This window comes from Pelmatolapia mariae, linkage group LG4 (genome assembly GCF_036321145.2).
Source record: "Pelmatolapia mariae isolate MD_Pm_ZW linkage group LG4, Pm_UMD_F_2, whole genome shotgun sequence".
NCBI classification, from domain to species: Eukaryota; Metazoa; Chordata; class Actinopteri; order Cichliformes; family Cichlidae; genus Pelmatolapia; species Pelmatolapia mariae.
Genome location: NC_086230.1, coordinates 15,253,329 through 15,325,417, shown reverse-complemented (window position 1 = coordinate 15,325,417; position 72,089 = coordinate 15,253,329). Strand labels below are relative to the sequence as shown.

At 37.3% G+C, this 72,089-nt stretch overlaps 1 protein-coding gene, 1 pseudogene and 1 gene segment (V, D, J or C); 1 reads left to right on the top strand and 2 right to left on the bottom strand.

Annotated features, from left to right (window-relative positions):
• Positions 1-20,517: 20,517 nt before the first annotated feature.
• On the bottom strand, positions 20,518-35,009 carry LOC134626674 (uncharacterized; annotated as a pseudogene).
• Positions 35,010-41,345: 6,336 nt separating this feature from the next.
• On the top strand, positions 41,346-43,968 carry LOC134626673 (piggyBac transposable element-derived protein 3-like). The gene is made up of 3 exons (XM_063472642.1): positions 41,346-41,530; positions 41,935-43,446; positions 43,686-43,968. Exons 1-3 carry the CDS (start codon positions 41,502-41,504, stop codon positions 43,966-43,968), a joined length of 1,824 nt encoding a protein of 607 aa, XP_063328712.1. The 5' UTR covers positions 41,346-41,501.
• Positions 43,969-57,873: 13,905 nt separating this feature from the next.
• LOC134626670 (Ig heavy chain V region 6.96-like) lies at positions 57,874-59,882 on the bottom strand. The segment is given in 2 exon segments: positions 57,874-58,190; positions 59,816-59,882. Coding segments are annotated over 2 exon segments (384 nt in total).
• Between the last annotated feature and the right edge of the window lie 12,207 nt (positions 59,883-72,089).

Genomic DNA, 72,089 nt, shown 5'->3' with positions numbered 1-72,089 from the left:
AATATAAAACAGCAGAACATTATAGCATCACAAAAAACGTGCTGAGTTTTTGTACAGAGTTTCTTCCTCTTGTGTCACTGTGGGTCTCTGGCACAGTAATAAACAGCAGAATCCTCAGACGTCAAGCTGTTCATCTGCAGATACACCTGCTTTCTGCTGTTGTCTCTGGAGATGGTAAACCGGCCTTGGACTGACTGAGAGTAGTAGATATCGCTACTATCATCCTCAATATAAGCAATCCACTCCAGTCCTTTTCCAGCAGCCTGTCTGATCCAAGCTGCATCAATATCATAACCAAACCCTGAGTATGTGCAGGTCAGTCTGTGGGAGTCTCCAGGCCTTTTAACCACTGGTTCAGACTCAGTCAGTGTTTGACCCTCAGTACCTACAGAAATGTTAACCACTCATTAGTTATCACATTTATTCATATCATTTAATTTGCTCAGCAAAATGCATGTCCTTACCAGCCAAGAAACAAAACACAATCAGGAAAATAACTAAGTGAACAGGTTTGGTCATTGTTAAAGTCAGTTGTCTTTGCCCAGTCTGCTGTGTCTATATGAGGTTGGATCCCTGACTTAGGCTTGAACACTTATAAAGTTAGATAATATAGGAGTTTTGCATTGACTCCTCCTCCTCAGCAAAAAATATTGCTCTTTGACAAAGTAAAAAACTAAAAAATGATAATAAACATTTTGCCAATTGTTGATTTATTTTAACTAAATTGTTCACATTTTTAAAGCAAATTAGAATTTTCAAATATTAGAACTGACCATTTTTTCAAGACAGTCATTTGCACACTATTTTCAGAACATAATATCTTATACTGCTAGTAGTGCTGGCCACTGGGCTCCTAATGTACTCTTTTTGGCACAGATTTCTTTTATTAGTCTTTATTTCTATTGAACACACAAATGCGCAGTATTTGACAGCACACCACAGGTGTAAGTGGCTTGGCTATAACTTTGCTTTTCTCAGCAACGAACTGTGTCACATTGTCAGGAAGAGACCTTAATTTCCCATTTGCCAGGAAAGCCAGAGGGACCTATTTATCAGAAACCCACATGTACAACCTCGAATGAATCATTGTTAAAAATTGTATTGCTCAGTGTTTAACAAATCCAATGAGATGTTTTCTAATAAATGACTCTATTTTAATGGCTTGTTCTGTGTAAAATTATTTAAAAAATGTAAATAAAATAGTCAGCTCCTTAGTGCCTGTGATCTCAGCACAGTGACACAAAGCAACTTTAGAAAATGTTTTATATATCAAGTATGTTTCATTGTCTCAGTGTATTAATCACTTCAAACAGCACGTTTCTATAAACTTGCAATATATCAGAAGGAAAAAAAAACACTTCCCATTAAACATTTTGCACATTAATCTTAAAAAAAAGCAATGAAAAACAAAAAACAAATTGACTTTTGGTAGGTTATAACACTTTTTTCCACTGTACAAAAACACTATCACAAAAAAAGCTTTAGTCACTTATTTAATGAATCTTCCAGAGTCTTTTTCTTTACATTTTTTTATTTACACACAGAACAATTTGAGAAAAAGAACAAAAATTCACTTGTTTGTGCTTAAATTTTATATCACTTTGATTTAAAATGAAGTTTAAACAAATTATTTTTAATACATAAATACTGCAAGGCTAGTGGACAGTATTTTCTTTTTTAAAGGAAAATTTCAAAACTCTTTCATGAAGATACACAGTTCAACTATTGTCACAGCTGCTCATAAGTACTTTTTTATTCTGAAAATGTTGTTTTCACTATTTAATACAGAATAACATTGTATGTGACATGTGAATTACCACTTAGCATTAGAGTATATTGAGGAAAATTTCATCTTGCATTTTTAAAGAAAATGGCATCCTGTTTTTGATAAAATTCAGTATTCCTTGTGTTGTTGGCAAATAGAGGAAGTAGTTTTTGTATGACTCTCCTGTTGCGGTTTCTCACTGTGTCTCTTGGGCACAGTAATAAACTGCTGTGTCCTCAGTCTTCAGATTGTTCATCTGTAGATAGACTTTACTGCTGGAGTCATCTCTGGAAATAGTAAATCGACCCTGGACTGACTGGGAGTAAAAGAAATAAGAACTGCCTGTGTGTACAAAAGCGATCCACTCCAGTCCTTTTCCAGGAGCCTGTCTGACCCAGTTCATAGGGTAGCTGCTGAATGTAAATGGTAAATGGTAAATGGACTGATTCTTATATAGCACTTTTCTACTCTCCCGGAGTACTCAAAGCGCTCTATACAACATATCACATTCACCCAATCACACCCATTCACACAAGCACTTTATCTGTACTTAGTGCTTTTTCTAACTACATTCACACACATTCATACTCCGATGGATGCATCGGAGAGAAACGGGGTTAGTATCTTGCCCAAGGATACTTGACATGCAGACTGGAGGAGCCAAGGATCGAACGACCAACCTTCCGATTAATAGGTGACCTGCTCTACCTCCTGAGCTACAGCCAATGTGAATCCAGAGGCTGTACAGGTCAGTCTGTGAGATTCTCCAGGCCTTTTAATTACTGGTTCAGAGTCTGTTAGAGCCTGGCCATCACCACCTGTTAATACAAGCAAGATAACATCATGTGAAATATGTCAGTAACACAAAGATAAATGCTATTAAATCAAGATCAGTAAGACTCCTCACCTGCTCAACACATAGTTAAAAGCAGCAGCCCTGTCCTGCAGTCCATCCTGTTCAACTGTAAACTCAGTGTTCAAGCAGTCACATAAGTAGAGGTGAAATGGAAATGTTTTACACTGATTCCTCCTAAAAATACTGTTTTTGTGTTTTTGTTTGTTATTAATTATTCATGTTGTGGAAATATACATTTGTTTATACGCTGACAAAATGGAGACCTGTAACAAAATGTAAAACATCAACCGTCCCTTTAATGTGCATCAGTGTGTCTGAGTGTGTGTGTGACTGTGATTGTGTGTATTAATAATATAATAATACTTGATTGTTTGTATTAGTTGTGAATGAAAAATGTGGCACTTAAATGTTTTGTTGGTTTATCTACCACAGGTATTTATCACAGAGAAAAAAAAATAACAATAAACAATTATTACACATTCCTGCAAAAAATAATGTCTTATATCGTTTTAATTCATGAACTATTTTTAAGGATGAAGATCACACTTGAATTCCTAGTTTGTACAAAATGTGAGGATCTGTTGATATGATTTTTCAACACACAAGGCAGAGCTTGATAAAAAAATGGTCATGTCAAATGATGAACTAATTAGGTTAAAAATTATTAAAAAAAAGTCCACTAAAGGAGACGTGATGCTGACATAAATTAAATACTAAACTCAGGATATTTGAGATATACTCTTACACATCTTTTATATCCTTATATCCTGAGGTGATGCTTTTCATAAATACACATTCAGAAGTTATGGTAACAGCTGTTACTGTGAAACTGTAGAGCTGCAAGTTTTTGTACAGCCTCTCAGTGCACTTTGAACACTGTGTGTTTTGCACAGTAATACACTGCAGAGTCTTCTGGCTTTAGGTTTGACAGTCTCAGGTAGGTCATGCTGTTGCTGTTATCTCTGGTGACTTCTATACGTCCTTGCAGACTGCTTGAATAGTCAGTTCTACTTGCATCGCTATAAACATGACCCATCCACTCCAGGCCTTTTCCTGCAGGTTGCCTAATCCAGTGCATACTGCAGCAACTAAATGTAAAGCCAGATCCCCTACAGGAGACACTCAGAGTCTCCCCGGGTCTTTTCACTACTGGACTTGAAGTAATGGATTCCATACTCTGACCTGTAACACCTAGAGAGAAATATTACAGGTGTCATCACTCAGTCTTATCCAATAAAATAAACAAGCAAGAAACAAGATCACTCACAGGGCAGAGAAAGGGCAACAAGCAAGAGAGTAAGTGTGTCCATCATCCTGAGGCTGGGGATTTGACCTTTGATGCTCCACAGTTAGTGCAGGATAGAAGTACTCTATACAAACAGAAATTTTGCATCAGAGTCATGGGGAGGGAGGGGCAATTATCACAGCCAGTTATAGATGAATCATTCAATTTCTTTTGCTTTTTTTGTGTGTGCTTATTATAATGTTAATTTTGTGCTGCTTCAGAAAATGTGCATGCTTTACCAGCATTGGGTTTTTTTTATTTCAAAGTAATGAAGTGTTGATAATATTTATTATATGAGAACATGGCTTTTAAATACAGCTTTAGCAGAAATTATGCTGTGGCCGAAAATAATTTAAAGCTATTTACTATTTTTTTAAATGCTAAATTTAATGACCATTTAATTATAAATAAAAGTAAATTATCAGTACGTAAACAAATAAGAAATATCTTTAAAAGAATCATCAGACTTTCTTTGCATAAAAACACTGACTGATTAGAAACACAGGTATGTGGAGATAGTCAGAACACACAAAAACCATGAACATTTAATGTGACTATTTTTTTCTGAATGTGTACATGATAATGAAGTAAAGAAAAGATTAGTTTTGGTTTGACTTGGGGTGTTAAGTTTTTGTACAGAGTTTCTTCCTCTTGTGTCACTGTGGCTCTCGAGCACAATAATAAACAGCTGAATCCTCAGTCGTCAAGCTGTTCATCTGCAGATACACCTGCTTTCTGCTGTTGTCTCTGGTGATGGTAAACCGGCCTCTGACTGACTGAGAGTAGTAGATGTAGCCACTGCCACTGCTGCGATAGGCGATCCATTCCAGTCCTTTTCCAGCAGCTTGTCTGATCCAAGCAGCATCAATATCACTGCTGAACCCTGAGTATGTACAGGTCAGTATGTGGGAGTCTCCAGGCCTTTTAACCACTAATTCAGACTCTGTCAGTGTTTGACCCTCAATACCTACAGAAATATTAACTTATTGTTGTGATCACATTTTCATTAAAAGAATGTTTGTTTGTCCAACAGATTTATGTATCCTTACCAGCCAAGGTAGAAAACAAAATAAGAGAGACAACGAAACAGTTTGGTCTGATCATTGTAAAAGTCATTGTTGGTGTCCACTCTGCAGTCTGTGACTTTTACTCTGCAGATGAACATTTGAAGGCATTGGCCATATCAGTTTTGGATTGGCTCCTCCTACTCAACAAAAAATACCTCTTTTTTACAAAGTGAGAAGCAGAAGTTGGAAAATGTATAAATCACATTTGTCAGTAAATCATATTTACTGTATATGATTACAGTGCAGAATTTTCTAATGATTAAAATGAACAATTAACAAGACAGTGAGACTGAATTTACAATATGTATTTCTCCCTCTTTGCTTCCACCTAGTTTTACAAAATTATTTTACTGACAGCAGATACATAAATTTATACTTCAGTTACTGTGCTTCACAGACATTTCAATCTTTATTTAATTTTAATTAATTTAATTAATTAATTGTTCTTTAGCAGAATCAGTTGCTATCTGTGAAGATGGTAAATGCTGAGAGTAATATTCTTTTCAATCAGAGTAGCAGTGCACTACCTTTCCAGCAGCATGTCTGATTCAAGCGTTCCAGTAATGACTGTCAAACTCTCACTTTATACCCATCAGTCTCTGGGATTCTTCAGGCCTTTTGACCACTGGTTCACACTCAGTTAGGATTTAACAGTACCTACAAACAAACATCTAATTAGGGAAAAGTGAACCTTGTATCTGTTCCTCCATCTGTTAGAGAACCACACCTTAGCTCATGCAAAATTGTCAATAGCACTCATAACTTTTATCATGTTGCATTTTTTGCAGGAATTCATGAACTGCAGCATGTCTGCGTATGTGTTCATCTTATTCTTCTACTGTAAACATTTGCTATTATTTCTGAACACTTGAATATGCGCTCTTACAGTGCGAATATTAAGCACTACACTTTTTAGTTTGTTAATTTCGTAAAGTCTAATAATATAGAATAAGAGGCTTTGAAGCATGCACACTTTTTTTCTTTCAGTGACATCTATGAAGCTTTATAAACTCAAACTTCACTGAAGTTAAAACAACCAAACTAAATCTTAAGTTCTAATTTGAAGACATTTCATTAAAGACTTGCATTATAGTTGTTTATGTTATGTCTTTATGTTGGGCACAAGTGAGTTTGATTAAACTTAGGCTTATCAAGTTAAGTTATGGGTGTAGCATATATCAGAATTTTTTTATGTCTTTGAGTAAAATTATTGTATTTTCATATTTTCTTTATTTTTATTTTTATTTTATTTTATTTTTTCATTGTTATAGAAAGTATACAAGCCTTTTCTTATTTAACCACTCCTAAACCATAAATGGTTTAAGGGCTCCTCCTCTGGTGGCTTCATGTTACAACTAATCAGACGTTGAAGAGTTTTTGTTCAGGCCTGCTGATGGTTTCTGCTACTGTGACTCTCTGGCACAGTAATACACAGCAGTGTCTTCAGGCTGCATATTTTGTCCATTTAGAGTCACTGTCTTGCTTGAAGTGTCTAAGTTGATGGTGAACTTGTTCTTTAGTGAATCTTTGTAATATGTGTTGTATCCATCACGTACACTTCCAATCCACTCCAGTCCTTTCCCTGCAGGCTGTCTGATCCAAGATGTCCGATAGTAGCTCAGAGAATAAGAGACCTGACAGGTGATGGTCAGGCGCTGACCTGGCTGCACAGTCACAAACTCTGGCTGTGTCAGCTGTTCACACTTCACACCTGTGAAAAAAACATGTTTTATGTAACAGCAACAGTCAGTATGCTGTGATCATACTGTCAGTGTTTTTTTTTGTTTGTTTTTTTTCAGTCAGACTCACAGGATCCAGCAGCCAGCAGGAGCAGCAGAGCCACAGAGAACATTTTGGTACTCAAGATAATCTGATGCGAACTTCTCTTCTTCTGCTTTAACTGGCTCCATGATTTCAAGTTTTTATAGTCGACTGTCAGGAAGTTTGCTTTGCATGTAGATGGAAGCTGACAGATTATAAGAGATAACACTGTGGCAATCAGAATTAACAATAAAAAACTGAAATAATTAAAATAAAAATATTATTTAAAACACAAACAAAAAAACAATTTTACCAAAACAATTTCCCAATGAAGCAGCTTTATTGAGTCTTTGAGTATGTTGATGAGTTAAATGTAATCTCTGTAACAAACAATAAAATCCTCTGTTATAAAGTCATCAAGAACATGAAAAAATCTGTACATTTGTTACATGCAATAAATTTATGTTATATATTCTGTGTTAAAACTGTACATTTTGATGTTAAAAATATTTTTATATTTTTATTTCCTGAAATCTTTAAATTTATCTCATCTTAATGTAACACACAGTGTTTATGTTTACATTTAAAGTGTTTTATATCAATGTTTTTGGTCACCTCATGTAAAACTGACATAATAATTTCATTTTGATAATTGTTTATTCAATTATATCTGCTAAACTGCTTTTTAAAATGTTTGTATATTATGTTTTTTTGTCATTTAATCAAATTAGTCTTATAAATATTCACTGGCTAACCTGCTCTCAATGACTGTCAATGATACATAAATTTTGTAAATCTGTAAAATTTAACAAGAAATATCTAAAATATTAAAAGCACAAAGCAAGAAACAAAAACAGTTCTTTAAACAAACATCTATATTTTCTCAATATTACACAATTACACAACTATAGACTTCCATTTCGCACAATAGGCACGTGATACACACTTGTTTGAACTGTAATAGAACATGACAATATAACAGTGAGAAACATACTGCTCATCACAACCAAGATAGGGCGTAAAAGTACAATAAAAATATTAAAATGTCAATAATTTTAGTAAAGCAGTAAAAACTCCTACACTGATTTTCCTCTGCCTCTGACATATGTCCTCCATACAGCAATAAGAAAAAAACTCAAACAAATGAATCTAAACTAAAACTAAGCATTGTCAAAAAATCAGGTGAAAAAAAATCTTCTGGAAGTTTCCCTTCTTCTGTAAATCTATATATTTTATTTATATTAAAAAAATATTATAATCTAAATATATTATATTTATATTAGCCTAGGTGGAAGTTAGCTTCTGACTGAATAAAAAAATAAATTATATTATCTACTATATTATTTAACTTGTTGTTTATACAGTGCCAAGTCAGTTAAAATGTTCTTTTTTTAACTGGGGCTTCTGACAGCTACTAAAAAAGAACAACAAAAACAACAATAAAAACACCCTCAGACAAATTCTTATGTTTGCTTATTTAAAACCAATCTGAGGTAAACACAGCGGACCCAAAGTATCTGTGCAGAGTTTAGTTAAAGGAATATCTACTGAGTCATGTTTTGATACTGTGGTTCTCTTCCACAGTGATACACAGCAGTGTCTTCAGTCTGCACAATCTGTCCACTTGCAGTCAGTGCTTTGCTGGAAGAGTCTAAATTGATGCTAAACTTAACTTTTAATGAATCTTTGCTGAATAAATTACGAGGATTATATTCAGATCCATACCAGTCCTTTCCCTTCAGGCTGCAATAAGTAATGATAAATAAGTCTTATCTTTAAAAAAAGATACTATTAAAGATTAATATATTTGGTCTGACAACTAAACAAGATGCTGAGTGCAATTTACAGTCAATTTTTGAAATAGATTATCAAATTGATGACTAATCCCAACAGATATTGTTAAATATTTTGCAGATCCTTGTGCCCTTGTTGTGTCTTTTTGTGTTAATGATGTTGACTTGCAGTGCACTATAAATGTGAACAGCAGAAAGTAAATTTCCCTTTGGTAATGTCCTGAGTTTTTGTACAAAGATTCTTCCTCTTGTGTCACTGTGGGTCTCGCACAATAATAAACAGCAGAATCTTCAACTGTCAAGCTGTTCATCTGCAGATACACCTGGTGTCTGCTGTTGTCTCTGGAGACGGTAAACCGGCCTCTGACTGACTGAGAGTAGAAGCTGCCACTACTCTCACCCCAGATGAAGGCAATCCATTCCAGTCCTTTTCCAGCAGGTTGTCTGATCCAAACAGTAGCATAATGGCCACTGAACCCTGAGTATGTACAGGTCAGTCTGTGGGATTCTCCAGGATTTTTTACCACTGGTTCAGACTGAGTCAGTGTTTGACCCTTGATGCCTACAGACAATCAGAAACAATTAACTTCTGTATTGTTATATAACAATAATGTAAAAGGACTGTGCTGTCCTTACCAGCCCAGCAAATTGAAAGGGTGAGAAAAACAGCCATAAAATTAGGATGATTCATTGTTAAAGCCATTTGTCTCTGCTCTGTGTATATGGGTGGCTAATCATGTAGTCATATTGTACATCTACTTAAACATGTTAGAGAACATAGTTTGCATCTGCCCCTCCTCAAACAGAACACAATTTGAATTATCCAGGCTAACATTAAAAATGCACAAACATTATGTATTATTTTTTTCTCCTCAATTCACTAGCTTACCACCTCGCATAGATCTATATTTATACATCTTTTGATGAAGGATCTGTTCTGAGACAGTGCCTTAGACACCGTTAACTCAGCATCTTTTCTGAAGGCAGATAAAAACCCTGAAAAAAGACAGACAACAGACAAACTGCAGAGCCTGAAGGTTTGTATCAGAATATCATTGGGAGAGAGTGTGAATGTGACAAAGTATCCTTAACTGTGAAATCTAATATTAAATCAAAATGCATTATCTTTTACTAAACAGTAAACTATGGAGATAATGGAGATAATACATTTATTTCATGAACACTGCATTGATTTCTTTCCAAAAATAGAAATAAAACCAATTCTAAACTCAGTTACAGGATGATTTTTAAGTAGAAGCTTAGTTCAAATGCTTCAAATATACATGTCACATGTTACTAGGACTTAATTACATATTAAAGTAGTTTTTTTTTATTTTGTCAACAATTGAGCTTTGAGCTATTGAAGTTGAATTTTATACTGTACCTTAAATTATAATTCAGTTAGTACTATTTTATTACCACTGAAATTAAAACTAGTTCTACAGAGTGGCATAAAACACAGACCGTTTGTGTTAGTGGCCTGGTACTGTAATCATCTGTGGTCTGAGGGCTCCTCCTCTGGTGACTTCCTGTAATTGTTCAGGCACTGAGGAGCAGGGGTGCTGCCAGGCAAACATACATATGTGTGTGTGTGTGTGTGTGTGTGTGTGTGTGTGTGTGTGTGTGTGTGTGTGTGTGTGTGTGTGTGTGTGTGTGTGTGTGTGTGTGTGTGTGTGTTTAAACATTGATTTTTGTCTGGAGGTAAATTTAAATTCACATTCTGTATATAAAATGGGGTAAATAATGTATAGAATAAACATACCTTTCCCAAGGGCAATTAGCCTGCAATTAGACCTTTTTAGACAAAATGATTTTGACTCACCTCCTTCTTCAAATATCAGTGGAGCTGATCAGGACTGTGCGTACAGGGAGATGGGACAAAGATAACTAAGCCTGAGGTCTGATCTGTTTGTCCTGGCACCAGATCAGCATGTGCAGAAAAAAGTGATTAGGCATACATATGGACAAAGGCTCCACAAAAATCAATGCTGGTTCCCCGTTTTTGTACAAAGATTCTTCCTCTTGTGTCACTGTGGCTATCGAGCACAATAATAAATAGCTGAATCCTCAGTTGTCAAGCTGTTCATCTGCAGATACACCTGCTTTCTGCTGTTGTCTCTGGAGATGGTAAACCGGCCTTGGACTGACTGAGAGTAGTACTTGCTACTGCCACTGCCACTATCGATCCAAGCAATCCATTCCAGTCCTTTTCCAGCAGCCTGTCTGATCCAAGCTACAGCAATATCATGACTGAACCCTGAGTATGTACAGGTCAGTCTGTGGGAGTCTCCAGGCCTTTTAACCACTGATTCAGACTCAGTCAGTGTTTGACCCCCAGTACCTACAGACATGTTAATAGCTCATTAGTTACCACATTTCTTCGTATTATTTAATTTGTTAACAAAAATGTATGTCCTTACCAGCCAAGAAAAAAAAACAGAATCTGTAAAATAACTGATCTGATCATTGTTGAAGTCCGTTGTCTTTGCCAGTTTGCAGTGTCTATATGAGGTTGGGTCCCTGATTCTTACTCTTGAACACTTATAAAGTTACAGAATAAATGACGTTTGCATTGACTCCTCCTCCCTAGCAAAAAATACTGCTGTTTAACAAAGTGATAAACTAGAAAATGAACATGTACAGTTTGACAATTTTCTATGATTTTGTTATACTTTGTAATTTTAAATCAAATTAGAATTTTCAAATATTAAAACTGACACACTCTATTTTCATACCATTATGTCTTATATTGAATTAGTGCTGGCCACTTCTTTCTGTACTTTTTTTGTACATATTTTGCACCTGCTCAATGCCATTTAGTATATAATGGCAGTAAGCAGGTGTATACATCTGTATACACCTGCTTACTGCCATTGATCATTACAAGACACACAGAAGCAATTGGAAGTAATAAGTTTGCAGGCACAGCAGTGCTGTTTGTTGTTTACATGCTGGTAAAGCCAGAAGGGCATAACCTATTATCAGAAAGCCAAATGCGTAACTTTAAATGCTAAATGTTAAATATGTTAATGCTGGACATTTAAGTAATGAATTAAATATGATTCTTTCTGATATGTTAATCATTCTCAATGTTTTTATTGCAAAAATATAATTGCTGCAAGTTTATTTCCCAGTGATGCTGACATTTGCTGTAAAAACTAATATAAATAATAAATAAATAAATAAATCAAAAGCATGATATATTATTTCATATGTAATATTTATGCCTTCAACTAAACAGTAGGCTGCTTACACATATAGTGTTTTGCTGATAGTGTGCTCATTTCAGGAACATTGCATTGATTCTTTGAAAGTAAGAAAACAAAACCATTTCTAAAGTTCATTACATGACTTTTAAGTAGAAGTTTAATAATATTTGAAAGTGTATTACTGAGATTTCATGTGTTGTAAATTAAAAAAAATGACATGTTTCATAACAAATTAGTAGATCATAAGTTGGCACTGTTTTTATGTATTTTTTTTTACAGCTTTTTGTAAATAAAACAATATAACTGTTGCAGGTTTGATTGAGTTAATACCCATTTTTATTCAGCAAAGTAACTATTAAAGTTCAGTTATTAATCATGATTTTTATAGTTATGTATGTCCATGTACAGTTTTTTTTAATCATTTTATATCCCCTGTGAATAAACAAATAAAAATGCGATATTTAAAATGTTTGTGTGTATTTGTTTATAACACCTGTCTGTTTTCCTTTCATTCCGTTCTGGACCCATTTGTTACCAGTCCCCACACACACCTTAGTGTTTTTGAACAAAAGTTAAACCTGAAAGCAGCAGGTGGTGAAACAGTGAAGGAAAGGCTTGTTGTCCATAATAACTTGCGATAAGTTGCAAATATGGCACCTGAGCAGTGAGTAAACTACAGGTTTGATGACTGTAACAGTGAGAGACTTCACAGGATTAAGAGAAAAGGAAACAAATGAACAAAAAATGAAAATAAAACAATTTCATCCAAATTTGAACAAAACTAATTCAGTGACTACTGTATTACAGAAATACCACCTAACATCTCCTCTGAAGTGTGTGGGAGGGGCTTAGCAAGGGAAGGCACCAGATCACACTGCTGTTTAGTGCCAACCAGTCCTGTCCGATTTTTATATGAGTGTGTAAAATGAATAAATAACTAATAAAAAACATGAACCCAAAATATTTATGTCATTTTTAAAATGTTTGATTAAAGAAGCTTTTTTATTGTTCCATGATGAAATTGTTAATGGCAGAAAGCAAATTATGACTTGGCTTAATGTGCTGAGTTTTTGTACAGAGTTTCTTCCTCTTGTGTCACTGTGGGTCTTTGGCACAATAATAAACAGCAGAATCCTCAGTCGTCAAGCTGTTCATCTGCAGATACACCTGCTGTCTGCTGTTGTCTCTGGAGATGGTAAACCGGCCTCTGAATGACTGAGAGTAGTAGATGGTGCTACTGCCAGGGTCGATATAAGCAATCCATTCCAGTCCTTTTCCAGCAGCCTGTCTGATCCAATTAGCATAAATATCACTGCTGAACCCTGAGTATGTACAGGTCAGTCTGTGGGAGTCTCCAGGCCTTTTAACCACTGGTTCAGACTCAGTCAGTGTTTGACTGTCAGTACCTACAGAAATGTTAACCATTCATTGGTTTAATCAGTTTTTTTATATGTATATCAGTTATATCAGTTGTTTAAAAAAAAGTCCTTACCAGCCAAGAAAAAAAACTGAATCAGGAAAACAACTCAATGAACAGGTCCGGTCATTGTAAGAGTCAGTTGTTTTTGTCCAATCTACAGTGTGTATATGAGGTTGGGTCCCTAACTCGTAATTTTGAACACTTATAAAGTTCTTGAATATAGGAGTTTTGCATTGACTCCTCCTCCTCAGTAAAAAAAACTGCTGTTTAACAAAGAAAAAATAAAATAGAAAATTAATATGTAAAATTTGCCAGTTTTCTATGATTTTATTATATTCTGTTTGTAATTAAAAAAAATTAGAATATTTACATATTAAAACTGACAATGTATTAAGACAGTCATTCACACACTACTTTCATAACATTGTATCGTATACTGCTACTAGTGCTGGCCACTGTGCTACCTGTACTTCATCTTTTTATTTTTTTCTGCTCACTGTTATTCTTTATTTCTACTGAACACACAAACGTACAGTATTTGACAGCAAACCACAGACATAAGTGTGTCTCAGATGGCATAGCTGTGACTTTGCTTGACTCAGCATCAAACTGTTGTCGTTGCCTTGGTGGTATTAACTGTGGATTAACTTTTCTTTTTGTTGCCACTCAGGTCTTATTTTTGATCTCATTTGTTAAATAAATTATTTAGATTAATTTGCCATGACTCTGCCTTGTCAACACTGAGGCTTTTCTGATCGATAATATAATTAGTTTTACTGGGAATACAATTCCTCAGGTGGCTTTGAATTCTCATGTGTGCTCTTATCTACAGTGGAGGTTAATCATGTATTTTCTGCCTTATATTCTTTATCACATATTCAGCCATCATAGTTTCATATAGGTCGTTGTTTGCATCAGCTCCTCCACCTCACAGATAAACACAAACTCTGTCATTGCAATTTCTACATAACACATTGTATGTTAAATAATTCAGACTGACCTTAAAAATGCACAAACAATGTGAGATATTTTTCCCGTCCCTTCATGAGATTACAAACTTTCATACATTTATTTAAACAGGAAACAAAAATCTTTACAACAAGCAGAGGGAGAAGATAGAAACTGCATAGCCTGAAGATTTGCATAACCATACCACTAGGTGGAAGTTACAACTATTCAGGCAGTTGAGAGGTTTTTGCTCAGGTCTAATGATGGTTGTTACACAGCAGTGACTTCAGGCTCCATATTCTGTCACTTTTGTGTCACTCTGTTGATTAAAGTTTCTCATTTAATACCGAATGTGTTCAACAGTTAATGTTTAAATTGAGTGCCCCAGTGTATCAAGCACAATCCACTCCGGTCCTTTCCCTGCAGACTGCCCAAGCTGTCCACTAGGTGGTCCCAGAATAAGAGATCTGACAGGTGATGGTCTGAAGCTTTATTGGCTGCACCATCACAGAGACTCATGAAATCCAGCGGCAGCAGCAGCGGAGCTACAAAGAACATGTTGCCACTGAAATTCTGGACACTGACCCCAAAATATAAATCCAATATTTTTTAGGACATTTTTTTTTAAAAGAAGAAAAAAAAAATCTTTTAACGTAATTATACAGGATAAGTCAATATTAGCTCTTGATAAATCTTTTTCATTGTTTTTAAATGTGATGATGTATGATTATGGATGATAGAAAAAAATAGGTCTTGGTTTGATGTGCTGAGTTTTTGTACAGAGTTTCTTCCTCTTGTGTCACTGTGGGTCTCTGGCACAATAATAAACAGCAGAATCCTCAGACGTCAAGCTGTTCATCTGCAGATACACCTGCTTTCTGCTGTTGTCTCTGGAGATGGTAAACCGGCCTCTGAATGACTGAGAGTAGTAGGTGCCACTGCTAGGGTTGATATAAGCAATCCATTCCGGTCTATTTCCAGCAGCCTGTCTGATCCAATTAGCATGAATATCACTGCTGAACCCTGAGTATGTACAGGTCAGTCTGTGGGAGTCTCCAGGCCTTTTCACCACTGGTTCAGACTCAGTCAGTGTTTGACCCTCAGTACCTACAGAAATGTTAACCACTCATTAGTTATCACATTTCTTCATATCATTTAATTTGCTCAGCAAAATGCATGTCCTTACCAGCCAAGAAACAAAACAGGATCAGGAAAATAACTAAATGAACAGGTTTGGTCATTGTTAAAGTCAGTTGTCTTTGCCCAGTCTGCTGTGTCTATAAGAGGTTGCATCCCTGACTTAGGCTTGAACACTTATAAAGTTAGATAATATATGAGTTTTGCATTGACTCCTCCTCCTCAGCAAAAAATATTGCTCTTTGACAAAGTAAAAAACTAAAAAATGATAATAAACATTTTGCCAATTGTTGATTTATTTTAACTAAATTGTTCACATTTTTAAAGCAAATTAGAATTTTCAAATATTAAAACTGACCATTTTTTCAAGACAATCATTCGCACACTATTTTCAGAACATTATGTCTCATACTGCTAGTAGTGCTGGCCACTGTGCTCCTAATGTACTCTTTCTGGCACAGATTTCTTTTATTATTCTTTATTTCTATTGAACACAGAAATGTGCAGTATTTGACAGCACACCACAGGTGTAAGTGGCTTGGCTATAACTTTGCTTTTCTCAGCAACAAACTGTGTCACATTGTCAGGAAGAGACCTTAATTTCCCATTTGCTAGGAAAGCCAGAGGGACCTATTTATCAGAAACCCACATGTACAACCTCGAATGAATCATTGTTAAATATGATTGTAGTGTTTAATAAATCAAATGAGATGTTTTCTAATAAATGATTCTATTTTAATAGCTTGTTTTGTATAAAATTATTTAAAAAATGTAAATAAAATAGTCAACTCCTTAGTGCCTGTGATCTCAGCACAGTGACACAAAGGAACTTTAGAAAATGTTTTATATATCAAGTATGTTTCATTGTCTCAGTGTATTAATTACTTAAAACAGCACAGGTTTCTATAAATATATTAGAATATATTATATACTAGAAGAAAAAAAAACACTTCCCATTAAACATTTTGCACATTAATCTTAAAAAAACAATGAAAAGCAAAAACCAAATTGACTTTTGGTAGGTTATAACACTTTTTTCCACTGTACAAAAACACTATCAAAAAAAAAGATTTAGTCACTTATTTAATTAATCTTCCAGAGTCTTTTTCTTTACATTTTTTGTTTACACACAGAACAATTTGAGAAAAAGAACAGAAATTCACTTATTTGTGCTTAAATTTGATATCACTTTAATACAGAATAGCATTGTATGTGACATGTGAATTACCACTTAGCATTAGAGTACATTAAGGAAAATTTCATCTTGCATTTCTAAAGAAAATGGCATCCTGTTTTTGATATAATTCAGTATTCCTTGTGTTGTTGGCAAATAGAGGAAGTAGTTTTTGTATGACTCTCTTGTTATTGTTTCTCACTGTGTCTCTTGGGCACAGTAATAAACTGCTGTGTCCTCAGTCTTCAGATTGTTCATCTGTAGATAGACTTTACTGCTGGAGTCAACTCTGGAAATAGTAAATCGACCCTGGACTGACTGGGAGTAAAAGAAATGAGAACTGCCTGTGTGTACAAAAGCGATCCACTCCGGTCCTTTTCCAGGAGCCTGTCTGACCCAGTTCATAGGCTAGCTGCTGAATGTGAATCCAGAGCCTGTACAGGTCAGTCTGTGGGATTCTCCAGGCCTTTTAACTGCTGGTTCAGACTCAGTCAGAGTCTGACCATCAACACCTGTCAAGTGCATCAAATCACACTAAGTTAAACAGTTTGTTGAGAGAAATAAATGTTGTGTAATATCAGGTCTATGAATATTGTCACCTGCCCAGCAGATAGTTAACAGCAGCAGTCCTGTCCTGTACTCCATACTGTCAAACTGTGTGTCCGTAGCTACCTGTCACCTTCTCTGAAGTCAGATTTATAGAGGAGGAGCAACATGCAAAAATATTGTGGTTTTGCATTCACCCCACAATTTTTTAAGACCAGTCACAATTAGCCATGTAGTTAGCATATGTAATATATAAATCTGTTTTCAAGTCAGCCACTGATTATATCAATAGAACAAGTGAAGGTGAAGATACTATTATCAATTTTCTTAATGACGTTTATTGATAATAAAACACAAACATGATCATATCAGTAATAAAAATATTGGAGAAAACATAAATGAAGAGTCATGGGAACATTAACTGCAGTGCTACAGTTTTATAATTAATATTATAGATATTATAATGATTTTTGTGGAAGCAAAAAAAGGATGATTAAGTATTTCATGAGAAACTGTGGTCTGCATTTTGAGTATCTGCACAGGTTTTTGGAGGTCTGTGGATGATGATGATGTCTCTTTACAGATATATTATATTAATTCATTAAATAATTTCTATCTCAACCTAAAAACAAGTTATCTGTCTTTCAAAAGAGACAAATTCCTTGAAAAAGTAAAGATGATGAGATTTCAAACAAAAGCCCAAATCAACAAGCATAATTTCATCTCACTATATTTAAATTTCTCATTGAAATTTTTTTAATCCTATTACATTTTATCATCATTATCATTATTATTATAAGATGTGCTTACGGCTCTTATCTGCTCACCTTGGAGAATTTATCAACAAACTGACTTCCAGAGAAAAATAATCTTGAATTCATTCATGTTCTGAGGGCTCCTCCTCTGGTAGTTTGATGCTACAACTGAGGGGGTTTGTTAAGCTATGCTGATGGGCTGTTTTTTTTCTTCTGACTCTATGGTAATACACACCAGTGACTTCAGTCTGCAAACCTGGTCAATTTTAAAGTCACTTTGTCGTTTGAACTTTTTTAAATTCAATACTGAACTTATTCTTCAGTGAATCTTTGTATGAATCTGCAGTCTACAGAATATCCTGTCCTTTCCCTGCAGGATTTTTTTTTTAATCCAAGCTGTGTGGTAGCTCAGTAAATAAGAGACCTGACAGGTGATGGTCAGATGCTGACCTGGCTGCAGAGTCACAGAGGCTGGCTGTGTCAACTGCTCACAAGGCATTTAATTGTAAGTAACAGTGTGTATCATCCATGATGTCAATGGTTCTTTTCAGTGAGACTCACAGGATCCAGCAGCAGAGCTACAGAGAACATGTTGGTGCTGAAAGTGATCTTCTGGACTCTTCTCTTGTTCTGGTTCAACAAAATGCACCATGTCAAGTTATTATATGTGTCTGTGAGGAAGTTTAGTTTTAATACAGATTACAACTGACAGAATGAAATAGAAATATCGATTAACCTGCAAGCAGCAAGTGGAATTTGGATGTTTTGTGCTGTTATAAACTGCATGAAGATTATCACAGTGAGGGAGTGGAAATTTGATTAGGGATGTGAAATTGAATTTTGTTGTCATTGTCATATTATTGTGACTTAATTATGGACATTTTCTTGTTTTGTCATGACTGACCTATTGAGGTATTAACACTTACCAGTGTTGAGGCTCTAAGGGATTTTTTATTCAGCTATACTGATGGTTTGTATTACTGTGACTCTCTGGCACAGTAAATTTAGATTTTAATGTGTCTTTGTTTTTGTTTTTTCAACTGATGAGAAATTAATTTCAGACAAGACATCATAAAAGCATTTCCCATTGAGGCAGTGTTATTACATCTTTGAGAGTTTCAATAACTTAACTGTCATTTCTGTAACTTTAAGGGGAAAATATAGCTGGCAGCAAATTGTTCCATCTTTTGATGTGCTGACTTTTTGTAGAGCGTTTCTTCCTCTTGTGTCACTGTGACTCTCGAGCACAATAATAAACAGCCGAATCCTCAGTCGTCAAGCTGTTCATCTGCAGATACACCTGCTTTCTGCTGTTGTCTCTGGAGATGGTAAACCGGCCTTGGACTGACTGAGAGTACCAGGTGCTACTGCCACTGCTGATCCAGGCAATCCATTCCGGTCCTTTTCCAGCAGCCTGTCTGATCCAAGCATTACTATAATCACCACTGAACCCTGAGTATGTACAGGTCAGTCTGTGGGAGTCTCCAGGACTTTTAACCACTGGTTCAGACTCAGTCAGTGTTTGACCCTCAGTACCTACAGAAATGTTGATGGCTTATTATTCCAAAGACTTTACTTCATAACATTTAATTTGAATAAAAAAATGTAGAAACGTTCTTACCAGTCAAGAAAAAAAACAAAATCAGTAAAAGACCACTATAAACTTTCCTGATCATTGTTAAGGTCAGATGTCTTTGTCCAGTCTGCAGTGTCTCTGGTAGATTGAGTACCATGATATATAAATCTACTCAAGGTATCAGTTTTACATAAACTCCTCCTACAAAGTAAACTCAGCAGTATATAAAGAACTTAGGAAATATTTTTAGCAACTAACAGATGAATAGAATGATATGTTATAATAGCTTCATATAGGAAGCAGAGCGTGCTGCCCAGACTGCTAGTTTGAGAACTGGCTGTCGCACTGGCTGCCCTGCTCTGCATGTAGTACATAGTTTTTGTTTTGTTTTGTTTTGCTATGATCTTCATATGCACTGTATGCATCCGGTCCCTGTCATTCCTGTCTTCTAAGGACAAGTAGAATGGTGCGGAGCAAGCTTTCGACATAATTAGTTTCTGGGCACAGCAGTGCTGTCTTCACATTGTATGTGAAGTGTCCTTAGGATTTCTTTTAAGAAATCAGAGGGCACAGCCTGATATCCAGGCAGACAGACACAAAGGTCATTGACTTTTCCAACTTTTCTGATGATTGAAACAGAGAAAACATGCAAACTGCAAAGCCTGAAGATTAATATCAGGATATCATTGGGAGGACAAATATATGGGAAGTGACAAATATAATTTCTGCTAAGGAGAGGAGAGCTATTTGGTGTTTTTATGAGAGAATCTGTGTATCAGTGTGGATCTGTGGAAAAGTCAGCCCTGTCCTACTGGGACCTTCATTAGTGCCAAGCTTTTGTTTTTTGCTAAGTGCCAAGATTTGTATTTTTTTTTTTTGCAAATAATGAAACACAACCAATTCTAACATTCATTACAGGTGCTTTTACACAAAGGTTTAGCTGGAAAAACTTATCATATAAATGAGTATCAAAATATATTATTGTCACTTGGAAAAAATGTCAAATTGAGCAAGTTATTAAGGTTGAATTGTAAATATAAAATGTAACACTTTATTCATAACTATAACTTTAAAAATTATATATTATCATGGCAATCTCCAGTGCTAAACAGCGACATGCAGCAGATAACAGTGTTCTGTAGTCTGGGGGCTCCTCTGCTGGTGGAGGATGTTACACATGTTGAAGCTCTGAGGGATTTTTGTTCAGCTCTACTGATGTTTTGTGTTACTGTGGCTCTCTGGCACAGTAATACACAGCAGTGTCTTCAGGCTGCATATTCTGTCCATTTAAAGTCACTGTCTTGCTTGAAGTGTCTAAGTTGATGGTGAACTTGTTCTTTAGTGAATCTTTGTAAAATGTGGGGTATCCATAATGTGCATCTCCAATCCACTCCAGTCCTTTCCCTGCAGGCTGTCTGATCCAAGCTGTCCTCCAGCTGCTTAGAGAATAAGACACCTGACAGGTGATGGTCAGACGCTGACCTGGCTGCACATTCACAGATGCTGTCTGTGTCAACTGCTGACACTTTACACCTGTAAATAGAAAACATGTTGAATACTGAATCTGTGTTTCAGCAGAATCTTATAATCAAATTCTGTCTTTTCCGTATTGAGACTCACAGGATCCAGAAACCAGCAGCAGCAGGAGCACAGCTACAGAGAACATGTTGCACTCAATGATTTTCCTCCTTTGTGTCACTGATGGCATGATCTCAACTCTTATAGGAGACTGTGAGTAAGTGTAATTTACATACATAGATACAAAAATGTTATAACATAAAGGTTACTGAAGTTTCCACCTGTAAAAACAACTCTCACATATTACGCAACCCGTAAGTTAAATATGTGTTTCTGACTGCAGAAACATTTGGGTTATAGCAAGGTATTTTCCTATGAAATGGAACTATGGAAAATGGGTTGTGCAAAAAAGGTGTTAAATTATTGTGCTTAAATTATTTAAAACAGTGGAGGTTTATATGAACTAAACAGGAAAAAAAAACAGTTTTTGCTTTAAAAAAAATTCAGCTTATGTCTCTTGTTTAATTAAGTGTTGAATTTGCAGATTTTGTTTTCCAAACACTTTTGATACACACTGAAAGTTAAAAAAAAGATGAATCCATCTGTCTAAGCTTTCATTTTATATCATATACATAAAATAATTTAATTATAGCATAAAGAATTGTAAAACAAAATGGGTTTGTCATATCAGTTCAGAACTTCTTTAATTGATTTCTTTTATTCAAATATATGTTTTACAACCCAAGTTTATGTGGGCATTCATAAACAGAAAATAAAAGATAAAACTGACATTTCAAATCTTATTCTACGTTCACAGAGATAGACAGTTAGACCTGTGCCACAAAAGTTAAGATTTTTTTTCTGTAAATGTTGTTTTCAGTATTCAGTGAGTGCACATTTCAAGAGGAAAGCTGTGCCAACTGTTCATGTTTAAATATTTTTGAAAAAACATTGAATATCACTGTAATAACAGTAACACTTAATGTGCTGTGATCCTGCTGTTAGTGTCTCGACTTCAGTGAGAGTCACAGGATCCAGCAGCCGCAGAGCTACAGAGAACAGGTTGGTACTCAAGGTGATAGCATGGGAGCTTCTGGTATTATTAAAAATATTTTTATTTAAAAGTTTTAATAAACGTCTGATAGGTGGCAATCTTTTTTTATCCATGTCCATTATTTTCATTATTTGCTTTTTTGTAAATAATGTTGTTTATTATCATCATCATCTCTTTTATTAAAGAAATTTCTTACAACTGTCTCAACAGCCGGTGTCCCTGTTTTTGAGGAACAACTGCTTCCTCTGGGTTCTTCTAAAAATAGATGGCAGGATGTTTTTGTAAAGCCTTTTCAGCTGCTTTAACCACTGTGTTTCTCTTTGGCACAGTAATAAATAGTAGAATCATCTGGCCACAAATTGGACAACCTCAAATACACCATGCTGTTGCTATCATCTCTGCTGATTTCTACACGTCCTCTCAAACTGCTTGCATAACTGTTTCTGATGGAAGTTGAGAAGCCGCTCCCGATCAATTCCAGTGGTTTTCCTGCAGGTTCTCTGACCCAGATCATCACACAGCAATCAAAACTGAAGCCTGATCCTCTACAGGAGAGATTAAGAGTCTCTCCAGGCTTTTTCACTATTGGACTGGAAGGAATGGACTCCATGCTCTGACCTGTAACACCTGATGAGATGAAAGAAGAGAGGAACAAGTGAGACACCTGGAAAGTTGTAATGGGGCCACAAATGAGTATCACTTGATGTTTTTTGATATAAGAAAAATAAGAAGCAAGACAACTTACAGGGCAGAGAGAGAACAATGAGCAGAGGAGTGAGTGTATTCATCATCCTGGTGGAGATGTGATTTCTGGTGCTCTATGCAATATAAAAGACCAGCACGGGATGAAGATTTGCATCATGATATCAGAAAAGGGAGGGGCTTATAAAGATAGTTATTCTTCGGTTTAATTGTAGCTTTTAGTACTTAATGATGTTTAATATAGCTGGTTTATCATATTTGCAGTGTAATGACAAAATGTGTTTTTTATTAGGGTTCATTAAAATTAAAACAACAAGAATACTAATGAAAGAGAAAGTAGTCAATTTACATTTTTATTTGGCTTGTTGTGAATAATAAACATGAATAAATGGTAAGAATACAGACTGTAAAAATTAGTTGTGAAGTCTTAAGGACAAATATGCTGCATAACATACCTAAGATTTAAAGATAAAAAAAAAACAACAACATCTGAATCAACATTAAAATTTAAATTTTGGGGAAAAAAACAACTAAAAGTTTATTTAATTTGTTTCACATGGCAAAATCATCGACCGCCTTTACCCAGGTGATGCCATACCCTGCATTTACGGACTTCCTAAGATCCACAAGGAAGATATCCCACTCAGACCCATTGTTAGTAGCATAAATTCAGCCACCTACAACATCTCGAAACACCTTGCTACCATCCTTGCACCTCTCGTGGGGAACACCCCACACCACATCAAGAACTCCACCGACTTCACCGACAAGGTCCAGAAACTTTCCCTGGACCCAGATGAAACCATGGTGTCCTTTGATGTAGTCTCTCTCTTCACTTGCATACCCACTACTATGAGACTGTCAGAAAACGACTACAAGAAGACAGAGCCTTGGAAGACAGGACCAACTTCACACCCGATCAGATTTGCACACTGTTAGACCTCTGCCTCACCACTACATATTTCAAATACAACGAGGGTTTCTACAGACAAAAACATGGCTGCGCCATGGGCTCCCCCGTGTCACCTATTGTAGCCAACCTTTACATGGAGGAAGTGGAAAGAAAGGCTCTTGGCTCTTTTAAAGGGAGAGTACCCAGCCACTGGTACAGATATGTAGACGACACCTGGGTCAAAATCAAAACACAAGAAGTGGAATCCTTCACTGCGCACATTAACGCCGTGGATAAAAACATCAAGTTCACCAGGGAAGACACTAAGGACAACTGCTTGTCTTTCCTGGACTGCGCTGTGCACATTGAAGAAAACGGCAACCTCAACATTGAAGTTTACCGGAAGCCCACACACAGGGACCAGTACCTCCTCTTTGACTCCCATCACCCTCTGGAACATAAACTTGGAGTAATTAGGACCCTACACCACCGAGCAGAACATGTTCCCTCTAAGCCTGAAGGGAAAAAGAAGGAACACACACATGTAAAGGAAGCACTTAAAACATGTGGCTATCCTAATTGGGCATTTATAAAGTCAGCAAAGATGCACAGAAAAGAAGATCAGACACCAGCGAGGGAAGATAAGAAAGGCAGACGCAACAACGTTGTCATCCCCTATGTAGCCGGTGTATCAGAGAAACTCTGGAGAGTTTTCTCCAAACACGACATCCCAGTGTACTTCAGACCCACAACACACTCAGACAGAAACTGGTTCATCCCAAAGACAAAACTCCTAAACACAAACATAACAATGTGGTGCATGCTGTACAGTGCAGCGAGGAATGCCCAGACCTCTACATCGGAGAAACCAAACAGCCACTTCACAAGCGCATGGCACAACATAGAAGAGCCACCTCCACGGGACAAGACTCAGCAGTCCATCTGCATCTAAAGGATAAAGGTCACTCTTTCGAGGATGCCAACGTTCACATTTTGGACATAGACGACAGATGGTTTGAAAGAGGAGTGAAAGAGGCCATCTATGTCCACTGTGAGCGACCATCTTTGAACAGAGGCGGTGGTTTACGACACCAACTGTCTGCCATCTATAATCCAGTTTTGAGATCCCTTCCCAGACGCCTTAACGCCCACTCACATCCTGGGCCATCTGACCTCAGGAAATCACATGATAGGGTGGGGCCAGGTTTCACAATGAGCTCACCCGAAACCCTGACTGATTGGGACCCACGCCCACTTTCACACCTTGGCGCATGTGATTAGGTAGAGGATCATCAGGGGGTCCTTTGTCCCTCTTTGGGGGGATACTCCCACTGGGTTTAAATCTGGGACTCTCCACCACTGATCCTTAGAACTGAAGAAGCTTCTCGGATGAGAGGTGAAACGTCTTCAAGCAACTTAAAGAAGTCCAGACGCGTTTCTTTCCAAGCTCCTTAGGCAGCCAGCAGAGCTAATGAGAACATGTTGGTACTGAAGGTGATCTGATGAGAACGTCTCATCTTCATCTTTAACCGGTGCTATGATTTCAAGTCTTAATAGCAGACTGTCAGGAAGTTCACTTTGCATATTGAGAAGGAGCCCTTCTCACAAGAGCCCTCTCACTTAAAATTGTGTTAATCTTATATGTATCTATTATTTAACTCAGGAAGAAGCTCTGATTCACAGAGGATGATCCTACAAACATATTGTGTGAATGCATAATTTGGAAAATTACCCCAGGATTCTTGAATGTGCCATTCTATCTATTTTTGTATCCCTCTTAAAAATTGTGTTTCAGTGTTTTTGAATGATATTTTTACATATTATTTTTCACTATAATCAAAAGTGTTTTTTATATTTTAAAAGCATTCATAGACAATAACCGCAGGTGTTTTTGTGTCAGTGAGTTGAACATCAAATTTTTGATCATCTGTTGCCCCCTGTAGGTTCTTGCGAAGCTGTATGGCCGAAGGTTTTTGTAAAGCTTATGTCATTACTTAAACCATTGTTTGTCTTTCACACAGTAATACACAGCAGAGTTTTCTGGTTTTAGGATGGAAGTCTCAGATATGTCATACTGTTGCTGTTGTCTTTGGTAATTCTATATGTCCACTCAAACAGCTCACATATCTGTTTCTGCTGGAAGTTAAATAGCCTTCTCCTATCCATTCTGGTTCTTTTCCTGGTTGCTGTCTTATACAATCCATAGAACAGCAGCTAAATGTGAAACAAGATCCTCTACAGGAGAGACTAAGAGTCTCCTCAGGCCTTTTCACTACAGGACTGGAAGGAATGGACTCCATACTCTGACCTGTAACAGCTGAAGAGATGAAAACAGAGAGGAACGAGTGAGACAGATAAAATGTTATCTGAGTAAGCATCATCAACTGACCATCAATCAGGGTGTCCTGGTACATGGTGAAATAGTGAGCAGCACAGGAACTCAGGGGGAAGCAAAAAAGCAATCGATGAGGTACAACAAAAATGCTACGGCAAGGAGGAGCCATGATGTCAGGTCATTCATATGTGTTCATTCATAGTTCTGATGCCTTCAGTGAGAATCTACAATGTGAATAGTCATGAAAATAAAGAAAAAAACAATAAATGAGAAGGTGTGTCCTGGTAGTGTATTAAATACTGGTATTACAATGTTAATAAATGTGTTTTTGTTAATATGAAAATATTGGATAATCTGAATGCGCAACAGATCACTTCACAGATTGCCAATAGTAAGCTTTAGTGTGTTTAGTGCTCTCCCTGCCAGTTGTGAATTCCTCTAAACCCACAAAGTACACAAATGCAATTCATTCAAAGACAGGGAGTGTACAGATCTACAAAGACACTAGATGTGTTTGCAAAGAAGAAGAGTTACAACAACAGTCTTTGTGCTTTCAAATGACTGCACCTCTTCATAACACCACTGGCATACCAACACATTTATCGGCATCTTAAAATCACAACATGAGTAGTTTTTCACATAGAGGTGGAAACTATATTGCTGCTTCTGCACATGGAGCTTTGTCTCACTCTTGTGGAAAATCTGAGAATTACAATATCTTGGAGCATGAAGCAATTTTCTGAAGGATAAACATGGTGTTATACTAGTATGTGTCATCATAATACTCTTTGAGGTAAGATAGCATGTTTCTAAATTCACAAAGGAATTAAGGTATTTAGTCATTAATTTCCTTTATTCATTTTTGTATTTGTTTTCTTACTTCAACATGCATATATGTCACACTTAGTACAAAACTAAAATACAAAAAAAAACATTTTGTAAAGTATAAACAATGCAATTAATAACAATGGAAACACAAAGCATTACATGTCCAAACTTGTCAGCATACATGCTGTTCAAACTGTAATAATAGCACAGGCTTAAAATGAATCAACAAAAACAAAAACTAATAAGAAAAAATTAACATCAAAGACAGCAACAACAACAATAATAATAATAATAATAATAATAATAATAATAATAATGGTATGCACAGTATAATTTTGAAAATTGGACTGGAATCTTACTTTTAAACAATCAAATGACAGGCGCTTACCTTAATCAATGCAGCTATGATACCCAATAAGGTGGTGATGATGAAAAAAACTATGAGGGTGAAAACCTCATTGTTTTTTTGAGGTTGGCTGATGGTTGGCTGTAGATCACTGATGGAAAGATGGAAAGATGTGCATTACAGTTTTAGTAATAAGTTGATAATTTTTAGTCAGTTTTGTTCAAATGAATATTATGGAAATAAAAGATTAATGTTAAACGCTAAACAGCAGCTCACCAAACACATCAGTTATAGTGACTTCAACAGGTGCTTCAGATGACTCATGCACAAGAATACGTAGACCCTTTGTCTTCAGTTTTGAATATGTTTAGACTGCTGCTGACAGAGTAAGAGCTGCTCCCTAAGTATTTCCATGGAGGACTGTTAACGTAATGCATGGATGGGAGAGTCTTGCCATCTTCTTCCCAGAACACTTTGATGTTAGCAAGGGAATATCCAGACACTAGGCAAACAAGGGTTAGGAATGTCTGACATAGAAAGTTCAGAGGCACTTGGTTGCATTATCTTCACTGTTGGCACACGAAGGTCTTGAAAAACATTAAAGGGAGAGAACCATAAAAATATAGTCACAACCAGAGGAACATGAAGTTTAGAAAGAGCTGTAAGCAATTTGTTACATTTCTAACATTACCTGTGCTTTTGCTTATATGGTCTTCATTGCCCTGATTGGAACATGGATGTTTTCCTTCACAAAACCCTTGTTTATTTGCATCCCAATTTTCTGCTGACACATTAAGGAAGCTCTGTTGAGTCTCTGTCCCATTGTTGTGACTCACTGCAGGATTAGTAAGGACATAACAGTCAGGAATTTTGTTGCCAGCTGATTTCCAGGTGATGGAGAAATCGTTAAGACTAGGGGCAACCAGAAGACAGATAACAGTCACGGGTCCTTTGTTCTCAGGCTGCTACAGTGGTGATGGTCCCTGAACATAAACCCCAACTAGCTGTGAGGATGATGGAGGTACTAGGAAAAAAACAACAAAATCAAGAAAATCTTATTGTGTATCACAATAATAGCATTTTCACTTTACCTGAACATAGATTGATATTTCTTGTGATATTTTTATTCAGAGACCTGTCAGATACTGTACAAGTGAAGATCTTTCCTGTTTTCCACTCAGAGTGATCAATTATAAGTTGACTGGTCACTCTAGCATGTCCATCTACACTCATGCTGATATCAGTGGTTGTTGGAGATCTTTGCTGAGACTCATTAAACCATCTAATGTGAGCGCTGAAGACCCATCCAGAGCATAAGAGTGTCTGTGATCTTGACTCCTTACTTTGGACCAGAAGAAGCTCCACTGATGGGTCCACTAAAGTGAGACAAATCAGGGCATCAATTTATCTATTTGACAGAAAACATTAAAGTATAAAACAACAAAGTTAAATCAGCTGCCTAAAAGGGAAGCAAGAGTAGCTTGTTACCAAAAATATAGCTGGTAGAGTTTGACTATAAACTTATTGACTTTGCAGGTATATTTTCTGTCTTTCTTCCAGTATGTCTGAGGGACAGTGAATTGACTACTGATTAAAAGGAGGCCAGCGCCTTCAGTCTTCAGGAAAATCATAACATTTTCTTTTTTTTTTATTTTAATCACCATTGACTTGTAAGGTGGTGTAGAGGTCATGTGAGGACAGTTGTTCCCTTCAGCAGATCTGGGCAAGATCCTGATTTCTACCAAAGGAGTTTGAAGTGGAGGACAATGAAACAAAGCAGAAATATTATTTAAGGTCCTCTTTGGTCATAAGATGTCTGAATTTCCTGTAATGCTAATATCATCTTACCTGCAATATTTATAGTCTTCTCAGCAGATCTGACACGCTTTTGCTCTCCTCTGCATGTTAAATGCTTTACTTGCTTCCACCGACTCAAGGAAAAAGTTTACTGATAATAAGAGTTGTGTTTTACTCTCTGCATATTTTTTCATTTGTGGTGCCAATCTCTCAGCCAGGAGATTGTGGCATCAAAATTAGTGTGGACCCAACATGTTCCTTGCACATTAGAGTCTGACGCTTAAGTCTTAAACTTGGGAATCTTCACATGAATGGAAGGTGAATTTCTGTGGAGTTAAAGAAAAACATGCTAATTTATGAACTTTATCTTTAGACTGCTCTTAATTTGTTCAAGATATACCTGCAAATGTTAATGTTGAATATGGGCTTTGAGACAGTAGCTGTACATACTTACTGTGACAAATGCTTATTGTCTTCTTATATTCAGTATAATTGTGATTAGCAGTGTGGGAAAAAGTTGATCCTTTTCCCCACACTGAGAGTTTGCTGCTCAGGCTGAAGGTTTTCTGCTATGTCCCTTCACTTTGTAGCTTCGTTCTGCTTGGCTTCTTGTTTTGACTTAGTGGTGATTTGTCCTGAAACCACTCCAAAGCCAGTTTGTCTGGAAAGAAACCATTGAGGGTCCAGATGAGCCTTACTGGTGAGATTCCAAATTCCCCATCCAAGACTGGGTACAATGTGATGTTTGGCGACACAATCCATGGCACTGAAATAAAGAAGAGATTAGTTTGATTGACATAACTCATTATAACTATAATGTGTGAACACAACAAGGAACAACTTTAATCTTATCAAAGTTATACATACCTTCAGATTCTGGTAAATGCAGAACTCTTCAATTTCAGTTGTCATTAAGCTATGTTAGAGTTGTACTTTCACATTGTCACATCCTCCACTGCAACCACTGAACATCCAAGGTATGGACATTGAGACTGTGGACAGCTACAGGTACCTTGGTGTTCATCTGAACAGCAAACTGGACTGGACTCATAACTCAGACGCCCTCTACAGGAAAGGGCAGAGCAGGCTGTACCTGCTGTGGAGACTCAGGTCGTTTGGAGTGGAGGGCCCACTCCTGAAGACCTTCTATGACTCTGTGGTGGCCTCAGCCATCTTTTATGGTGTGGTCTGCTGGGGCGGCAGCATCTCTGCTGGGGACAGGAAGAGACTGAACAGGCTGATCCGCAGGGCCAGCTCTGTTCTAGGATGCCCTCTGGACCCAGTGGAGGTGGTGAGTGACAGGAGAATGGTGGCTAAGCTGTCATCCCTGCAGGACAACATCTCCCACCCCATGCATGAGACTGTGACAGCACTGAGCAGCTCCTTCAGTGGGAGACTGCGGCACCCACGGTGTGGGACGGAGAGATTTCGCAGGTCTTTCCTCCCCACTGCTGTCAGACTCCACAACAAAGACTTTAACTGATCATACACACACATCCACAAATGTGCAATAACACAAATGTGCAATAATCACAAATGTGCAATAATCTTTCTGGCAACCGTTGTATTTTTCACTCTGTTGTATATAGCATTTGTATTCTATTTTTATCCTATTGTTTATTTTATTCTATTTTATTCTACTGTATATAGTATTCGATTTTTATTCTATTCTGTACAGTTGTGTACTGTATTTATTCTTATTTTATTTTATTCTAATTGTCCTTCATAACTTTTGCACTGTCCACTTCCTGCTGTGACAAAACAAATTTCCCACGTGTGGGACTAATAAAGGTTATCTTATCTTATCTTATCTTATCTTATCTTATCTTGTTTAGAGTTGTTCAGTAAGGTGAAACTAGGGCAGGAAGTCTGTTGCACAGTTGTTATGCATGATAAGGCAGAGTGATCAGGGCAAGCAGCAAGCGGAAGCACTGAGTAACAACCAGGTCTCAAAAAAGTACCAAAACACAGAAGTGAGAGAATGCAAAGAGCAACGGAGCATCACAAACACCAGGTGTGAGGTGTGTTTATGTCAGTAAGAGAAACAAAGTGCACATTTAAACTTCTAATGTCAGTTTGCATGTGTACCACATCTATATTTTCTTATCAATTTGCCAAAGATTTTAGTTCTCAAATCTTGTAATAATATGATAAATGGTAAATGGCCTGTATTTATATAGCGCTTTTTAATAATAGACTCAAATGCAACCATTTTGCATATTTGGTATCACAATCATCATATGGACTGCTGATCACAGCACTGTGGATGAGGATTGGCCTGTAGTTATCTAATAATAAGAACTTTTAATCCTTTTTTTGTTTACTATATTTTAAGCATCTGTGTAAAGCATATGAATTATTCACTGTTGCTCTTTTCTTTAGTGTAATTCTAGCAGCCACTGTCTGATCTGATAAATTCCTCTGTAAATCTGATGTGAAGTTTTTTATAGAAGAAAGATTGCCAAGTGTGATTAGCGTTTATGCCACACACTGTTTGTTTTTTTGAGTCATGTGTGAGTTTTAAAACACTGCCTGAAAGTTTTTTGAGTTACACAGTGGATTGCTGTGGCCCTAACCATTTCTCTGTTTGCAGTACCATTAGGACCCAATTTAGCTGCTCTCTCTTCTTGTCTTTGGAAATTTGTCACTCTACAGGTTATAAAAGGAGAGGATGTAACACAAATACATCCCTCAGTAGATAACTCAAGCAACAACAGTCCAGAGTGTTGAATGTTCTTAAATATTTCATCTGTACACTAACTAAGAATTGGGACAAATTCAGTCACAACAGTATTCTTCAGAACCATTCAAGTTTTGCATTAACTACCATACAGAGAGCACAAATCAACCAGCCACACAGATGTTCCAGTCATGTCTGGATTAATGAATGATTGTAGTTATTTCTACATAGAAGTGCATTGAAACATATTTGTCTCAAGTTGGTTGAAGTCTTCAGTCAAATCACGTACTATGCTCATCTTAACTGAAGCATGTTTTTTAATATTGTTAGTAGTGCATCTTATCACTGCCATATATACAGCTACTTCCTTTAACACTGATGACAACTTGAAAGCATCAGTGGTCCAAGAGCTCCTCCTGTGGTTTGTTAATGTTAGAGCTGTTTAGACACTGAATGGTTTTTGTTCAAGTCCACTAGTGTTTTGTGTCACTGTGAGTCTCTGGCACAGTAATACACAGCACTGTCTTCAGGTTGCACATTCTGTCCAGTTAGAATCACTGTATTCCTGGAAGAGTTGGTGGAAATGCTGAACTTCACCCGAAACCCGAAACCCTGGCTGATTAGGTCCCACACCCGCTTTCACACCTTGGCGCATGTGATTAGAGGATCACCAGGGGGTCCTTTGTCCCTCTTTGGGGGATACTCCCACTGGGTTTAAATCTGGGACTCTCGGCCATTTGACCTTAGAACTGAAGAAGCTTCTCGGATGAGAGGTGAAACGTCTTCAAGCAACTTAAAGAAGTCCAGACGCTTTTCTTTCCAAGCTCCTTAGACTACGATGACCTGGATAACTGAGAACCTTCACAGACGAAATGCTGAACTTGTTTCTAAGTAAAGGACTGTAGTGAGGTGTGCTTCCAGAAGCTGCTCTTCCAATCCACTCTAGTCCTTTTCCTGGAGCCTGTCTATTCCAGTGAGTCCAATAGCTGCTCACGGAATAAGACACCTTACAGGTGATGGTCAGAGGGTGACCTGAAAGCACACTCAAAGAGTCTGGCTGTGTCAGCTGTTCACACTTGACACCTGTTGAAAAAAGACATGTGTTGTTGTAAATTACAAGACAAAGAAGAAATGCTGGCTATAACAAATCTACAGAGACTCACATCCAGCAGCTAAAAACACTAGCAGAGCTACAGACAACATATTGTTTGGTGTCTGTTGTGTTGTGAACTCTGCTTCACAATCTGATGTAAAGTTTTTATAACCCAGTAACAGAGAAAGCCTATGAGTTTGCACAGGATCATACTTATCATAGTTGGTCTAACCGGAGCCAATCAAAGAGTGTGCATGTTACATCTGTTATTCACCTACTTAGACCTACATAGGTAAATTTTTATTTCACAAGTCAGTATAACAGCAGTGAAACAACTGATTGTTTCATTGCATTTAATATATCTGAAAACAATATAGTATTAAGGATTTTGTATTAAAATCAGTGGATTGATACATTAAAATGCTTTTTTTCTTCTTTTTGTAGACTATGTAGTAATTAAAAAGAATATTAAATAATATAAATTTTACATGTTTTGGTATTATTTCAAAAATCTTAAAACCTTGTAATAGCTTACTAATGCTTTGGTTTGCTGGGATAAACCAGTGGTAGATCATTTTACCCAAAAGTATTTATTGTGAGTGGTTTTTAAACAGTTATCATTTTGCACATTTTAAATCCACATTTATATGGCTGCAGAAATCAAAAACTGTTCACAACCAAATGTCACTGAGTATTGTAATATCACTGGTTGTAATTTTAGCGCCAATATTATTCTAATTGTACTGTTTTTAACATGTTATGAACAAAAAAACTCCAAAAAACGTGACAAACAAATTGATTTAGCAAATACTAACTTTAGAATTCTTCACATTCTGGTATAAATAAAACATGGAGATGGATATTTGAATACTGTATTCCATAAAAGATGAAAGATGGCTCTGTTTTAGTTACTTCAAAATAAATAATAATTAATGGAACAATACATTTGTAATAAAAAGTGTAGAATATAATACATTAACATGTCAGATATACTAAAACATTCTTAAAATTGACATTGTTTCATATATTAAAATTATTTTAAAAGTAAAATTAAAGATAACAGCTGATAAATGTCTGTCATATAGAGAGGATGACTCTAAGATTTTGCACAAACAGCTTCAGTCAGTCATTCTTTACACTGTTCATCTGCACATGTCTGTTGTTTTTCTGGAGATGGGAAAACTGCCTTCACCTGAATAAACAGCAGAATCCTCAGTCCTCAGACTGTTCATCTGCAAAAACACCTGCTATCTGCTGTTGTCTCTGGAGATGGTAAACTGGCCTTGTACTCTGGGCTGGTTCTAGACAGGCATATATGAGGGGGCAGACAGAAATATAAAGGGGGCACAAGGTGGCAATGCAGACGAGAAAGGTGTGGGGGCTGGGTGGGGTGCTCTGGATTCAGGGTGCCACAAACAATTATTTTGATAGTTGGCTAGTCACTGATTATTTTTGTGATTAGTCGACTAATCAGATCAGGCATCCATTGAACGTAAAACGAACAGCTTATTGCACCAGCATGCATCTGCTTTTATATAACTATCATTAGCTTACAGCTTGAAGTATGTGCTAACTAAAAAAAAGACAAGATGGTAGTTTATTAAACTTTTAATGAAATTTGCAGATTGTCTCGGTGGAGTTTAATAAACTCAGTCGTCTGCTCCTTGCTATCTAAACTATAACAGGACACTGGAGTAAATTCTCACACTTCTGTTTAATCAGTTTTCTGTTTGATGTTTTTTCAGCTCTGTGAAAGCGATAACTTTAATCTCAGTCAAACCGATTTACTCACTTTACTGATTTACTTACTACTTATTCCTGCGTCTTTCGGGATCTTACAAAGCTTCAAACAATGTGTCAACTATTAAATTAGTCGTTGACGATTTTGATAGTCGACGTAATCGTGACTAGTCGACTAATTATGGCAGCCCTACTCTGGGTAACTGTTTTTGTCATGTAATTGGTTTGCAGGCCTCTACCCTAAGACCTGACCAACTTGGGTGTCCCACCTGAAGGCTAAGCTTCTGCTGGTCTAGCTTTTATGGTCACTAAGACATGCAAAGACCACGTTAAGGTGAAAAAATAGAGAAGAATATTTTTTTCAGTGACTTTATTATAGTCTCTTTTTACTTTGTAATACAGAAATTTTCAAATGTTAAAACTTACAATACGAGAAAGGTGTGGGGGCTAGGTGGGGTGCTCTCAAGAGACTGTTTCATATCACAGGTCCTGTGCTTTAACCATCTGTGTTTTTAAGAAAGATCTCAAACTCCAAACTATTTAAAAGAAGTAGTACAAGGTTTGTGTTTGTGTGAATTATACGTATGGACCCAGTCCCTGTCATTCTTTATTTCTACTGCAGCACTTGCAAGTGCATGTCTATTTCAAACTTTGCAGTGATATCGCACCCAGGTTGATGCCCTCAGATATCGGTGCGTTGATGGTTCTTGGTGTCTGGGGCTGGGCGCTCATGTATGTACCGGCTCACTCCTGGTGGCCACTTGGAAGGGCCTGGAGCCTGTGACCCGGTTGGGCCCCTTCCAGGGGGTGGGGGGCCCTCAGGCCTCTGGCCTCCGGGCCTGGGGCTCGGTCCTCTCTGGCACAGCTGGCTGCCAGCAGAGCCCGCGGGCAAGTTAATGCAGCCCCCTCTGGCCTCTGCTCCGTGGCTCCTGGGTGACCCCTTGTTAGGTTTATATTGTGGATTGTCATTTATGCTTAGAAATATGTACTCATATATGCTTAGAGTTTTATAATCGATTGCATAATGATAGAGGTCTGATCCTTAGCAGTCTGCAAAGACTCTGTGTGCCTCCCAGAGCACTCTGGCATACACACACATCTTAAGGTCATGAGAGAGGTCATACCTTCTCTTACTGATTTATGCTATGGGAGGACACCTACTCTGTATCTGTTCAACTATAAGTGCCTGTTGTTTAGGTGGACCGCTGGACCCCTGGCTCCATCTTTGGGGGAGTCATTCACAGGGTCACATCTTGACAAACACACACACACACACACACACACACACACACACACACACATACCTACACTATGCACGGACTGGTATTCTTTGTTCACATGTACGTCTATGTAAGACATCATAGGTTAATGAACCTATGCATAGTCATGTAACCGCAATAAAGAGCAGTGTTACGAGGGAGCAGACGAGGGCAACTGGGGTCAAGCGAAGGAACGATGCTTGTCACAGGTCTTTCCCTCGTGCACGAGCAATACAAAGAACTTTGCCGACTTGTGTCTTGCTTTGCTGTGTAGTAGAATTGTCTTGAACGTTCCAGCAAATAGCTTTATGCTACAAACCTAACACCCCTCGTCTGGGGCTCTCCTCAGCTCTTCCCAGGAAGGCGGCATGGTTAATGGTCCTCCTTGGGTTTTTGGGTACACAGGTGTACACAGACACAAACTACACCTTTCTTGGCTGCTACCTCAAAGCACATTGTGCGCTGTCGATCTTGCGTGCTGCACAATAACATTTAATATTTAGTATCTACTGTTATTTACTTTTAGCTAGTTTATTGTGATGGTTTTGTGTTTATTAAGTTGCTCTCTCTTTTTTGTTTGTTTTCTCTTCTGTTTTTTCTTCTCTTGACAGGTGATCCAGGTGATTTTTTTTCTTCTCCCCTTTCTCACTATCTCTTCTCCCCTCTTTTTTCTTTCTCTCCCTCTTTCTTTCATGGTTTCTTTCTTCCTTTCCTATCCCCCAGTCATGTCTGTCCCGTCTGTAACAACCGAAAACAAAATAAAATAAATACATAACAATAATAAATGTCAATCAGATTAATCAATATGGCAAGGCCATGATGATCCACTTGGTAAAGTAAATCCGCTGGCATCTTTCTTGGCCTTCAGACAATAATTCTGATGGCTAAAGATCCAAATGGGACAGGCAAAAAAAAAAAGAAAGAAAGAAAATGAAACAACTGTAGCTTGCCTCCACCATTGTGGGAATGTGAGAGTGAATGAATAGTGGAATTGTAAAGCGCTTTGAGGGTCTCGAAAAGCGCTATATAAATGCAATCCAGTATTACTATTATCATTACAAATTATTAAGACTTTAACAAATTCAATTGAGTCATCTTGAGAACATGTGAACATACCTCCTTTGAGGTGATTGGAAGTAAGGAACAACAATAGCGCCTATCAGTCCAGCAAAGAGTGGAATGGAACCATCAGTTCACACAGTATAAAGCATCTTTAAGATTAGCATTCACCCTCCAAAAAGGGTGAAGAGGAAAAATCATTGGATGTGACCAAATTAAATCCTTTATGTGCAACTCATACTCTATGATTTAGATTTTTTTTTTCCTATTCACGCACTGAGGGGTTCTTTTTCAACTCTACTGATGTTTCTTTTCTGTGAGTCTCTGGAAAAGTAATGTTGAAAGTTGAAAGCAGTGTTTGACTTTCATGGGTTTTTGTACAGCGTTACTTCCTTTTGTGTCACTGTGACTCTCGAGCACAATAATAAACAGCTGAATCCTCAGTCGTCAAGCTGTTCATCTGCAGATACACCTGCTTTCTGCTGTTGTCTCTGGAGATGGTGAACCGGCCTCTGAATGACTCAGAGTAGCGGATGGTGCCACTGCTACCACTGATAGTAGCAACCCATTCCAGTCCTTTTCCAGCAGCCTGTCTGATCCAAGCGTTCCAGTAATCGCTACTGAACCCTGAGTATGTACAGGTCAGTCTGTGGGAGTCTCCAGGCCTTTTAACCACTGATTCAGATTCAGTCAGTGTTTGACCCTCAGTACCTACAGACAAACAGCTCATTAGATACAATGATGCAGACATTTTATGTGTTTTCATTAGTAAAAGTAAACCTATGATCCTTACCAGCCCAGTTCATTAAGAGAATGAGAAAAGTGAACCAGATATGAAGTCTGAACATGATGAAAGCTATTTCTCTCTGCTCAGTCTACAGTGGGTACATCAATGATTTACTCTCTGTCTTAAACTCTCTAACACTTATGTAAACATAAACTAGAACAGTTTTGCATTAGCTCCTCCCACACTGTAGCTTGTAGTACTGATCATTTTATTACATTATTATTTGAAATGTATTTATTTGTTAAGTAATTGTGTTCAGGTAAGACAGTCCTATCCTTATAATTCTACATTTTTTCTTTTCTTTTTTCTTTGATCATAAAATCCTTCTTGATACTCATTTAGAAAAGTACATTATGTTGAAACATTTGTTTAAGCACCGGAGTTTCTGTGTTTATGATTAATGTTCATTTTACTGTAAAGTATGAACGAAGTAAATAAAAATCAATTCTGTTCAGCATACACATAAATCTTTCTATTAGTCTGTCTCCAAAGAGATTGTCAAAGAGATTGAACTGCAGGTGATTTATGCAAATATCATTTTGATCGGCTGAGTTTTTGAACTAAATTTCTTGAAGTTCGATTGTTTACTGTCATATGTAAATATTTATAAAAAGATAGTTAGGTTACTGCTAAATGCCACTTAACACCTGTTTCATTTATCAAGCTTAATATTACAAAAAATAGATTTTACTCCAGCAGACAAACTGTTGGAGTCATCTCTGGAGATGATGGACCTACCCTGGATGAACTGAGACTAACAGATATTAGCAGTGCCAGTGTGTATCAGTTCATATTGTAGCTGCTGAATGTGAATCCGGAGCATGTAAAGGTTAATTCTGGATATTTTCCAGGCCTTTTTGCCACTGATTCAGATTTTGTCAGAGACCATAAAAACATCTCAAGAGCATCAATTCACACTTAATTAAACTGTAATATCAAGAATTATTAATGCTGTCAACTCCCAAGCAAATAGTTAACAACAGTTATGAAGATATTTGTAATCCACAATCAGGATTATGTGATTAACAAAAAGCACTGGAAAATTAAAAAATAATTAAGGAGCAACTAAAGTTGTCCAGTTTTATTTTCAATATTCGCACTTCTCTCTTTTAAAATAAAATGAAAATAAAATCAACGACAGAAGATGTTAATACTCAGAGAATAAGAGACCCACAGGTTACTGTGAGATTGTGATAAACATGAAAAATCGAGTCCAGTTCTAAAGAAATGAACACTCTGTCCATGCTTTCAGTGTTTATGTTCAGTGAGAACATGTTGATATTGAAATTCATCAGGTCAAAGCTTCTGTATCTCTTGCAACCAACAGCAGTACATGTCTAGCAAAACTATTCCAGCAGCCTGTCTGATCCAAGCAGCGCTAATATCACCACGAAACCCTGAGTATGTACAGGTCAGTCTGTGGGAGTCTCCAGACGTTTTAACCACTGATTCAGACTGAGAACCTCAGTACCTAAAACTGAATACCACTCTTTTAAAGTAAAAATCAGAGAAAATGGAAAATTATAATTTTTCAAATAATAAAACTTAGAATACAACAATACCTATACTAAATACATATGCTAAAAGCCAACTTGTCCGCTGAAAGTGGAAGTGAACAGGATAGTGGTCTGAGAGCTCCAGTTCTGGAAGCTTTTTATTGAAACAGACTGTGAGGGGTTTTTGTCCAGGTTCCTTGATGGTTTGTGTTACTGTGGCCTGGCTGCACAGTCTCACAGGCTGGCTGTGTCAACTCTACACATGTTACATCTGTAAAAAGTTGGATGTAAAGCAGGACAAATGATTGAATTTTATTTTAAAAGAAAAGCTGCACATTTACAGTTTACAAATTTACAGTGACTTGCGGCTTCCTGCTGCCAACAGCAGTAGGAAGGCAATGGGGAAACATGTTTTTTGATTGAAGCTGACTGTATGACCTTCTGATCACTGTTTCACTTTAAGTGACTTCTTTATAACTGTGTAACAGGAAGTCATTTGGTTTGCATATTGATTTGAAATATTAGAGTGCAAATTTACCTTGGTGTGTGACCAGGTAACCATATGCCTCATGTCAGGGTGCAGCAGACTTCATCACTGCTCCACTATCTAATAAAGTGCCCAAAGAATATCGAAAAGAAAAGAACAAAGAGAAGGAAAAATACTGGAAAAGATACTAACTTGTAAAAGCAGCATGTAATACAAAAAGAGAGGAAGAGAAGTGAATGATGCATTGTGGGAGGTCACCAGAACTCCGGGCTTGTGGCAGGATTTCTAACAAATTTGTAGAACAATTTATTCACTAAATATATCTTTGTATGTTATGTATTATGTAATATTAAGTGTAATATTCAGTTTAGCATCATATGAGATAAACAGCTGCTGACAAGAAATAAATAGGAGAGACCTCTTTGGTCATTTATTTGCTGTTGTACATCTTAATTGAAGGGCCATGGATTAAACACATCAACAGGAACTCAGTAGCTCACACTTAAGTACTTTGTGTAAGCTTAAAGTCAGTAGACAGTTTGTGAGATTATCTGGATCTTTTAATCAGCCTCTCAAAGTCTTATGAAGAAAGAAAAAATGTAAATGGATTTGTAAGTAAAAAAAAACACAAATAAAATCACAAGCAATTCAATTCAATTCAATTCAATTTTATTTATATAGCGCCAAATCACAACAAAAGTCGCCTCAATATATATATACATATACATATATATATATATATATATATATGTATATGTATATATATATATATATATATATATATATATATACATATACATATATATATATATATATATATATATATATATATATATATATATATATATATATATACACGTGTGTGTGTGTCTGTGTGTAGTTGTATACTACATTATACAACTACACAAGAAATTTATCAATATTAATAAGTACAAAATAAACTGTATGTAGAAAGCTAGAGGATTTTGTACAGGAACTAAAACAGCTTTAATCACTGTGGCTCTCGAGCACAATAATAAACAGCAGAATCTTCAGTCTTCAGGTTGTTCATCTGCAGCAACAGCAGCTGTCTGTTGTCGTCTCTGGAGATGGTGAAGCGGCCTTGGACTGACTGGGAGTAGAATCTCCTGCTACCACTGCTGCTATCGTGCCAGGCAATCCACTCCAGTCCTTTTCCAAGAGGCTGTCTGATCCATGCCATATAGTAGCTGCTCAGTGTGAATCCAGAGGCTGTACAGGTCAATGTGTGTGATTGTCCAGGCCTTTTAACCACTGGTTCAGATTCTGTTAAAGTCTGGGCACAAGCACCTGGTAAAAGAACAAGAAAATTGTGATTTTCTGCAAGCTGGCAAATTTTAAAAGACAGAGAATATTTTCTCACCTGTGCACCAGACAGTTAAAAGCAACAGTCTCATGTTACAGCCTATCATGTTGAAGCTTCTGTCGTCTGTTCTCTGTCGTCCTCTCTCCAGTCAGGAAAGAAGAGCTGGATTATATTTAGGTTTTGCATTGGCTCCTCCTCATTGGAAGGATTTATGAGTATATTCCTCCAGCACTGTTACTGTTTATTTTAGACCTTCGACTTCTGGCCCATAATGCTCTAATTATGATAGTGAATGAATGCAAATTGAATATTAGCCATATGATTTATGTCTTTGATTCACCACTGTCACAAAGTGCTTAGTCACAAGCCAGTGTCATGACTTTAAACTTGCAACTGAAGTTTAATTCACTTCAGTTTTGTTAAGTGTGCTGTTTTTCCGTTTGATCATACAAGATTATTTAATTTGATTGTTTGCTGAATTTCTTTAATTTATGATCATAATTACAGATATATCATGTATAAGATCAGGAGTGTTCACTTCTGCAAAATGCTGTGTGCCCTTTACAGACAGCAAGTGCTATAGAGGTCCTTCAGGTGTCCAGTGATGTTTTGCCCCACTGGCAACAATTGTTGCCAAAGTTTATCACTGTCATTTTCGACTCACAATAAAAAATCTCAAAGGTACTAATGCAACTTTTTCCACTTATATGCTAGTAGACAACTTAGACAAAGGTTTTGATTTTTAAAAAATCGTTTCCAAGTGCTTCCTATCGCATGACATCATCTGCTTCCCGCTCTTTCTGGCTGAAGACATGGCGGATGCAAATCATCCTGGAAAGAGGTAATTTTCATAAATTTCTTATGACTTTCCCCCCAAACATATTTATAATTATTTAATCATTCAAGTCTCTAGAGTAACCCTCCCCAAAAAAATTGTACCTAGGATAAATATTTTTTTGTTCATGGGCTTATTTCTGTGAGTGGCAACAAAAGTTGCCAGTGGGCACATAGCATGTCGCTAACTAAAGGAAAACACTGTCTGCAGGATTGCTCCTAATTTACTTATTTAAAATTGTAGAATGATGTACAATGGCTCATTTTAGTCCTTTTAGAATAATTCCTAGCTAAATAAATTCACAGGTATTCAAGGCCTCTGTGTATAGGATTTTTATACATTACCATACATCATTTTCTTGCTAGCTAAAATTCGCTTGCTAGCTAACATGTATGTTGTCCTTTCCTTAGGTACACCGTAGCAGAGATCCTGGCCATGCTGCAGGACTCTGAAACTGTGGCGGACATCACAGTTGTGCCTGAGTCAGAAATGCACGCACATGACACAGACTGTGACAGTGACCAATCTGATGATGAGGCCACTGGTGACCATAACCGCCTCCCATCAAGAATACTCAAAGGTGAAGGCTTTCTACCTAATTCGGACATGCAGCTGCCAAATCCCCCCGATGATGATCCTGGGTGCTCATCCTCAGTGAGTCAGACAGAGACTAGAAAGGTCAGTGGCACATATGAAAAGGTGACCAGTCAGATTGTTGGGCCCATGCTCCACAAAACTAAGAACCAAGACAGGAAATTCAAAAAAATCAAAATTGCGGCCAAAGCACCAGCACAAGCCAACAAAAAATATCAGATCCCTCGCTATGTCCCCAAAGAACATGATCCTGGCTTCACATCAGATGATCCAGTGGATATCTTCCTCACATTTTATCCCAAGTCCCTCAGAGATGTCACACTGGAAATGTCCAATCTCTACGCTGAACAAAAAGGGAAAACGCTCAACCTGACTGAGGATGAACTTCTTACATTCTACGGTATTCTGTTGATCAGTGGATACAACACAGTCCCAAGGCGGCGTCTTCTCTGGTCAGACGATTGTGATGTCAGCAACAATGCCATGCGGAGGAACAGGTTTGATGAAATTATGTCTTCTGTTCATTTAGTAGACAACATGAAGATCACAGCTTACCCGTTCTTCAAGGTGCGTCCCCTTTTTAAGCATCTAAATGACATCAACAACGCAATCCCGATAGCAGAACATGTGGCAGTAGATGAGATGATGATTGAGTATTTTGGAAGGCATGGGTGCAAACAGTTTATTAGAGGGAAGCCTATTCGTTTTGGGTATAAAATATGGAGCTTAGCATCCTCCTCCGGGTTTGTCCATCAGATGGAGCCATATGTAGGAAGCCACACACATCTGGTGGAAACTGGACTTGGTCAGGGTCCAAGTGTGGTTCTTGGCCTGGCAGAGAAAGCTGAAGTGCCACCTGGAGTCAAGTTTTACCACGACAACCTCTTCACAACCCTGTCCCTGGTGGATGAGATGACCCTGAGAGGCTATGGCAGCTGTGGCACGATGCGACAAACTCAGCTCCATAACGTTCCCTTCACAGCACCCCAGACCTTCAAGAAGACACCCAGAGGAGATGCTGAGTATCTGGTTGAGGCAGAGAAGCTGATTGTAAGGTGGAATGACAACAGCGTGGTCACCGTGGTGTCGAACATGGAGAGGGAGTTCACCGAAACTGAGGCGAAGAGATGGAATAAACAGAAGCGGACTATGGACAAGGTCAGACAGCCCAAGTGTATCCAGGACTACAACACACACATGGGAGGAGTGGACCTGCATGACCAGTTTGTCAGCCGCTACAGAGTCAACATCCGGTCCAAGAAGTGGTGGTGGCCATGCTTCAGCTGGGCCCTGAACAGTGCCATGGTGAACAGCTGGTGCTATTACAGGTACACAAGGCTGTATGTTATTTAGTGATATCACAATCGAGTTGGTGATGTTTGACTCGAGGTCATCGCTAGTGCTCTTCGGTCGACAAGAGCAACAGTGATGATATCCAGACCAACATCACAAACTCAAGTGTGATATTGCTTTTACAGAACATTCTACATATGGGGCATGACGTTGTAGAAAGGATGAAACGATGCACATTTATGCATCTATCATGCTTGTTTTGTCATTCATTTAGGTCCTGGAAAAGCGGGGAGAATGATCTCCTCTCCTTCCAGAGGCTGGTAGCCCAGACCCTCCTCCTGCGCCATGGAACAAAGCCAAGTAGGCAGGGCAGAAGATCTTCAATGGCGGTGGCGATAACTGATGCCACCAGGTTTGATAATTTGAACCACTGGCCCTGCAACACTGGTAGCAGGTACAAGCGATGCAAGAACTGCGGCGGACGCACATCATTGGCGTGTGGAAAGTGTGATGTGCCACTACATGTGGAGTGCTTCAAGAAGTACCACACTGAGTAGAACATGCATGAAAGATGATGGAATGTATGGGAAGAAATATGTTATATATGTATATATGTTTTTAGAGGTTCTAAGAAAAAAATGTTTGTTGAGTTTTTGAGTATAAAAAAATTGAGAATAAAGAAATCAGTTCAAATTGTTTGATGTTTTGAATTTTATACAGGGGGAACCTGAGGCTCCACCTTTTTGTTATTATTTATTATGACTATATTATTATTTTGTTCTTATTATATTATTATTATTACTTCTCTATTATTATTATTAGGTGACATTTGACCTAGTGACAAGCTGTGTGACTACTGGCAACAATTGTTGCCAGTCATAAAAATGCTATTTTCTTCAAAAAAAAGTACAAAATGGAAAAAATAAATACATAACATGATTCAGAGGGACTCAACTGATAAAATGATATGCCTTACAACTCTGAAAAAAATCTGGGCACAAACGGGTTAATGACCCTTCTTAGTGGCTTATTGTGTGCCATAGTGGAGGTTGAGAACAACATAGAGATGCAATATGTCAGCACACTCTCAGTCGAAAAGTGGTAGAAGATGGTCAGCAGCTTCAACTTCAGGTTGATCCTCGTGAGGATCCTCAGAAACCAGGAATTTGAAGCTGGTCAGCCTCTCCACACACTTCCCAATGATGAAGATGGGCTGAAGGTCGGACTTCCTCCTGCTGAAATCAGTGATAAGTTTTAGGTCTTTTGTGGTCAACTTAAGACCGATTTGTTGATTAATCACTGGCCCAGACTGAGTTAATGTTTGACCATCAATACCTAAAGACATGGTAACAGCTCATTAGTGCAGTCTGCCTGTAACCAGCAAATAAAGCTGTGTTAGAGTTCAAGTCTGTCTGCTGAGTCCTGATCTGGGTCCACTATCACCTTGCCACACAACAGACCATGACATTAGAGGTCTGTGCAATCCACCATATATAAATACATCACAGGTATCAGTTTTGCATCAACTCCCCCTTAAAAAACACAAAAAACTGTTAATTCATGGTTATACATAGAAAATCTTTTAGTAGGCAGGTATTGCCAGTAAAACTCTCAAAATCAACAATACAGGACACGCTCAGCAGTCTCTTATCATTTAACTCTAAAGGGACGTGTTACCTCTATTCTAAGTGATACAAATGTTTGAAATTAAATATTTCTCAAATATGCACCTTCAAAAGTGAAATGTCACTAGAGATAATAACAAAAGAAGTTTTAAGTTGCTGGTTTAATTTAGAGGAGTTTATCTGCTGTCCAAAGATCTAAAACCTGACTTCATAGTACTTTCAAACATGATATATGAAAGCTAAATCCATCTGGAATAAAAGGAACAAAGTTTGATTTGTTGATAAGAACATATGGACCATATGATTTTTAGATTTTCCTTTTTCCTTCAACCATGTTGAGCAATCATTTGTGATCCTTGAGCTCCTCCTCTGGCAGCTTCATATACTGTAAGTGATCAGGCTCAGAGGGGTTTTTGTTCAGGTCTGCTGGTGGTTTGTGTTAATGTGCATCTCTCGCACAGTAATACACAGCAGTGTCTTCAGGCTGCATATTCTGTCCATTTAAAGTCACTGTCTTGCTTGAAGTGTCTAAGTCAATACTGAACTTGTTCTTTAGTGAATCTTTATAGTAAGAGCTCCCAGTACTTTTCACCCCAATCCACTCCAGTCCTTTCCCTGCAGGCTGCCTGATCCAGCCTGTCCAGTAGGTGCTCATAGAATAAGAGACCTGACAGGTGATGGTCAGACGCTGGCCTGGCTGCACTGTCGCAGAGGCTGGCTGTGTCAACTGCTCACACTTTACACCTGTAAATAGAAAATATTATTTTTAACAGATGATTAGGTAAAGCCGTTAATGATAAACTATTGAGTTTGACAAATAAAAAAGGGACTCACAAGATCCAGCTGCCAACAGCAGCAGCAAAGCTACAGAGAACATGGTTTATGTTGAGGGTGATGTTCTGGTATCGCCACCCCAAAGATGTGAGGAGTTTTTATGGCTGAGTAGCAAGGAAGGACACCGAGTTTGCATAGAATCAAAGAGGCACCAGTGTTGGTACAGTCAGAGCCAACAGAAAAGTCTGCCATAATATAATAGTGTGATATAAACTTGCCAGGACTCACCTTTGCTTAGCATTTGTTGTACCGTATTACTCATTCACATTTTCAAATCCAAAGAAAAGTTTAATCTCTTGTCTTTTTTTTTTCTTATAACACATCTGTGCACCCGTGATTTCTAAAAATATGTCTGCTATTTTCTTGACAAAACTGACTAATTCAGTCATTTGTCAGATTCAGAAATGTATTATAAGTGCATCTTAATTACACAATTTAACTAATTAAAGTCACTTGATTAATTTCAGGACAATAAGATTCATAAATATAGGAACAGAAATATGAATAGGTACATCCTGTACTTATTTTTTTCCAGCACATTATTGTTATGATGTCTTCCAGCCTTATACAAACATGGTGAACGCTTTGCAGAAAGACATTATTTCCTGCATTTCACAGGAAATATGTTACTTCTTTCAGAGGTTGCAGATCTGCAAAAATTGCACTTTTTACTGTTTGGGTTTAATATTGCTTTGCCTTTGCAGAATATTGCCAGTGTGAGTTTATTTAAAGGGACATATTATAAGCAGGCTTTTTGAGTTCTGAAATACTCTGAATGTTTATGATGTCCATGAGATTCTTGATGTCAATATTATTCCCCCATCATAAAGTATGGTTCCCTTATAAACAATAAGAAGGGTAAAAACATCCAGGTGGAGTGCTGAAAATGCAGGAGACTGCCTTTATACATAAAGGAATATTTTTACGTTTAAGACACAAATTTTAACTGCACTGCCCCAAGGGAAAGCAGGATTTCATACAGCTATCAGTGCCCAGAGGGGCATCCTGAAAGGGCCAGTGCCATCTGATGGTACGATTCAGAGCAACAGTATGTTTGACTCACACTAAGACTACATATATATCAACAACAAAAACATTCAGAGATTGGAAAAAAGTAATAACATAATAATAGTAATAATATCATCATGTTAAGGAGAATTTAAGAATGAAGAGCCATGATTCATTTTTATGATTGCTGGGTATTTGTGCAGGTTGGTGTGTGGTTTGCATCACTGTAGGTTATCCGTCATTCATCTCAATATTTAGCAGTTTTTCTGTATTTCTTATTCATATGCAGCTCCTCACAGAGTCCAACTGCCAGCAGATGGATCATACAGAGAACATGGCTGATGTCAAAGGTGACTCTAAGTGAGTCCTGCGGGGGGAAGCTGAAGTACCAGTGTGGATACGGAGAGAACGTGCAAGCCAGATGATGGATTTGAAACTAGGACTTTCTTGCTATGAGGCAACAGTGCTGACCACTACACCTTCATACGGGAGCACTTTTTCTATTTTTATATTTGAAATCAATAAGAAGCTTTCTGAAGACTGATATGAAAAGTAACTGCTAAGCTTTTTTAGTTTCTTTTTTATTACCTAATTGTTTTAATACTCAGTGTAGTGTTGACAGTCATGAATCGCAATATTTTTGATTAGAAAATTTGCAGTTGAATAAAAAAGTGAACATGTGAAATCACAGAAAAGATGCAAAAGTACACCTGGCATGTTAAGTTATTGTACAGTGTTTCTCCCTCTCGTGTCACTGTGGCTGTTCTGCACAATAATAAACAGCAGAGTCCTCAGCTGTCAAGCTGTTCATCTGCAGATACACCTGCTTTCTGCTGTTGTCTCTGGAGATGGTAAAGCGGCCTCTGAATGACTAAGAGTAGAAGATGGCACTGCTCCTGCTGATATAAGCGATCCATTCCAGTCCTTTTCCAGCAGCCTGTCTGACCCAAACACCATCAATATTATATTTGAACCCTGAGTATGTACAGGTCAGTCTGTGGGAGTCTCCAGGCCTTTTAACCACTGGTTCAGACTCAGTCAGTGTTTGACCCTCAGTACCTGCAGAAATATTAACAGCTCATTAGCACAATCATTTGTATACATATGTCTTCTTATCCAACAGATTTTTATATCCTTACCAGACAAGGTAGAAAACACAAAGAGAGAAAAAATTAAATAAACAGATGTGATCATTGTAAAGGTCAGTTAAGTTCCACTTTACAGTTTGTCTATCAGATTGAGTCCCTCGCCTTTGCTCTCCAACATATACAGTAATGATTTTAAAGATGTCAGATTTACATGGACTCCTCCCCCATCATCCACTGTGGTGACAACTTGGGAAATAAAGGAGCACCTAAAGTATCCCAAAAACATCTTCTGTTATCCACTACTTGACGGGAAGAGTTGCCGTTAATTAGTAAAAAACTGTGAAAATAGCTGTAGGATACTTTCTAAAGTTCTCCAGTGTGTTTACCATATGTTTAAATTGCTGATCCTCCTTTCATTATGATGTGTGTTTACTGGAAGTGCTTGTTTCCTAGAATTATGATCACCTTTAAAACAAAATAAACACAAAAGTGAACATAAACACAGTGTATTTGAAACTTCAGTATGTTCTTGTTTATAACACTTAAAGACCTTTGTACACCTAATGCAAGCAACTGCTAGGTTCCCTTTTTCTCAGTGAGACTAAAAAGACACTCAATGTTTTCAGTTTTTGCAGCTGTGCAAAGTCAAAGATGTGGCGATAAAAAAACAAAACTGCTGAGAAACTGAAACTATGTGTGATGATATGCAAAAAAATAAAAAAGGTAAAATAAAATGTACTTCATGCAGTTAATACAACTTAAGTATATGAAGTACGATTAATGCGCTTATGTATGAATTGACTCAAATGCACTCAAATTTGACCTTTGTTCTATTTTACTTAATAAGAATTAATACAAAATACTCTTAATTAAACATTAGGAATATATTTCAGTCTAAGGGTCCTACCTGTTACAGCTCACAGCTTGATGAACATTTGGTCACTAAACGTAACTCAAAGTCACAGTGTTGCAAATACCTGAGGACAAATTGAATCTTTTTCTTCTTCCTTGCTCCCTCTTTACAAAGGTGGGCCCCAGGATATTTGCTTTTCTTAATTTCTGTAAATAATATTTTTTAATGCAATGCTGCATTTCATTTTCTCATGGAAGCTTCTGTTCTGATGCAACTGACAGCGTGATATCAAGGCTTCATAATAGACTGTTGGGAAGTATGCTAGGAGTCATGAATAGGAAGAGGCTATAAGCAATGACTCCACTTGACATGGGTGTTAGGGGTTTTTGTACAGTGTTTTTTCCCTCCTGTGTCACTGTGAGTGTCGAGCACAATAATACACAGCAGAGTCTTCATTATTCAAACTGTTCATCTGCAGATACACCTGCTGTCTGCTGTTGTCTCTGGAGATGATAAACAGGCCTTTGACTGACTGATAATAGTGGATATAGCTGCCACCACCACTGATGTAAGCAATCCACTCCAGTCCATTTCCAGGAGCCTGTCTGATCCAAACATTGTCTTCATGAACATTGAAATCTGAGTATGTACAGGTCAGTCTGTGGGAGTCCCCAGCCCTTTTAATCACTGGTTCAGACTCAGTCACTGTTTGACCTTCAGTATGCAAATGTTAACAGTCCGTTAATGCAGTCACTTTTTAAGTCACTTTTTTTAAAAAATAATTTGAAATACTTACCAGTCAATGTAAAAAACAGAATGAAGAAAATAAACAAACAAAGGTGGTCATTGTTAAAATTGTCTAAGTTTGCTTTCTGTCAGAGTTTTTTTAGATCCTGACTGCAGAATATATAAACCGACTAAAGATATCAGTTTTGCATAGACTCCTCCTCTTAAAGGGTTGACTATTGGATGATGATTGTTAACTTTGTGTTTCAACAAAACGTAATTGTTTAGGGATGTTATATCATCATTAGTGGATACACATTGCAAGGCAACAGTCCAAACCACTCCACCATTTTGCCATGCTATTTCAACTCTGCCTGTTTCAAGGCACACTCTGATTTCTAAATGACTTTGGGGTTTTTTGCACACCATATATGATCACTCCCATGTTATTTCACTGTTAAATTGCTTGTATATTCCCCTTTAGAACCTTCAAAAACCAGACGGCGCCAGTCTCTGCAGAAAACTGGGCAGACGTGGTGAGAATACAAGAAGTTCTCTGCAAACCTGTCACTGCTGTCCCATAAAAAAACTGGGACACGTTTTGTGACAAATTTTCACAAAATCCAGTGTATGTGACAAACAGTGTGGATTACATGGATTCTCATTATGATTTGCCCTCGCTGTGAAGCAGGAAAGCATTTCAGTTTCTTTCAGTTTGAGCCAATCAATTTCAGCCAATCAGCCAACAGGCTGTCTGATTCATAATTTGATGTTTTTAACAAAGAAACAAACCAACTATGATGCACAGATCTGTGTGTATGGCTCTCATGGCCTATTGCCCTCTGTTGCTGGAAGTCTCCAAGTTAACATTAATTTATTCTTTAGTGACTCTTACTGTAGTTTGAATCTTGGGTTTATCTTATTTCAACCAATGCTAATACTTTCCCTGCAGGCTTTCTGACACAAGCTGTCCAATAACTGCTAAGAGAGTAAGAAACCTGACAAGTGATTGACAAAGTTGACCTGGCTGCAGAGTCACAGAATCACAGTGTGAACAGCTGTATGTGCTGATAAACTGAGTATTTATTAAAATGTATTAATACTATCATTTATATACAGTATTTATTACTGTAACATTAACACTTCAATTTCTAGTCAACATTTTAAAAAAATTACTGCTCTAAAAATCTGTAGCACTCAGAAACAGTTACATATTTACACAAGTTTCATCCTTTCCTTTTTTCTCATTTTATACATTTTACCGTCATCTTTGGGAGGGAAGAAAAGTCGGGATGGATGGATGATGTAAATAGTTCAATTAAAGAAACATGTTTTTGTAAACTGTCTCTCAAACCAACTGCTCAGGCATTGTGGGGTTTTTGTTCAGGTCTGCTGATGGTTTGTGTTACTGTGGGTCTCTGGCACAGTAATACACAGCAGTGTCTTCAGGCTGCATATTCTGTCCATTTAGACATATTCTGTGTTGCTGGAAGAGTCTAAGTATATACTAAACTTGCTCTTCAGTGAATCTTTGTAGTATGAAGCTCCAATAAATTTGCTACCAATCCACTCAAGTCTTTTCCCTGCAGGCTGTCTGATCCAAGCTGTGAAGTAGCCACTTAGAGAATAAGAGACCTGACAGGTGATGGTCAGATGCTGGGCTGGCTGCTTAGTCACATAAGCTTGTTGTGTCTATTTAAATCTATTTAGTAAAATATAAATTACTGTAGATTTAAAAGTTTGAATAAAAGACTTTGATGCATACAAAAAGATTAAATAAAAAAAAAATAAATAAAAAAATTTGTGCATGTTCTATTAATCTTGTTAGGGTGATTAAAGGCAAACTAAACTTGCCAGTATTTTCAAATCATTTTGTACAAAATGCTCATATATTTCAGTCGCAGATATTTTCTTCAATATGCCAAATTAATATACATTAATATAAAAACAAAAAAATCCTTGGACACTAACAGCTCACAGACTGTCAATAAATGAACAAATTAAAAACACATGTATGTCTTCTATTATGAATATAATCATTTATCTGTTTTATATGATTCCACATCAAGAATGTTTTATACAGTAATTAAAGAGACTTGGTCTGGTCCTGAAACCATTAGTGGTCTTCGGGCGCCTCCTCTGGTGGTTTCATGTTACAAGTGTTCACACTTTGAGGGGTTTTGTTCAGACCTGCTGATGATTTGTGTTACTATCAGTGTCTGGCACAATAATACACAGCAGCATGCTCAGGTGTATATTCTGTCCATTTAGAGTCACTGTGTTGCTGGAAGACTATAAGTCCATATTGAACTTGTTCTTTAATTATTATTTGTAGTATGTCATGGATACAAAACATGCACTTTGATTAAACTCCAGTCCTTTCCCTGCAGGCTGTCTGATGAGGTACAGGAAACGTGGTTCATGTTCAAACTGATGTGTTGGCATGATGTCAGTGAAAAATTTTTTATCGCTGAGTCAGCACTCATAGCATTAAAGAGTTAAAAGTCTTTAAAAAACAAAATGTACTGATTGATCTTCTTACTTTAATAAAGAATGATCTCTTGACGATAGGCAATGAATTATACCGATTTCTTAAAAATTAAATCAATTAATCATTTTGAGATATTATAATATTTGCAATATGTATATATTTATAGATATACCACAGAATACACAAGTACAAAGATAATTTCATAATAAACAACATTATTTCCAAAGCTTCAGTAATCTTTTCTCTTCTGTTCCCCGTTGCTGTAAAAGAGGAAGTTTTTGTATGACTCTCCTATTATATTCTCTCACTGTGTTGTCTCGGGCACAGTAATAAACTGCTGTGTCCTCAGTCTTCAGATTGTTCATCTGTAGATAGAGTTTACTGCTGGAGTCATCTCTGGAGATGGTGAATCTACCCTGGACTGACTGGGAGTAATACCTAGAAGTACTGCCTGTGTCTATAAAAGCGATCCACTCCAGTCCTTTTCCCGGAGCCTGTCTGACCCAGTTCATACGGTAGCTGCTGAATGTGAATCCAGAGGTCGTACAGGTCAGTCTGTGGGAGTCTCCAGGCCTTTTAACTGCTGGTTCAGATTCAGTCAGGGTTTGACCATCAACACCTGTAAAGAGAATTTTAAAAAGCCTGATTAAATGTGCTGAATTCAGATCTAAAATCAGCATGATAATAGAATCTATTTCACCTGCAAAGCAGATCGTCAAAATCAGTAGTCCTGTCTTGTAGCCCATACTGGTAAACTGTGTGCCAGCTGCTCCCTGTCAAACTTTCTATACTCAGATATATATATATATATAGGTGAAAGACATTTGGGTTTAGTCTTAACTCCTCCTCACAGGAAGCAAAACCTAATACGACTTTATTGTGTTATGTAAATATATAATTGAACATCATTTGCTGTGAAGCTCATGATAAAATACAATAACCAGTAAATATATAAATACATTATTAAATTAGGTATTTAAAGGCAGTAATCCGATGCCATCGTTATTATTAAATTAAAGCTCTCTGTGAGGTTTAGTTTAACCAATGAATTTAATCAGTGAGAAAACGTTTCTTCTCCTTGATGGTAGAATTTTTTATTGAAATTTGTATGGAGTTTTTACATGGCGTTCATTCCTGTATGCGTTTCAAGATCCAAAATAATTTCAAATTTATTTACATAATTCCGATGTGTAGTGTACGGTCATTCCACCCTAGAAAAAGGAGCAATTAAAAAAGAAGAGAAAACAGCTAAAACAAGTTTTGCATGACTCTCACAGGAAGAAGGGGGAAAACTGCACCCTGTTTTATGAAAGTCACATGTACACTGTTTCCTGGTTAAGAAATATCAATATGTAACATGTCTGTGAAGGTTCTCAGTCATCCAGGTCTTCGTAGTCTAAAAAGCTTGGAAAGAAAAGCATCTGGACTTCTTTAAGTTTCTTTAAGCTGTTTCACCTCTCATTAATGAAGCTTCTTCAGTGGATGAAGCTTCCCTAAAGTTAAGCACTTCATTTGAACATGCACAATTTTCACCTTTCAATGGTGGGAATTTTCAGCAGTCATACATATATGTTCAGTTCTATGGTGCTTGAGGTTTTGAATTATTTGTCAAATTTCTTGTCAGAAGTGGGGTTTTTTTCAATTGTACTCATTTAATTTCATTTGACACTCAGGTGTTTTATTTATATCAAGGGCGATTTGGTTTTGGCATTGGTGGGGACGGGTGTTTCAACCACCGAACCCCGCCCTGTTTCTTTTTTTTTTCCTTTTCGTCTTTTCTTCTTGATAAAAAAGAAGAAATATACTTGCCTACATATGCTATTCTACATGCTATTAAACCATTTAAAATTACAATTCATAGTTTTATATGTGAATTATATAATGTTAAATTACTATTAAACAAATGACTGACTAAGTATTTTAGGCTTTAGTTTACTTCAGCCATATTCCATACAAATCAGGTATCATACAAAAATAAAAATAGCTTCAAATACAGTCAAGACAATAAAATAATATGACTTTAAGGACTTAAATGTGGGATGGAGTGATTTCGCAGGTCTTTTCTCCACACTGCTGTCAAACTCTACAACAAAGACTTTTGCAGCTGATCAAACACACACATGTGCAATAAGACGTTGTAAGTTGTATTTTTACTCAGTTGTATATAACATTTGTATTCTATTTTTATCCTAATGCATATTTTATTCTATTTTATTCTACTATTTTATTCTATTCTGTACAGTTGTGTACAGTATATTATTCTTATTGTATTCTAACTTTTGCTATATAACTTTGCACTGTCCACTTTCTGCTGTGACAAAACGAAAGGTAATCTTATCTTAACACGATTACTTCAGTTATAGTACACCAACTTCTCTTATACATTAGCACTAAGGGAACACTAAATGAACGGGTGGTTTTTGAAAACTCATGTAAGATGACCACAAAATTATTATTCTGTGCTTGATGTGCCTCACCTTTGGCCCTGGCTTTTCCCCTCTGACTGCACTAGGACATATTGATAAAATAACACATTGATTCGTGCCATATAAAAAGTGAGACATGTCTATTCAGATTCTTTGTCAAATCTACACTAATCAATCAATTTACATCAGCAGCCTAACAATTGTAGTGCAAACTGCACTACAAGGTGGAATATTTGCAAAATCATGACTACCTCATGATATTTTGTCTCAAAAATTAACCCTATGAATTGTCAGTGCCACTAGGATGAAATTATTGTGTCACCAACATTTTAACATTAGACGTATAATTTTAACAGCCTCTGTAAACTAATATCCTGGCTTGCTCGAGGCTGCAGTTTTCTCTGACAGTTTCAATCAAAATTAGAAATGCTATTCTGAGACTGAGAGAACTAATAGTGCTGCCTGTTGTGCAGTTAGTTTCCAAAACACGTTATTCACAGTTACATACAATTTTAGACTGATGTGGGCCAAAGCCTAGCATAGCCTGTAACGTTATTATGATGGACACATTTTATGAGTGAGCTTGGCTTTAAGTGACTTACAGGTTTCTTTGAAAAATACTTTCTTATATGCACGTTCTTCCTCTTTGCTACCGTCCTCCTGGCAGCGCAGGTTTGCCGCTGCTGAAACTAAACAGAGCTCCCTGAAAGGCTCAGCCAATCACATTGGCCATATTTGTCACATGAGGTCGGACTCCAGTAGAGAAGTAATTTAACTCTTTCTGCACCGCTGGGTGACTGAGACGCTGACAGATCTTTTTTTTCTTTCTATAGTTTTTTTTTTTTTTTTTTTTTTTTTTTTTTTTTTTTACAAGAAGCGATCAAATTATTGGTGGGGACATGTCCCCTCCGTCCACGCCAAATCGACGCCCTTGATTTATATATCACACTAACTAATTAGACAATAAATAATTATGATCAAAATGTCCCACTGGACATTAGCTTTAGCTTTTAGTTGAATATTCCTGCTTTATTACAATTGCGAAGGTACTTTAGGTTTTTGTACAGCTGCTGAACCACCTTCAGTCACTGTGAGTCTCGAGCACAATAATAAACAGCAGAATCTTCAGTCCTCAGACTGTTCATCTGCAGATACAGCTGCTGTTTGCTGTTGTCTCTGGAGATGGTAAACCGGCCTTGAACTGATTGAGAGTAGTATTTGCTGCTACCACTGCCACTATCAAGAGTAGCAACCCACTCCAGTCCTTTTCCAGCAGCCTGTCTAACCCAGCCCATCCAGAAGCCACTGAATGAGAATCCAGAGGCTGTACAGGTCAGTGTGTGGGATTCTCCAGGCCTTTTAACCACAGGTTCAGATTGTGTCAGAGTCTGACCATCAACACCTGTCAAGATAATTTTTTTATTTAAAGAACATAAATAACTAAATAGGCTGGTGGAAAAAAAGACCAGCATGTGTTATGTTAGAATGTTTTTACCTGCCCAGCAGATAAATAAAATTAGTAGTCCTTTCAAATACTCCATCATGTAGATCTGTGTCCACTGTTCTTTGGTGGTCAGATAAGTAGAAGGGGGAAACATCCAGTTTTGCATGACTCCTCCTGACAGGGAGGGGAGAACTGCATTTAAATATGCATTAATTTGCACAGTGTTGCCTCATTTTGATTTATATATGGCATTAATTTTTGTGCCAGTATTTTGAGGGCACGTAAAAAAATTTTGAGCAGCGAAAGACCATGGGCGCTTTGAAAACGATGTGCTGAGAGTAAGCTGCTCTCGCCAGCTCTAGTGAGCCTTGACCACCCGGTCAGCTGGTGGGTAACAGGCATCTCCAAAAACGTCAGAGCACTTTTCCAAATATGTGATGTCTGGATAAATCAAGCAGATATTTGAAGTTTACACAGCTACATTCTCGCCTGAAAATAACTTAAAAGTTTATTTTGTGACCCAGAAAGACTAAGATTTCAAACCTTTTAGCTGCTTTTCTCGGCCATTGCTGCGGTTGAGTTTTGGATGAAATGCATTCTGGGATATTTGGCTGGGTTTAGCTACAGTAGCTAGCGAGCTGATTGGAGATCAAAACAGCCAATCTGAATTTTTGCATCCAATTCTGTGATTGGTTGGTTTTGTGGCACAAATATAACTGTGTACAGAAAGAGTTGAGCACGCAGGGAGCAGAGATGTTGAGAGCGGGAGCAACACACTGTGAGCAGGTCCACAGATATCTGAGAAAGAGCAAATGCATAAACTGAGTGAGAGGGGCTGTTAGTGTGTGTGTATATGGATAATAACAAACACTGAAATACATTTTTGGAATGCAGCAATGAATTTTGTTCACTCAAATTAAGCTTTTCTTCTCTCAAAATAATTTTCTCCTCAAAATGCAAAATTGTTTTATATGCGCTCAAAATCTTTTTACGTGTGCTCAGAATACTGGCACAAAAATAACGGCATAATAATACAGTAGTCTATTTATAGCTGTGATTGATGTGACAGAAAATTTCAAACATGACAAAACTTTCGACAGAATGTGCGATATTTAATATAAAAACGTGGTACATGTTTCTCTTGGCATGTATGGTGGTTAGTTGCTGATGCTTTTTTGTATAATTCAGCTCTGATGGTTTCTGTTATTGTGACTTACAAAACAAAACATAGACCATCTTCAGGTATTACATTCAGATTGATTTGGAATTTGACCTCCAGTACAGATCACCATATTTATCATGTGACATATTAATAGTCTGAGGTCTTTAAAATTATGTTATTACCACAGGTTTTTTTTGTAGTATAGAGAGTGTCAGCAGAAACATGACTATGTTCACCACTCTGAGGCTGAATATGTGCCCTCCTGCTCTCCGCACAATACACAGGACCACTCAGCACTCCACTCGACAGACTGAAGATTTGTCACAGAAAAGAGTGCTCATTTCTGTTACAGCGTTTCGTAAGATTTTAAAAATAAATGTGATTATAACATGAAACAGTAGCCCTGTGCTAATATATCAGCATGTTATACAAGGTGCCTCTGGCACTTTCACTGCTAGAAGATCAGTTATGGTATTGCATGCATTATCATATATCGAGAAACATGTGGAAACAAAAATTGCATTTGCAAGTAATGAGAGAATTACTCGAGTAGAATTAATGATTTACCATCCGAGAATATTTTTTCTCTTACTAATCATCATAGAAAACATGTTTGATATCGAGTGCTCAGAGGCTGGCTGCCTAACCTGTTCAAACTCTGCACCTGTGAAAAAATACATGGTTGGTGTAATTGCCATAACAACGTTTACAGTGTCATCAGTTAAATTTTATTTGTGTCACTGATAATCTAATTTTGACTAAGTTTAATGTGCTGGGTTTTTGTACAGCATTTCTCCCTTTTGCATCACTGTGAGTCTCGATCACAATAATAAACAGCAGAATCTTCAGTCTTCAGACTGTTCATCTGCAGATACAGCTGCTGTCTGCTGTTGTCTCTGGAGATGGTGAACCGGCCCTGGACTGACTGAGAGTAGAATTTGGTGCTACCACTGCCACTACTGATATAAGCAACCCACTCCAGTCCTTTTCCAGGAGCCTGTCTGACCCAGCCCATCCAGTAGTCACTGAATGTGAATCCAGATACTGTACATGTCAGTGTGTGGGATTCTCCAGGCTTTTTAATGGCTGGTTCAGATTCTGTCAGAGTCTGACCATCAACACCTGTCAAGGACACAAAAACAGATTTTGTGAAATATATCAGAAATGCTGAAAAAGGTTAAAGATAAACTATATTAAAACAAGACAATTTAGACTCTTTACCTGCCCAAAATACAGTTAAAAGCAGTATTCCTGTCCTGCTGTCCATCATGTTACTCTGTGTGCAAACTCCCCCCAGAAGTTTAAAAAATAGAGTCAAGACCACAAGTTTTACATTGAATTCTCCCATGAGATTAAGAGAAAAAACTATGTGCAGGATGGGTATGTGTGTGTGTGAAAAGTTATTGATTCATTATATTATGTGTTTATTGAAATAGATTAAACACAGGCATGTAAAACAATGAACAAACATATTATTTTAATCATTTATTTATTTATTTACTTTATAATTAGAGAGTTAAGACATTTAAATTCATGGATCAGCCCCTGTTATGAAACGTGTTGGTGGCTGTGTTTCATGTTCAATGTGTATTTATGAAAGTCTTTTGTGCACTCTTTCTAATCCATACTTATATACATTATCAAAGTCACTCAGCTGATTAGAAAGAGAAGGTGGAGCTTAAATCACAGCTTTAAACACTTCTTTCTATGTTGAATATTTGTTATTTTGTGTTCACTGAGCAGTTATGGTTCCTGATAAATGAAACCTGTTTCTGATTTTATGTTTTTATGTTCTACCAACCAACAAAGGTACTGTGAGGCAAAATTCACTGTAACAATAAAAAGGGCTGAACTGACTGTACTGATTCCTGCTGGTGAGTTTTTGGCAGCCACTCTCTGACAGGTGATGATGGTTATGTTTGGAATAGATCTTGGTTTGGGTTAAGATGCACATTTTTATTGGACTACATGCAATGTTGAAAAAAGACACTGAAGGAGCTCCCATTGTGTTAAAATGTGATGTCAAAGAGAGAGATATGCAGGGTTCACAGTTTGGAAAATACAGGCTCCTCTGGCCATGAGTGTGATAGATCATACTGGGTCTGTTACCTTTGGTGACCTCTATATGTCCTCACACTTCCACTGGCATCACTATAAACAGCTACAAAATCGCTCGCATGGCATAAAGAGAGCAACAAGGAGAGAATAAGTGTGTCCATCATTCATACACATTTTTTTGTTTTTATGAATTTACTGATCATGTTAAATTACAGCTCCTTTCTGTGAATGTGAATTTCACATTTTAACTTGGGCTGAGTTTTTGTACAGAGTTTCTTCCTCTTGTGTCACTGTGGCTCTCGAGCACAATAATAAACAGCTGAATCCTCAGTCGTCAAGCTGTTCATCTGCAGATACACCTGCTTTCTGCTGTTGTCTCTGGAGATAGTAAACCGGCCTCTGACTGACTGAGAGTAGCGGATATAGTAGCTATCATCACTGATTCTAACAAGCCACTCCAGTCCTTTTCCAGCAGCCTGTCTGACCCAAACTGCATAAATATCACCACTGAACCCTGAGTATGTACAGGTCAGTCTGTGGGAGTCTCCTGGCCTTTTGACTACTGGTCCAGATTCAGTCAGTGTTTGACCCTCAGTACCTACAGACAATCACATTATTACCTTCTGTATTTAAAACATGTCATTTTTCTTTGTATTAAAATATTTCTAAAAGCACTGTCATATCCTTACCAGCCCAGTTAATTGACAGGATGAGAACAACAGCCATGAACTCATGTCGATCCATGATAAAAGCCATTTCTATGACAAACCTATAGTGGTGTATGTCAGTCATATAGTCTCTGTGTTATAGTCTACAAAAATATTCAAATATGGTAGATCAGTTTGCATCAGCTCCTCCTCCTCAAAGAGGAATACACTTTTGCATTTCTGCTTATTGATACTAAACTTATAAATAAACAGGTGCTGGTTTTATTCATTTCGCCACCTGTACAGTGCATCTTTTTTTTCCCCCAATACCTTTGTTTAACCAAAAAATGAGAGTGTTGAATCTTCAATGTGTCACAGAAACATGTAAAAAAAATATTATAAATAAATACTAATAGCAAATTGTATAAAAACTGTGATAAAATTTTGTTGCCTACAACAACAACTTTAACCGTCCATTCCAGCAGCCTGTCTGATCCAAAAGTTAATCCAAATACTTTAGGACTTAACTGTATCTGCACAATTTCTAGTGCATACTTTGGTGGAACAAAGAGCAAATTATGTATGAAAAATAATTCCAATTCGTCTGAGCTTAATGAATTCTGTTAAATGTGTTGCAGATCCTTGCACATGTATTGTTTCTTTCATAGTGTTGCTGATGTTCAATGGCAATTAATTTCTCTGAATCAAATTTGTAAAGAGTTTTTTCCTCTTGTGTCACTTTGGGTCACAGGCACAGTGATAAACAGCAGAATACAGAATACAGAATACACCTGCTTTGGAATTTTTGATAATCACCCCATCATGTGATTATCATCTGTCTTCTCTGTTCTCATTTTTGGACATAGAAGACAGATGGTTTGAAAGAGGAGTGAAAGAAGTGATGTATGTCCACTGTGAACGACCATCTTTGATGGCAGAAAGTTGGTGGTTTACGGCACCAACTGTCTGCCATCTATATAATCCAGTTTTGAGAGTCCTTCCCAGACGCCTTAACACCCACTCACACATGATAGGGTAGGGCAAGGTTTCACAATGGGTTCACCCGAAACCTTGGCTGATTCTAACCCACACCTGTTTTCACACCTTGGCTTGTGTGATTAGGTAGAGGATCAATAGGGGGCCCATGACCCTCTTGGGGACACTCCCATAGGGCTTAGAATCTGGGACTCTCCACCAATTTTCAAGGAAACTTAAAGAAGTCCAGATGCTTTTCTTTCCAAGCTCCCTAGACTACGTCTACCTGAATGACTGAGAACCTTCACAGACATAAAGGTTGTAAACTCTCTCTCTCTGAGTGGTTCAGGGATGAGCTGTGGAATGTTCTTTGTTCTGACTGTATTTTAACAAGTGCTGTGCTTTTCATCTTTAGGCCATGTCCACACTAATACAGTTTCGTTTGAAAACGCATCTTTTTCTCTCCGTTTTGGCCTAATTATAGTAAATGGCAAAGACTCAGTCTTCATCTCAAGTCTGTTTTCTTTTAGTGGTCTGTTTCCAAAATTCTGTCAATGACACTGAACTGCAAGTAATTTATGCAAATTTTGATTGGCTGAGTTTTTTTTACTCAGTTTCTTGAAATTTCCAGTTTCTTGAAAGATTATTTTTTCTATCATATGCAAACATTTTATGTAAATTCTTTTAAATATTCACTGAAGAATATTGAAGTTTCTACCAAAGGCCACTTAACCTCTGTTTCAATTATCAAGCTGAATATTACAAAAAATAGATTTTACTCCAGCAGGCAAACTCCTGTCAGAGTCATCTCTAGAGATGATAGACTTAGAGTAAGAGCATATACAGGTTCATTTTGTGTTATTTTCCAGACCTTTTTTTTTTTTTTTTGTTACCATCAATTCAGATTCTGTCAGAGACCATCAAAACATATCAAGAGGATCAGCTCACACTAAATTAAACTGTGATTTTTGTAGATGACCATGGTGAATCTTTAAATGAATGTTACATTGAATTGAGAGTGAAAAGAATGAGTCTCTGAGTTTAAAATTGAAAAATTAAAACAAAAAAACATTTTTTTCTACGCATTTCAAAATCATCAGGCATATTTTTAAACTCTCCACATTATGAGGATCAGCTTTTAGAAATCTGAATTAAATTGCTTTAAGGGTGACTGTTGTTCGGGTGGTTGGGAAGCTCATCGTGTAACCGGAAGGTTGCCAGTTCGATCCCCAGCTCTGTCTGTCTTGGTCGTTGTGTCCTTGGGCATGACACTTCACCTACCGTCTACTGGTGATGGCCAGAGGGGCCGATGGTGCGATATGGCAGCCTCGCTTCTGTCAGTCTGCCCCAGGGCAGCTGTGGCTACAACTGTAGCTTTCCCAGCATTCCCAGGCCAGATATAATCTCTCCAGCATGTCCTGGGTCTGCCCTGGGGCCTCCTCCCATGGGACATGCCTGGAACACTTCACCTAGGAGGCACCTAGGAGGCATCCTTGCCAAATGCCTGAACCACCTCAACTGGCTCCTTTCAGTGTGGAGGAGTAGCAGATCTACCCTGAGTCCCAGCCACTCTCAGCAGAAAGCTAATTTCTGCCACTTATATTCGCGTCCTCGGTCTTTTCAGTCATGAAAAGCTTCCCAACCCCATAGGTGATCATGTCAAGACCAGTAAATCGAGAGCTTTTCTTTTACATTCAGCTCCCTCTTCACCATGATGCACTAGTGCAGTGTCTGCATCACTACAGCCACAGCACCAATTCGTCTGTCGATCTCCCGCTACCCTCACTCATGAAAAAGACCCAGAGAATAGAGAATAGTTAATCTTCCACTTGGTGCAGAGACTCGGGGTCAGGGATGAGCACAACAACCCACAACAATGGTCAGGCACAACAGCCTTCTGTTATTGCTCCAATAAATATTTCTTCACACAGTAAATATGACATTGTCCTAGTCACTGACTGTGAGCTTTATTTGGTAAATTTTGCCATCAATAAACAAAACCTGACTGGTATCCTTTAAATCTGCCTGATCTGGATCCATCAATGAAATTATCTTTAAGTCTAAACATCTTGTGTTTTTAGACGTGAGCTTGTCGATGAATATGGGCATTTAAACAAGACAGACAAATTGAGTTTAATCAGGGAAACAGAAATCTTTTTATCTTTTTTTTAAATATCAGATTTATTCCTCATTGAATAGTTTGTAGCTCTCAAAAGCTAACACCTTGAACAAGTCCATAATGACAAAGTAAAGATTGCCATAATTTATGAAAATTGTGAAGGTTTTTGTAAAGCTGCTGTACCACCTTTAGTCAATGTGAGTGTCGAGCACAATAATAAACAGCAGAATCTTCAGTCTTCAGACTGTTCATCTGCAGATACAGCTGCTGCCTGTTGTTGTCTCTGGAGATGGTGAACCGGTCTTGAAGTGACTGAGAGTAGAATTTACTGCTACCACTGCCACTATCAATAGTGGAAACCCACTCCAGCCCTTTTCCAGCAGCTTGTCTGACCCAGCCCATATAGTAGCTACTAAATGTGAATCCAGAGGTTGTACATGTCAGTGTGTGGGATTCTCCTGACTTCATGCTCAGACTGCTGGTTTATTTTTGGTTCATAGTTTATTTAAAAGTAGAATAGGAGGCACAGCATTCACCTTGCAGGCCCCTCTCAGGTGACCCTGAATCCTCCCTTAGTTATGCTGCAACTGGCTTCCCATGATGCACTGAGTGTTTCTTCTTCCATTGCTTCTTTATACTGTATGTGTTTAAACATCACTCTGCATTTAATAATTAGTTATTATTAATCTCTGGCTCTCTTTCATAGTGTGCCTTTGTCATGCTTTCCTCCTTTGTAGATTCTTTACCTTACAATATAAAGTGCCTTGAGGTACCTGTTGTTATGATTTGTGGCTATAGAAATAAAATTGAACTGCATTTAATGGAACTGAAATGTGGAATTTCCTGGGACATAGAATATTATTAGCAAAGACAAAATATTTTGCAACCATAAAAAGAAACATAGCATTTTGGGTTTTGTTTGTTTGTTTGTTTGTTTGTTTTTCCATTCCTTAAAAACACATTTCAAACAAGAAAGGTGATAATGTTCACAAAAACAAATGCAAATATTTATTAAACACCAATAATGCAAATTGATTTTATCTTTGAGTTTGTTCATAGGTTAAATTTAATTTCTGTCACCGAAAAGCAAATTTTGATTTAGTTTGTCGTGATGGGTTTTTGTACAGCGTTTCTCTCTTTTCTGTTACTGTGCTTCTCTAACACAGTAATAAACAGCAGAATCTTCAGTCCTTAGGCTGTTCATCTGCAGATACAGCTGCAGTCTGCTGTTGTCTCTGGAGATAGTAAACCGGCCTTGTACTGACTGAGAGTAGTATTTGCCACTACCACCACTATTGATATAAGCAACCCACTCCAGTCCTTTTCCAGGAGCATGTCTGACCCAGTTCATTTCAAAGCTGCTGAATGAGAATCCAGAAGCTGTACATGTCAGTCTGTGGGACTCTGCAGGCCTTTTAACTGCTGGTTCAGATTCTGTCAGAGTCTGACCATCAACACCTGTCAAGGCAAACAAAAAAAAAAAAAAATTGTGGAACATATAAAAATGTTGAAAAAGGCTAAAGATTAACTATATTAATAAAAGATTTATGTTCATTTAATAGTTACATATGTAAATTCAGATAATGGCTGAATATAAAATATAGTTTTGGCTTGTTTCTTCTTTTCTTTTTTGCCTTTAAGTGTCTTTCAAACAACAAACTGAGGCAATAACATTCACCATACCAATAAAAAAGGTTGAATTCAATGTACTGAATTATGACTGAATATTGGATATTTAATCCCCTTTCATGTTTTATACCACCACCCTTTATTGGTTTGGGTGGTAAAGTAATGGTTATATTTCTATGGCTTGGGTATCCTCTGTAAATGAGAATTTCAGATTTTTACTTGACTTGACTTGAGTTTTTGTACAGTTTCTCATCTTGTATCACTGTGGTCCTCAAGCAAAACAAATAGCTGAATCTACAGTCAGTTCACCTGTAGATACAGCTGCTGCACAAACTTTTAGATTTACACACACATATACGCCAACTGAATATTTTGTGTTCACACAAACAAATTCACATTGCAGATTACCAGTGCTTCACAAAAGAGTTTTATTATATTCCTCGAGTATAGTTTTGAGATGTTGATTGAAGTTATGTGACTGTGACTGTTTGATCTTGAAATTTTTGTACAGTATTTCTTCCTCTTGTGTCAGCTGGCTTTAGACTTACAGAGTAGCAGATGCAACCTGTAGTGTCACTAATAGTAGCAAGCTACTCTAGTTCTTTTCCATCCACCTCTGTAACCCAAAAATAAAGTGCCCAGCTCCATCAAACACCAGGTCTTAGAGAAAAGACTTATGTCTGATTTGTTTCTTCACTGGTGAGGGAGGACTGCTGATTGAGCTCTGCTCGCATTTAAACCTTCAGTCATTGGCTACCTCAAGGGCAACAGAGCAGTAAAGTGTTAGAGACTCACTTACCAATGTGCATCATGGACATACCAAATATCAATATCCTGATTGTTGCTCTGAGATGGGTTCTCAATCTGTGCCTTGGTTTGACAAATTAAAACCAAGCAAGGAGTTAAAGACAATTTAGTATGTGTTTGTTCAGCCCCACATATGGTATGTGTTGATACCTGATATCCTGGCTCTGGCTAACTTCACCAATGTCAGTAATTCCCCCATAAATATGTCTGTTATTATATGAATGTCCTAACATCTGACATCTGACAATAATAAATTGACAATTTATCATTAATAAATGTTTCAAACAATAAAGACAAAGTATTTAGGTTTTACAACACTTGTTTTGGATAAATGTAATATCAACAGTGTGAGTTTGGATATTATATTGCTATAATATCCATATATTATAAAACTCACAGGATTCAGTGTTGTATGGCAGCAGCAGCACTACAGACAACATGTGATTATTGAAGGTGATCTGATGGGAGCTTCTCTACTTCTGTTACAACTGACAGCATCACAATTTATAAATCATCTTTCTGCTTTGTTTCTAGATTAGCAATGATACAATTTAAAGGTGATGTTAATTATCTTGTCACTAATACAGTGGCTTGCAAAAGTATTCAGCCCCCTTGAACTTTCCTATATTTTGTCACATTACAGCGACAAACATGAATCAATTCTATTGGAATTCCACTTGAAAGACCAATACAAAGTGGTGTACACATGAGAAGTGGAATGAAAATCATACATGATTCCAAACATTTTTTACAAATAAATAACTGCGAATACTTTTGCAAGCCACTGTAGCTACAGATGGCAGTCGTGTTGCAACAATTCACTGGTGTATGCACTTTAATACACAACATAAGCTGTTATGTTATGTAAGATAAAGAAAAAGCAAATGATAACATTTACACAAACACATGAATACATGTATGTTTAACAATTTGTAAATGAATTGCAGAAAATAAAATTTAGCTTTTTCATTTATTCATTTTTGGTTTTCTGAGTTTTTGTACAGAGTTTCTTCCTCTTCTGTCACTGTGAGTATCGAGCACAATAATAAACAGCAGAATCCTCAGTTGTCAAGCTGTTCATCTGCAGATACACCTGCTTTCTGCTGTTGTCTCTGGAGATGGTAAATCTGCCTTGGACTGACTGAGAGTAGTAGATGTAGGTACTGCTATCACTGATAGTAGATATCCATTCCAGTCCTTTTCCAGGAGCCTGTCTGATCCAAGCGTTCCAGTGATCGCTACTGAACCCTGAGTATGTACAGGTCAGTCTGTGGGAGTCTCCAGGCCTTTTAATGACTGATTCAGACTCAGTCAGTGTTTGACCTTCAGTACCTACAAACAAACAGCTCATTAGATACAATGATCCAGACATTTCATGTGTTTTCATTAGTAAAAGTAAACCTTACCAGCCCAGTTCATTAAAAGAATGAGAAAAGTGAACCTAATATGAAGTCTGAACATGATGAAAACCATTTATCTCTGTTCAGTCTACTGTGGGTACATCAGTGATTTACTCTCTGTTTTATGTAAAGATAAACTAGAACAGTTTTGCATCAGCTCCTCCCTCAAATACAGAACCACACTGTAACTTGTAGCACTGATCATTTCATTACAGTATTATTTGACATGTTTTTACTTGTTAAGCAAATGTTTTCAGGTAAGACTCCACAATCTATTTATTTATTTTTTAGTATCAAAATCATACTTGTTACTCCTTTCAAAAAGTACATCATGTTTAAGCATTTGTTTTTGGAAGCCAGGAAATCAGGAATTCAAAACTACAATATCTGGCACCTTTAGGTTTTGTCAGGTTTTTGTGAAGCATCAGAGTTTCTGTGTTTATGATAATGGTTCATTTTACTGTAAAGTATGTACAAAGTAAATCAAAATGAGTTCTGTTTAACAGAAGTATAAATCTTTCTATTAGTCTGTTTCCAAACATCTGTCAAAGACACTGAACTGCAGCAGATTTATGCAAATAGCTTTTTGATCCGCTGAGTTTTTTTTCCAAGAGGATTTTTTCTAACATATGTAAACATCTTATGTAAGTATTCTGTTAAATATCTATAAAAGGATATTTAAGTTTTCACCAGTGCAACTTAACATCTGTTTCATTCATCAAGCCTAATATTACAAAAAATAGATTTTACTCCAGCAGGCAAACTCTTCCTTTATTCTTGTTTTAAAACATTGGGCATAATTTAAACATATGATGAGTGATTTCAGTTTTGTTTTGTGACATTTTATTGAGGATCAGCTTTAAGATTCATCTTAGGAAAAATCTCACAGAGTTTCATAATTCATTCATGGTCTTGGAGCGCCTCCTCTGGTGATCTGAAGAAACAGCTGTTCGGCCAATAAAGGGTATTTGTTCAGGTCTCCTAACGGTTCATGATACTGTGACTCTCTGGCACAATAATACACAGTGTTGTCTTTAAGCTGCATATTCTGTCCATGCTTTCAGTGTTTCAGTCAAACTCATAGAACATGTTGATGTTGAAGGCCACTGGGTCAAAACTTCTCTCTCTTGCAGCCAACAGTACATGTATATTAAGTCTTTGTATTTGTTTGGCAGGAAGTTCATTTTGCATGTGGAGGGATGTATAAAAAAAGAAGAATGTAATATATTCATAATACATTTTTAACACAAATATTCAAGGCAAATCTAAACATTTAAATTAAAAATAAGACAACAGAATGCTTGATGTTCGAAGTTGTTGATGAAGTTGTTTGATTGTTTCTTTAATTGTGCTGTTGATCCTGTGAATGACAGAAAGAAAAGAGTTGGTTTGATGTGAGCTTTTCTACATTGTTTCTTCCTCTTCCCATAGCTATAGCTATGTTTTAGCTAGCCATTGCTAGTTCAAGCAATCCACTCCAGTCCTTTTCCAGCAGCCTGTCTGATCCAAGCAGCACTAATATCACCCCAAACCCAGAGTATGTACAGGCCAGTCTGTGGGAATCTTCAGGCCTTTTAACCACAGGTTCAGACTCAGTCAGAATTTGACCGTCAGAATGAGTCAGAGATATATGAGCAGAGAGTAAAAACATGTTGAGGGATTGGCTGTGTTATTTCACTGAGAGAGTTAATTGTAAAGACATCAATTTTCACTGGCAGTCAAAAACTAATGTGTACACTTATGTCTGCATTTTTATTTTGTTAAATACAAACAAAGTTATAGCAGAAGTGCTGCCACGTGTCTTCAGTTAGTTAAGAGTGAGAAAAAAAATTTGTGTTCACGTTTGCGGTTTTGTCTTGTTACACAATATTTAAAATGTAAAGAAACAAACAAAACACGACATTTTCAGAAATATTTGAGGGTTTTTCCTTGTTTGTTTGTTTGTTTGTTTGTATTACTTGAACCTTAAAGTGGCCCTTCAATGAGATGACAGTGCCAGCAGTGGCCCACAGCTCATTTAAGTTTGAGACCCCTGATTTAGAGCAACTAAGTAACTAAGGGTGTCTAAGTTGATGGTGAACTTGTCCTTTAGGGAATCTTCATAGGATGTGCTGTATCCATAATGTGCACTTCCAGTCCACTCCAGATCTTTACCCACAGGCTTGCTGATACAATGAACTGTCCAGTTGCTCACAAATAAGGGGATCTTATCTAACTGCTGACATTCCACATCTGTGGAGAAAAAAATGCTGAATACTGAAAGACTGTTTTAACCGAGTGTTATGATCATACTTTGAGTGTCTTTTCATTGATGAGTTCAACAGGATCTTCTGGTTTGAAATGTCTTCTTCTGCAACTGTCTGGACATCTCCTTATTTGGAGACACCACTTCACCCATCTGCTAGCAACACTCCTGTTACCATGGCAACCACCTCTTGTCCTGTGGTCAGACCTGTGTCGCCTCAAAAGACATGATAAACAGAAATAGATAACACTAGATATGACCTTTATGAATTTTTCAACAGCAATAGGGCATTATTTAACCAGTCTCTGATAACCAGAAGCTCAACAATCATTACCATCAAGATCATGCAATATGTCTGACCAGTTACCTATATAATAGACCAGGCTATGCACAGAAAAGCGGAAAAGCATTTTAACACCTGTTGTTTTTAGTGAAGTACTTGCTAATACTCCAAACTAACGCAAATTGAGCTTAAAAATGTTTTTCCTCTTAAACACAATCTTTTTTTTCACATTTTGGGGTTTTGTAATTTGTTTAAAAAAGAAATTGAAAGGTTGTTAATTTTCCATAATAATCACATAATTAATATTGTGCATCCTAAATCTTGAATCCCACAATTCAAAATCCCACACTGAGATGTTAGATGGACGTTTTCTGTTTTTGGACCAAAGTTAAACCTAAAGCAGGAGAACTCACATGGTACATTTTCTTGCTAATGTAGTAAATGATGAAGGGAAGTGTTGATGTTGAAAACATTTTGGCTGCAACAACAGCACCGTAATACCCAGGAAACTACAGGTTTGATGACTATAACAGTGAGACACGTCACAGATTCAAGAGAAAAATGAATTTTCCTGTTGTGATTAAAAAAAATGATTAGAGACGAAATTTAAAAAGGTGTACATAATATGCATATTTTAAGCAGTGAAAGGCAGTTTTTTCTCAGAAAATGATCTTGAATTGATCAGTGGTCTGAGGGCTCCTCCTCTGTTGGCTCCATGTTATAAACAAGCACTGAGGGGTTCTGAGCAGCTATGTTCTCTATGGTCTATGTTACATTGCTGTGATTTTCTGGCATTGTAATAAACAGTTGTGTCTTCAGGCTGCACAACCAGTCACTGCATTGCTGAAAGAGTTGAAGTTGATGCTTAATTTGCTGCTTACTGAATCTTTGCAGTATGAATTTCAAGGAATAAATCCAATCCCTGTGAGCCCTTTTCCTGCAGACTGTAACACGTGATAACAAGTTTAACCCTTAGATGCACACGTGGGGTCAAAAATGACCCCAAGGGTTGTTTTTCTTCAAAATCTTTAAAATGCAAAGTTGTAATATATTCATATTCCAGGTATTCCCCATAAAATATGTTTGTAACATGAGGCCATTTGTATTTTTATTTATTTTTTCATTAATTTTAAAAAAATGCAGTTTTTGTATCACTACCCCACTCTTCCACAAGTGGGGTCAAAAATGACCCCAAGCAGTTCCTATGGAATCTTCTATGAAACTTTCATTCTTAGCAACTCTGACTGACCCACTTACACCTCTGATGGATTAAGAATTAATTTTTACGCAATAACATACATGATTTATAGTCAGGGCTGCACATAAGTGGTCCGCAGGTGTGCATTCCCTGTCAAAATAAAACTATTCCCGGAAATTCAGAGAATACGCACTTATTTTGTGGTGGAGGAACACCAAAGTAATTGCTTACGGAGCTTGCTTCTTCAACATCTTTAAGAGTTCTGAACAAATGTCTGGCCTCCTCCAGAACATCTAATGTACGCAAATGAGCGTTCCAACTTCTTATCTGGTATGGTCTTTTATTTTGACAGCAAATGCGAACCTGCGGACCATTTATGTGAAGCCCTGTTTATAGTTTCCTGAGCATTTCAAACATTGTCCTTTCTGATGTTTTTTTTTTTTAATATTTAAAGTAACATGGCTGCCATGAGGCCAGCTAGGATCCCTGTGGCCCTACAAATGATCCAAGACGGATGGGATGAAGAGCCCATCGGAGGCATTGACTCAGAATCTGACATTTAGATATAGAAGACCCAGACTATTGTCATCCCCACTGAACAAGGGCAATCAGATACAGAGGAGTCCTCTGATGAGTCCTCTGAAGAGGAAATGGATATTGAGTCTAACAGAATGAGCCCCTCTTACTGCTCTAGCCACAATATTCTGAATTAGTCGGCCAGGGCTTACACCTGGGTTTAGTACTGTCTCCCCAATAATGCATGGAAGACGTTCATGTCTGATAATATAATAGAAGAGGTGCTGACATGCACAAACACGGAGGCATGAAGAGTAGCCACAGACATGGGAAAAGAGTGGAAAAAGTAATCAAACATAAGCTCCTGGCCTTCATTTGATTGACCATTCTTGCAGGAAGTGAGAAGAACTGGGATACCAGTCGGTGTGTTTTTTGGGAGTCCTCTGCATAACCCATTGTCCAAGGCCACTATGTCAATTCAAAGATTTAAAGATATTCGTCATTTCTTGCACTTTGATGACAAGATGACCAGAGCCTACCGACTGAAAACAAACCACATGGCAGCTTTCCGCTACATATGGGGCCTGTTCCTGGTCAACTGCAGGCAGAAATCCATCCTCAGTGATTGTGTTACAGTGGATGAACAACTTGTGCCTTTCAGAGGGAAGACCCAGCTTCTGCAGTATATGCAGAGCAAGCATACAAAAGTGATACAAGTGGTACAAGTGATACAAAAACTGCAATTTCTTAAAATTAATGAAAAAATAAATAAAAATGCAAAGGGCCGCATGTCACAAACATGTTTTATGAGGAATACCTCAAATATGAAATTATTACAACCCTTCGTTTTAAAGATTTTGAAGAATAACAACCGAGTTTATAGCAAAATACATTGTTTCTATTTGGGGTCATTTTTGACCCCACTCGTGGAAGAGTGTAGGTATTGGTAGGTTGTGCATCTAAGGGTTAAAACATGGGGTAATATGGTCTGAAAGGTAAATAAGATTCTGAGGTAATTTTACATTTTATTATGCCACTATGAACAGTGTCATCAAAACACTAAGCTCAACTGATGCTAAATACTCTGAATGCCTTTGCACTTTTATTGTTTCTTTCAGTGTGCTGATAATATTCAAGTGCAGTT

Bases quoted from the DNA above. Each gene is read 5' to 3' on its own strand.
- LOC134626673 (XM_063472642.1), top strand. From the start codon at position 41,502: ATGGCGGATGCAAATCATCCTGGAAAGAG. The intron at 41,531-41,934 runs GTAATTTTCATA...TCCTTTCCTTAG, and splicing joins GCAAATCATCCTGGAAAGAG to GTACACCGTAGCAGAGATCC. The intron at 43,447-43,685 runs GTACACAAGGCT...TCATTCATTTAG, and splicing joins AACAGCTGGTGCTATTACAG to GTCCTGGAAAAGCGGGGAGA.